This window comes from Chionomys nivalis, chromosome 3 (assembly GCF_950005125.1).
Source record: "Chionomys nivalis chromosome 3, mChiNiv1.1, whole genome shotgun sequence".
Taxonomy (NCBI): Eukaryota; Metazoa; Chordata; class Mammalia; order Rodentia; family Cricetidae; genus Chionomys; species Chionomys nivalis.
This window is the reverse complement of record NC_080088.1, coordinates 80882577-80954665: the sequence shown is the minus strand read 5'-3', so window position 1 is coordinate 80954665 and position 72089 is coordinate 80882577. Positions and strand designations below refer to the sequence as shown.

Here is a 72089-nt window from a genome sequence, read left to right as displayed (position 1 = left end):
TGGGTCTCTAGATGTCTGAGTTATTGTGGTCATTGTTGGACTCCTTGATTAGTGATTTTCCTTCTATTACTTTCTGTAAGGCTGGATTTGTGGCTACGTATTGTTTAAATTTGTTTTTATCCTGGAAAATTTTGTTTTCTCCATTTATAGTGAACGAAAGCTTGGCTGGGTATAGTAGTCTGGGCTTGCATCCATGGTCTCTTAGTTTCTGCAGTACATCTATCCAGGCCTTCTGGCTTTCATGGTTTCCATAGAGAAGTCAGGTGTAAGTCTGATAGGTTTACCTTTATAAGTAACTTGGCCTTTTTCCTTTGCTGCTCTTAGTATTCTTTCTTTATTCTGTATGCTTTGTGTTTTGATTATTATATGGCAAGAGGATGTTTTTTTTTGATCCAGCCTATTCGGTGTTCTGTATGCTTCTTGAACCTTCATAGGTATTATCTTTCTTTAGGTTGGGAAAGTTTTCTTCTATAATTTTATTAAATATATTTTCTGGACTGTTGAGCTGCGCTTCTTCTCCTTCTTCTATTCCTATTATTCTTAGGTTTGGTCTTTTTATTGTGTCCCATATTTCCTGAATGTTTTGTGACGAGAATTTGTTGGCCTTGCTGTTTTCTTTGATCAGCGTGTTTATTTTCTCTATGGTATCTTCAGAATCTGAGATTCTTTCTTCTATCTCTTGTATTCTGTTGGTTATGCTTGCTTCTGTAGTCTCTATTCGTTTACCTAGATTTTCCCTGTCCAGCTGGCCTTCTGTTTGTGTTTTCTTCTTTGCCTCCATTTCAGTTTTTAAGTCTTGAACTGTTTCCATTATCTGTTTGATTGTTTTTCCTTGGTTTCCTAGGGTATCATTCACTGATTTACTCAATTCTTCAAACTTTCTGTTATACTTCTCATCCATTTCTATAAGGGCATTTTTTACATGCTGTTTAAGGGCGTCAATCATTTTCATAAAGTCAATTTTATCTACTTCTTCATGATTAAGGTGTTCATGTCCTCCTGTTGTGAGGTCGCTGGGTTCTGGTGGTTTCATATAGTTTTTCAGATTGTTGGGTGAATTCTTGCATTGACGCCTGCCCATCTCTTTCTCCGAATGCTCCCCTATGGATCTTCTTTTACCGGATCAGGTCTCCTTGCCTACTGATGTACCTTCCCAGTGATGGCTCTCTGCAGTGATAGCTCTCCTGGTGCTCCAGTGATGTCTCTCCTGGTACCAATATCAGATCCCCGTGCCCAAAGACGGCTCTCCTGGTACCCAGATTAGCTCTCCCACTGATGGCTCTCCTGGTGCCAAGATCCAATCTCCCTGCAGGTTGGGTAGTTCGTAAACAAAGCCCCTACCTTGCTTGTTGCAGGCAGGCCAGTGAAACAAAGGAAGTCTCCTCTGCCTACTTGCCCTGAGGATTTGCCCCCAGCGCCAGACAGACTGAGCTGGATGGTGTTATGTGCCCAAAGAGGAAAGGGGGCAGAAGGAAGAAGGGTTCTGGATGCAAGCTGGGTGGGACAAGAAGAGAGAGGCAGTATGCGGGGTGTAGAGCCCCTGCCGGGAGCCCAGGGAGTATAGGGTGGGGGATGAGGAACTTCAGAGTTCCCTGTCCAGGGCTGCTTCCACCGCCGCCGGTCACAAACTCACCACACTGCTGTCTCTCCTGGTGCCGAGATCAGATCTCCATGCAGGTTGGGTAGTTTGTAAACAAAGCGCCTACCTTGGTTGGTGCAGGCAGGCCAGTGAAACAAAGGAAGTCTCGCCTGCCTACTTGCCCTGGGGATTTGCCCCCAGCGCCGGACAGACTGAGCTGGATGGTGTTATGTGCCCAAAGAGGAAAGGGGGCAGAAGGAAGAAGGGTTCTGGATGCAAGCTGGGTGGGACAAGAAGAGAGAGGCAGTATGCGGGGTGTAGAGCCCCTGCCGGGAGCCCAGGGAGTATAGGGTGGGGGATGAGGAACTTCAGAGTTCCCTGTCCAGGGCTGCTTCCGCCGCCGCCGGTCACAAACTCACCACACTGCTGTCTCTCCTGGTGCCGAGATCAGATCTCCGTGCAGGTTGGGTAGTTTGTAAACAAAGCGCCTACCTTGGTTGGTGCAGGCAGGCCAGTGAAACAAAGGAAGTCTCGCCTGCCTACTTGCCCTGAGGATTTGCCCCCAGTGCCGGACAGACTGAGCTGGATGGTGTTATGTGCCCAAAGAGGAAAGCTCGTGATGTTATATTTATATTTGGGAAGTGATCTCGTGTACCCATGCATTGAAGGTTAATTCCCACTTTCTATTCTGTCAGGTTCAGTGTGATTGGATTTATATTGAAGCCTTTAATCCATTTGGACTTGAGTTTTGTCCATGGTGGTAGGTATGAATCTGTTGAAGGAGAGAAGGCCTGCTTTTGGTCCTGGCCACCCGGCTAGCATACACCCAAAATAACCACCCAGAAATTGTATTAATTAAATCACTGACTGGCCCATTATCTCTAGCCTCTTATTGGCTAACTCTCACATCTTGATTTAACCCATTTCTAATAATCTGTATATCACCACGAGGTTGTGGTTATCGGGAAAGATTCAGCATGTCTGACTTGGTGTCTTCATAGTGACTTTCTCCCTGACTCTGCTTTCTTCCTCCCAGAATTCATTTCTGTCTCCTCGCCTACCTAAGTTCTGCCCTATCAGGCCAAGCAGTTTCTTTATTGATTAACCAATGAAAACAACACATAAACAGAAGGACTTCCTACACCATTTTCCCTTCTCTGTTTAAAAAGGAAAGGAAGGCTTTAACTTTAACATAGTCAAATTACATGTAACAAAACAGGTATCAAATAAGAATTACAGTTATAATATTTATATTTACTTTATCTTTTATTATAACTAAGGAGAACTATAAATTCTTCAACTCCATCAAAGACTCCAGAAGGATGTAATATTACCTAAGTAAACAGGAAGTGCATTATAAACAACTTCCAAAACTCTAGAATTGACTGATACATCTCGCTGCCTGGACATTCACCCAAAGTTTTTCTGTACTGTTGGGGCATCCATCTTCAGCCCACAGGCCCATAGTATCCAGCAGACATTTCCATGAAGCTGGAAATTTTAAAGATAGTTCAAGTCACTTTCTTTTGTGTCCTGCAGAATGTCTTGCAAACTCTTTCATGAAACAGGAACCCTGAAGGATCATCTCACCTTTAGGCAAGTTCAGCAGTCCTCTCTCTGCAGATTCTTTGTGTCCAGTGAAGCAGTTCAGGCAAGAGCAGTTTCTTACCCAAATGGATAACCAACTCCATAAGGAACCTCTTCAATGCCCATCTTCCTCAGAAAGTAGCTTGGTGCTGCCAGGAGCAGACATGTCTCACTGTCATGAAAAGTCCTAAGTTATTTAAACATTTTAAATGCCATATTATGTAGTCTTTGAAAGATATGAAGAATGCCTATCCATCTGAAATGCACATCTAGAAAATCTAACAACAAACTTGACTATTACAGAGATTATCTATTAACTTATATTTAATTATATATTACATTAATAAATGAGCTACACAATCACAATACCTTAATCAAGATCACAAATACATATACATATAACAAAATTTGACCTTAAATTTGTATACATAAATCAAGATTTATACCAGTGTAAATTATTCATATCTATATCATATCCCTTTTTAAATGTAAAAGAGCATTTATAAACAATATTTGGGAATATGAGCATAGTTTTTTCTCTCCAAACTGCTTCATGCTGTATGGGGGCACTGTTAATCAGGTCTTTCATTGTGTATCCTGTGTGCTAGGTTTATCTCAGTCAGCAGTTAGATGAAGTAATTTTTTGACGGTGTTCATAGCAACCTTTCAGGAGGCCTTGGTCCATAAAACCTTATTGGTGTAGAAGCAATCCACAGGATCTCACCTTCTGTGAAAACAAAAGAAGAACCTCTTTTCCAAAGCACCATATCCTTAGACCCAAATTTGAAAGCCATGATACCTTTATAATATACATGCTGGATTAGCTTAGCAGCACATACAATGAAAAGTCTCTCTGTACTTAGTTCCTTCACAGTCAAAAAATTTAAAGAAAACACAATAATATACAGAATCCTGACTCTGTAAATTTTCCATTTTATGTGTCTTATTTTTTTTACTTCCTTTAATCTATGATTATCTGTACTCTGTCTCTTTAAAGACTTTACCCCTTTTAAAAAAGCATTAACTTTATTTTAGGACTCTGTGTACTCTATAAGCCCTCATACGCCCCTCTTCTATCCAGAAGGGAATATTTAAAACTTCAATTTTCTGCAGGTATTTTATGGCTGTTGGTTTAAAGTTCATATTTTATTGACTGTCATATCCAGAACACAACATTTATATTTACTCCTCCAAATCCTCTTGCTCCTTTCTGCTTTCCCATCTCTTGCAATATTCCCTCATCTTTGGAGGTAATACAGATGTCTCACATAGGTATGAGCATTCCAAATCTCTTTCCAAAATCACTTTCTCTGTGAAACGGGGCTTTTTCAAGATAATCTAAGTGTAGATTAATAAGTTATAGAACAACCCCAAATCCTGAATATACCCATTGTGAAAATACCTATGTATTCTTTTAAAGCAAGATTGCTACAACACATGGCAACATCAGGATATACAAGAAAAGTCACACTGAGGGCTTAGCATGCATAGTATAGAATAAAGCAAAGGCCTTGAACCAAACAAGTGACTTTTTACAATAAACACTTGCAATCAATGTTGTAGTTTCTGATACTGTGAATTGACCAAAAATAATGATATTAGATCATGTCTTATTAAATTTACTGCTATTATTAGAAACTAATATCATTTAGTTTAAAATAGAAATCAGTATTAAACCAACTAATGATAAATCAAGGGAAAAATGCACATTGATGAAAACTGTAGCTGTATTATAGTATCCACAGTGTTTAAAAATCAGTAAAACTATGAAGGACTGCAGTAATAATGTGAGAGGAGAAGGTTGGAAGGAGGCAGAAAAAATAATTTAGGAATGAGTAAATTACACAGATTTTAACTGGAATAATGGAAGAAAACTGTTTACTACAGAAACATACAGAAAAAAAATAAAACCCAGTAAAACAATATGAAACATAGAAGAAAATAATTACGATGTAGTTAACTGGGAGTGGATATGTTCAAGAACTAGAATGTGAGAAAGACAACAATGAAATGTACAATGAATGATATAACTACACTGTCAAACAGGGCATGTCCTTGGTGGTTTGTCCTTTTCTTCCTATCTTCCCCATGAAATTTCTTGTAGAAAAATATATGAAGGGCAAGGTGTAGTTTGTAATGTTAGCTCTAATCTAGAAAAATCAAATTTATGGGACTACTGTTCCCAGAGTTGTTTAATCAACATTTTTTTGATTCTTTAGTAAATTTTGATGAGTAACTTATTGTACTTTAGGTCTCATACTCATACTGTGTTCTTGAAGCAGTGGTGGAACCCTGTAGCTTCAGGGGAGAGTCAGCTTTGGACGTCAGCTGATCTGAGTCATGCGTCAGCTGCGCAATCTACCACCTCGGTTTTACTTTCTAAATCTGTCCACAGTGTTCCCACTCATTAAGGCATTAGAAGTCAGTCTCTTCCCAGCTTCCCACACACAGGTGTTATCTCTATCATGGTCTTTCCCACTGTTGTCATTGAAGTAATTTGCAGTAAGAATTTCTGCTTAATTCTTGGATATGACAATTCTGTCCCTGGCTACACATCTTACTTTTAGCATATTTTCATTTGACAGCTCTTCATGCACGCAGGGTTGCAACTTTACAGCTCATGTTTATTCAACATATGATTCCTAAAGAAACAGTTTGCCATAAGAATAGATGCCCTTAAATGGTGAAGGCTGGAACTTCACATGAAGATAGTCTGGCTCCCATTCACATACCCCTTTTCTGCCTTTACATCTACAGCTTAAGTTTGTCCTTGGCTTAATATTTCCAGCACACAGATTTTTAGTGTAGACTATATTTTGGAGTATGTCTTTTAGAATAATGCTAAGCAAGAACACTTAAAGTTTTGTGATAAATTCCTATATCCTTAGTCTAGGTAATGAAATTTGTACCTGGGCACTTGATAAATCTTTTTTTTTCATGACAGGGAATCTTGACATTCCAGGATGTGGCAATTGATTTCTCTCCGTTTGAGTGGGACTGCCTCGACTTTGCACAGAGGACTTTGTATAGGGAAGTCATGTTGGAGAACTACAGTAACATGGTCTCTGTGGGTGAGACTTTTTTCTTTCATGATTCCTTCTTTATCATAATTGTTTCTTAGAAGTATGTTTTACACTTATGTCTGAATTGTCTGTCTCACTTTCACATGTCAGTTTAAGAAAGATCTTATAGTTCATCATTTAGAACACAATGATTTGTGTAACTTTATCTTGTCAATTACTCCTGACTCCTGGAGATGGCATTCATCATTCAAGCATTTATAAAACATTTTACTTTTCAGACACACCATAGATTATATATTGATTTGTAACTTAATGATTCACAACATATTTGCATTTAGATTCAGTAGTAATTTACAAAGAAACTCAAAGTGCAGAACATTTAAAAAGTGCTTTTGAGTATTTTAAAATATTGGGTGATAGCAATTAGGTTATCATATTTGGAATTTTATGTTACATGCCATCTTATATAGTCAGTATTGTGCTTCATTAGAAACCCAAGAGTTTTACTATTATTCCAAGTTTGTTCATATGTCTCTTCCAATATTCAGGTATTTCATTGTCAAAACCAGACCTGATCAGCTCCCTTGAACAAGGCAAAGAGCCCTGGAATGTGAACACAGGAAAGAAAGAAGGCAATGAAAAAGGTAAGCCACAACGAAGTATTTGCACATGGAGGAATTCTGTTGTGAAGTAGGGTTTGCAAAGATCTCTACCTGAAATGGTATAAAACTTCACATTGAATAATTATCCCAAATTACTTTATAAGTCTCATTCACATGAAATGACCTAAAAACTCACTTTGAATACTTAAATTATGGTATAAATCAGAAGTAATATGATTTGTTGCCATATCCTCGAATGCCACCAGGCCCTTAAATGAACAATATTGAAATGAAAATTAGCATAAAAACTTTTCATGCTGTTTCAAAGAATATTTCTCTGTATAAGTTCATGTCTGTTTGTTTGCACTCATGATAGTATTACATGGTTTTCACTATTGTGTAGTATCACATAAAATCAGAAAATACAAATTTTATAGTTGGACTTATTTTGGAAGATTGTAGAATTTGTTCTTTACGTTAGACAGGATTTAAAAGATAACTTTTTCTATTTCTTCAAAATATTCATTAGAAACTAAGAGTTGTTTATTCATACATGTTATTGGTCTATTTTAATATCATCTGAAAATCTCTGAATATCAAAATTTATAATGTTACTTTCCACATAATGGTTGTGTTTTTTTTGTGTGTTTTATCTCTATCTATCTTTGAGTTTGCTTGGAGAAGCAAATTTGTATATACTTTTATTATTCATATATACTTTTATTATTTTAGAATGCCTCACAGTGACTTTTGATCATATACAACTTCCCAAATCTTCCCATGTTCTACTTCCTCCAGATATCTTTGATTTTTTTTTCTCATCTTTATACTCAGAGTTCAGTCTGTAATTCCCACACAATCCCGGGTGTTGAGAATGGCCTGCATATGGTTGAACTATCAGGAGTTGCACATTTTTAAAATAAACTTAATGCTCTTTCTTAGTTGGTAGAGCATGAGACTCTGAATTTTAGGGTTTATGGTTCGTGTCCCATTTTGGGTGCCAGATGAAGGACACTCAAAAGAAATCCCACACTAGCTCAGAATTAAGAATAATAGATGGTTAATTATTTAGGGATAGACTCACAAATCAGAATCCTCTGCAGGAATGGAGAACAGCAACTGAGGCCAGAAGCACTCTTTACATCTGCATAAATAGTATAAGAGGCCACGCCCCAGTGGGTTGGTAACTTAAAGACTACTGGCTGTGGGATTTCCTACAGCAGATACCTTTTGATTCTTTTTCTCATCTTTATACTCAGAGTTCAGTCTGTAATTCCCATACAATCCTGGGTATTGAATATGACTTGCAATATGATTCAACTATCAGGAGTTGTACATTTTAAAAATAAACTTTATGCCCTTTCTCCAAACATCTTTCATCTTCCCAGCAAAGCTTGTGGCTTCAAATTCTCTCAGGCTTTCTTCCTAGAATTTTAATCTGACTTAAGCTTGCTTGGGTCTGATGCATGCTATCCTAATCAGCTGAGTTCATATGGGCAACTATCATGTAGTATAGAAAGCACTACTATTTTTATAGTCATTCATGCCTTCCTGGCCTTAACATTATCACTCTGTCCTGAATGAGCTCTGAACATTCCATGGAATGGGTTTGACATAAACATACTAGTTAAAACTAAAAGTTTTCCTATTGTTTGTACCATGTCCACCTGTGAGTCACTTTTTAGTTATCAAAATTCACCAGAAGCAGTGGGAATGAAGACCTAGAGATGTAACTCTAGTGGGTAAACCAATAAGACATCAGGAATAATTTAATACTATATCCAAGCAGCAGAATAATGGTAGTAGGAGGTACTTTTTAATCTCTTAATAATTCTTCTTGAATTAGCATGAACACTTCTCAAACTATTTTACAAAATTAAAGCAGCAGAACACTGAATTCTTTTTGTGAGGATAGTTACCTTGATACCTAAACCATGTATACACACAAAAAGTAGGTGAAAGATATGCCAATTTCGTTGTAAACATTTATGAAAGTCCTCAATAAAATATTTTCATCCTGAATCCAATAGCATATCATAAAAGGTGATCTATTGTAGGCTTCATCTCAAGATATATAGTGGTAGATCAACAATTTAAAACTAATAAATGTAATCTATCACTTATACAGACTGAAAGTTAAATTCCATATGTTTATCTTATTAGATGCAGAAAAGCCTTTGACAAAATTAACAGCCCATTTTGATAAAAGTCCTGGAGAGATTAGGGATGCAAAAGACATACCTCCAAGTGAAAGACACAATTTGCAGCAAGCCTATATCCCACATCAAACTAAATCGAGAGATATTCAAACCTTTCCACTAAAATAGGGAACCATTTAAATGGTACTCACTCTCTCCATATGTATTCAATACAGCACTTGGAATCTTAGCTAGAACAGTAACGTGAATGAAGAAGATCAATTAGTAAAGGAAGAGATCAAAGTAACAGATGCTATGAATTTAGGTTTACAGACTCTAAGAACTCCACCACGAATCTACTACAACTGAGATAAACTTAATCAAAATTAAGGAGTGCAAAATTAACTAAGAAAAGCAGTAGCATTCCTATATAAAAACGAGAAAAGACTTAATTAGAAGTCAGTGAAACAATGTCTTTTACAATAGCCTCAGAAAATAGTCTGGGGTAATTCGAAATAAAAAAGTGAAAGACCCTTATAAAACCTTAAGGATTGAAGAAATGAATTGAAAATGATATCAGAAGATAGAAAAAATTCCCGTGCTCAAGGATTGGTCAATTGATGTAGTAAAAATGAATATCTTATTGAAAGTAATATACTAATTCAGTGAAAATCCCATCAAAATTCTAACACAATTCTTGAAGATCTCAAAAAGACAGTCTTTAGCATAATATAGATACAAACAAACAGAAAACTCACAATAGTTTAAGCAATCATGAAAAGTAAAACTATATGTGTGGGGTATTATCCACAATTTTAAATTATTCCACAGTTATATAATCAGAATTTGTACTGTAATTATATGGTTGAAAAACTGATATATTGATGAATAAAATTAAATTGTAGATACTAACATAAGTTCACTCATCTACTCCAACTTGTCAAAGAATCAAGAAAGATAAATTTAACAAAAAAAAGCATTTAATTCTAATCTTTACCTAATTTGCACCCCTTAATTTTGATTAAGTTTATCTCAGTTGTAGGAGATTCTTGGTGTAGTTCCTAGAGTCTGTAAACCTAAATTCATTGCATCTGCATATAAAGTTCCTTTGAACTCTTCCTTTACTATTCATCACTTCTTGATCTTCTTCAAGTTATTATAGTTTACCTAAGCTATTTCCAATAGACCACAAGTCCCCAAGAAAAATTAGTTTTCTTCAAGAGTATGAACTGCGATAAGAGTCACTCTTACAGGAAATCCCCATACCCAGTACTTGATGGATAACAAAGATACCACTCAGTGGAATATTTATACATTCTTTTTCCCAATAATGTTAGTTTGGGAATTTATTTGTATTTATTTTTTGACCTTATAGTATCTGTAGTAGGAGTTGCGGGCTGCGTTCCCGCCCAGATCTCACACGGCTAGCTTAGCCCTGGAAATAATAACACACAAATTGTATTTTATTTTATTTTATTTTATTTTATTTTTTTGGTTTTTCGAGACAGGATTTCTCTGTAGGTTTTGTGCCCATCCCGGAACTAGCTCTTGTAGACCAGGCTGGCCTCAAACTCCCAGAGATCCGCCTGCCTTTGCCTCCCGAGTGCTGGGATTAAACTGCTTGGCCCATTAGCTCTAGCCTCTTACTGGCTAACTCTCACATCTTGATTAACCCATTTCTAATGAGTGTAGCACCACGAGGTGGTGTTTTACCGGGAATATTCTTAACCTCCATCCATCTTGGAAAGGAGAGTCATGGCGACTGCTTCACTTCCCTTCTTCCCAACATTCTGTTCGGTCTACTTCGCCTATCTAAATTCTGCCCTATCAGGCCAAGCAGCTTTCTTTATTAATTAACCAATGAAAGCAACAGATAGACAGATGACCCTCCTCCATCAGGTATCTTTTTGTACATTATAATTTCTAGAGTTTTGTCTAGTTTTGCTTTATGCATTTTTTGTGTGGACAAATGTGTGTCTTTCTCTTTACATATGTTTACTGTGGTTTTTCGTTGTCTTCTTTTCTTCTCTTATCCTATCCGATTATATTATTTTATTCTTATTCTTTTGATGCCTATTTGTTTTCTAAGAAGTGAAAGACAGTGGGTAAATCAGGCATGAGTGAAGCTGAGGATGATCTCAAGGCTTTTGAGTGATGAAAAGCCATAGTCAAAATATATTTTATGAAAATATTTTCTGTAAAAAGTGACAGAGAGAGAGAGACAGAGAGAGAGAGAGAGAGAGATTTGTCTCTGATAGTAAGAACAGTACTGGTGAATTTCCTTAAAAATTTATGGACCCCTTCCTTGTGGCATACATGATTCCCTTTGGACTAATTAGTAATAACTGTTTCTTGTTTTTCATTTCCTTCTTTCTTCACTAATTAATATTCTGTCTTCTTTATTAATATTATTCAATTTGTTCATTTGAAAAGATTATAGAGATGAGTTATATCCATTAAGATGAGTGTGATTTTTTTTTATTTTGTAGTTGGGTTATAGGCTTTGTATATAGTTACTTTTCAATTGCTGTGATAAAACTCCAAGATAAAGGCAAAATACAGAAGAAAGATCTATTATGATACAGAGGTAGCAGTTGACATGGGACTAGAGCAGCAGTAAGAGGTCCCATCTAGAACCACAACAGAAAGCAAGAGAGCTCACTTTTGGCAATTGAAGGCATTAAAATTCTCAAAGCCAGTCTCCAAGGACATAGGTGTTCCAGTAAGTTAATACCTCTTTATCCTAACGATAAATATCTACCAACTTCAGACCATGTATTCAGACATCTGATTATATGGGGTCATTTCACTGAGCCCATCTTAGTCTTATTTATTATTCTCAAAATTATATTTGGAATTTCTAAGGTAGCATACCTTTGATCCTTCCATTTTTATTATTTAATGTATGTTATAAAAGATCTTCTGTCCATTTGCCTTAAAAAGAATTTTTCTTTAGAATAAATGATTTGAAGTTTTTTTTTGTAATATGCCGTCTTGAATATGGGTCTATACATATTTATAAAATTGTGTCACTTGTATATCTGAAAACATTTCACATAGTGTACTAGTGTAGATAATTATATATTTTTCTTTCTTCCAGTTTTCTATTTTTATCAAACACAAGACCAGTTTTCACAGGGGAATAGACAAGATCCTATCCAGAAACTGGTATCAGCAGTAAGTAGTAACTTAAAAACTTTCATTTCAGGATGAAGAGAGAAAAGAGAATGGATTGTGTCATGATTGAAGTAATCTGTATTCACCAACCACTCTGGGTAGCCCTGCCAAAAGTACCTTATATTGAAAGATCACTTACATTTTCAGAAACAGTTTCTTCAGAAAGCAAATAAAAAATAAGTATTAAAACATGTTTTTATTCTATAAATAATTTTGAAAAAATCTGAAACTGAATGGTGCATATGCTATTAACATTTAATTCCTTCAATTAATAATTATATTTTATGACAAGCTATTCATTTGATATATGCATGCGAAGGTGTTTCTCAATCAAATGAGACTGAAAATATATCATAGCTTTTCTAGTTGTGAGAAGTCTTACACATTTAATGATGTTATTAAAACCTTTCCTAGGAACTCTAGGAAGACTATTTACCAGAATCCTCATCTTGAAGGAACAAATTCCCAAAACACCAATTCACAATATGGTTTTATCATTATTTAAATACATAGAATAAGTCTGTTTTTTCCAAGAGCCAATACATACACAATAATTGTAAGGAGATTTTTTTTTTATTATAACACACACCTTTATTTTTGTTCCAGCATGAACAGAGACAAGAGAAGCATTATATAAGCAATCAAAATGAAGAAAGTCAAAACAACTATATGGAATGTGGAAGGTGCTTATATAGATGTGTATGCCTCACTATGCATAAGAGAATTAGTCCCAAAGAGAAGGCATACAAATGTAAAGATTGTGGCAAATCATTTAACCATTATGCAAATCTCCAAGCTCACCAGAGAATCCATACTGGTGAGAAACCTTACACATGTCAAGCATGTCTCAAGTCCTTTACCCAGGTGTCAGATCTTCACAGACATCATAGAGTCCATACTGGTGAGAAACCTTATACATGTCAAGAATGTGGCAAGTCTTTTGCCCATGTCTCAACTCTACATAATCATCACAGAATCCATACTGGAGAGAAACCTTTCAGATGTCAAGCATGTGGCAAGTCGTTTACCAGGGCCTCAACTCTTCACAGTCATCACAGAATCCATACTGGTGAGAAACCTTACAGATGTCAAGCATGTGGCAAGTCCTTTACCAGGGTCTCAAATCTTCACAGTCATCACAGAATCCATACTGGTGAGAAACCGTACAGATGTCAAAAATGTGGCAAGTCTTTTGCCCATGTCTCAACACTTCATAATCATCACAGAATTCATACTGATGAGTAACCTTACAGATGTCAAGAATGTAGCAAGTCCTTTACCCAGATCTCAGCTCTTCACGCTCACGATAGATTTCATAATGGTGACAAATCTTACAAATGTAAAAAATGTGGCAAGTCCCTTAACACAAACTCAAATCTTAGAAAGCATCACAAAATTCATGTATGATGTACATTTCATAAAATTTCTTAGTATACCTCACAGTAATTCATTGTACAGTTCTTCATACATTAACCAATATATTACAGAGACTCACATACTTCAATTAATTTTCAAAGCTTAGTGAATACTTAGACAGCTTTAAGTTCTTTTTTTTATTTTTATTTATTTATTTATTTATTTATTTATTTATTACAGATTTCTGCCTTCTCCCCGCTACCACCTTCCATTTCCCTCCCCCTCCCCCATCAAGTCCCCCTCCCTCATCATCCCTAAGAGTAATCCGGGTTCCCTGCCCTGTGGAAAGTCCAAGGACCACCCACCTCCATCCAGGTCTAGTAAGGTGAGCATCCAAACTGCCTAGGCTCCCACAAAGCCAGTACGTGCAGTAGGATCAAAAACCCATTGCCATTGTTCTTGAGTTCTCAGTAGTCCTCATAAATTTAGAAACAGTGTATCCAAATTTGAACTTTATTGTCATTAAACATTTGTTGTAAACTGAATTTATGCATCATTGTTGTAAATATACCATTCAAACATTAACTATTATAAATAAGTAAATATTTCTAGTAGGAGTTAATTAAGCAATAACATTTCTTGACTGTATGTTTAGAAATGTGTTAAAAAATAAAACATCCAGTTGGGGGCTTGAGAGATGGCTCAGTGGTTAAAAGCAATGACTGCCCTTCCAGAGGTCCTGAGTTCAATTCCCAGCAACCACATGGTGGCTCACAATCATCTATAATGAGATCTGGTGCCCTCTTCTGGCCTACAGGCAGGATACTGTATAAATAAATAAATCTTTTAAAAAAATCCAGTGTCATACTATTTCAGATTTTGATGCATATTTACTTTCTTGGTATATGGTTGCTTATGTAATAAGAATATGCTCTATGTAAACAATTTTTGTGATATTAAATAAATATCAGCTTGTATTATATTCTGTGTCTTTGCAATAAAACTGTTAAACATTTTGACCAATTTTTATTGTATTTTTTTGTTCTGATAGTCTGTTCTCTCATGGTGGGGTATCATAAGTGTGAACTCTTCCAATAATGACAGCAACAATGAAAATATGTCATAGAATAGATGTAGATTTGTCATGGGATGTGTGTACAGTACAGTTGGATTGGTGGGATTGATTTAATAAGAAGATTAGATGGACAATATTTAGGCATGAGGTATAGACAGGACTTCTGGGCAGAGAGAGGAAGTAGGAGGAAAAATTGAGTCATACAGGTGAGTTGCTAGTAAACAGGGAGGAAGGAGCTTGTGAGGTATGTGACAAAGTGTAGGCTAAAAACTATGGATTAATTTAGGTTATTAGACCTAATTGGAAACAAGCCTACGTTAAAGCCAAGCATTCATAATAAGTAGTTTCTCTGTCATTTGGCAACTGGTAGGACAGAGAATGACACACTTCATAGATTACTTTAAGCTTTGTATAATTGAGGTTCAAATCAATGTGAGGTAGTTGGATGATACCAATGGGCATGCAAAGCTGGCCAAGGAAAAGCTACAAGGCACCAACATCAAGCAAAGAACTCTATTCATTTAGGAAAGCAGGGAGTAGGAGAGGTGCCATTCCCCAAAGAACACAAACTGGTTGTCCAGTAATCAGGGGACAGCTCTGAAAACATATAGAATAGTAACATTGTATTGGTTGGTCTCCTTGTATTTAGGAATATATGTATATAAAATGTATGTATAAAAATATCAATGCATGAAAAAAGGACAAACTTGAAGGAGAACAGAGATGTGTGGTGTATAGGAGAGTTGGAGGGAGAAAATTGAAGGTACAAAATGCTGTAATTTATAGGGAGTACAAGGTTCATGTGCTCACAGATAGCACTGGGAAAGTCAGGAATGTTAGACACACAGGGTTGTCAATGAAAATATGTATACTCTATTTTCTACTCTGACAACTGGGGCTGGTGGTGGATAATAGCCCATACATATTATCTTTGTGCTAATTATGTGACCAGGCCATACCAAACTCCCAGAAGCAACACTGGACATAATATTCAAATTGTCAAAAGAAGTGAAATCAAGTCACTTTGTCTAGAGTAGGAGAAAAACATGAACCAACTTTCTTAAAATAGAATTGATTACAGTTTTGATTTACAATAAACATACCTTACTTGTTATATCTTCCAACAAATAATCACATAATCTTTAACATCACATAGGATTCCTTGTGTAAAAATTACTTTTTCCTACTTAAAATCATTGAGTCCCAGTAGTATACTTGAGGCTTATCGGCATGAGTCTAACCACGGCGTCCATCTTGGGCAGGGGAACCATGGCATCTCGACTCTTCCCTTCTTCCTCCCAGCATTCCATCCTATCAACTCCGCCAACCTAAGTTCTGCCCTATCAAGAGGTCAAGGCAGTTTCTTTATTCAACCAATAAAAGCAACACAAATACAGAAAGGCTTCCTACATCAAACCTACATTTCTATATTCTTATTCTTGGACTGTTCAGGTACAATAAAATAAGTAAAATGCTACTGTGTGATTCCTAACATTAAGTGAATCTGTTCTTTGCAGAAAGAGACATGTTGAAAACAGAACTTAGTGACTGTTTAGGGTTTTGAAGGAGGGCTGGAGTCCAGTGGTGTGGAACAATTCTATATTCTGTCAATTATAAATAAATGCTGATAGTGGTGTGGGACAATTCTGTGTTCTTTCAATTACATTTTCAATAAATGCTAATTGGCCAGTAGCCAGGCAAGAAGTATAGGCGGGACAACCAGACAGGAAGTAGAGGTGGGTCAATGAGAACAGGAGAATTCTGGGAAGAGGGAAGCTCTCTCCCCAGTCTTGTCCAGACACAGAAGAAGCAGAATGTGACCTGCCTTGCTGAAAAAGGTACTGAGCCATGTGGCTAACATAGATAAGAATAATGGGTTAATATAAGTTTTAAGAGTTAAGAAAAAGCCTGAGCTAATGGGCTAAGCAGTGTTTTAATGAATACAGTTTTCGTGTGATTATTTCAGGGCTAAGCTAGCTGAGCAGCCAGGGTGAAAAACAGGCTCTCATGTTACAATCCGGGCCTTTCCTTCTTCAGTGTTGCAATAAAATTTCCCTGCTGCTATTTACTAGAATGGAGACAATAGCAGACAAAGCCATGGTCAACCAAGATTCAGGCAATGGTGAAGGACAATTTTACATTTTTAATTTGAAATTTAGGCACACAGAGGCCTCAGAAGATACAGCTGCATGGACAAATATAAAGGAAATGGTCTGTGAAGAAGCATGTGGATTCAAGAGATAAACATTCATGAATATAATTTAGCCCTAAAATATAAGCTTATACAGAATTCTGAAATATTTAAATTAGAAAATCACAGGTAGGAAAGCCAGGGCATCCAGTTGTCCAGTGATTTCAGGATTTCCATTAGAATTGCATACTGTTTGTAAAGTCACATGATTATTATCTTTGAGTTATGGGAACCACGGACTGGACTTAAGCACATGTCTAAGACTGAATTTCCAGGTCATTATATTTGGCTTATGATGTTCTGTGCATAGAAAGCATATGAGTCCTTCCATTAAATTGCATATCCTGCAGAGGTCTTTATCATTACTTTTCCAACCTCATTTATCTTAAAGATAAATTTGTTATATTTGTAAAAGTATATTTTTTTATAAAGCATTATTATCTTTATTATGGCATAAGGTAGTACTTTATACAGTGACTCATCTGAAGATAAAAAGTTTATGTACAACTGCAGAAGAAACAATACACAGACATCCTCAACATAAAAACAGATATAATTCAAAACCCAGAGTTATCTGAAACTGGAAAATATTTTCTCTGTAGAAAATATTAAAAATGATAACATTTCCCAATACACCCATTTAAAGCAAACAACAGCAGAATACACACACACACACACACACACACACACACACACATATATATATATATATATGAATAATGTTTGGATTCTGGGATATAGAAGAAACCTAACTTCATTTGTTCAGTGAGCTATGCTTTACTTATGGTGTGTAAATGAGATTCCAATATCTTCCTCTCCACTGTTTGATTTATGGCAGATCATTTTTCCACAGGCTAATCAATCATCCAAAAGGTATTAGCCTCTTCCCCTGAAAGTAAGGCCAGCATGTCCTGCCATCAGCTTGCTATGGCAGAAATTCTTATCTTAACAGTGAAAGGTTTAGCTAAAACATACCCAGTGAACTGACAAAACTAAAACTTATTGTAAGACACAGTTTTTGCTGGGGGTTTCTGTCCTGCCCAGTCTTGCAGTCATTCAGCCCCAAAGAATCACACAGAGGTCTACATGAATTGTAAACTGATTGGCTCAGTAGCTCAGGTTTCTTATTAATTAATTCTTATAACTTATATCAGACCAGGTTAATATGTTAATTGGTGTCATCCATGTACAGCTCATGTTTAGGCAGTCATTTGTTGGGATTTTATGAGTGGATCTTCTGAAATTTCTGGAAAACACAAAGTCACAACAAAGGACCTATTGTTCTTAGAATGATACCATGCCCTCTCCTATAATGACCCCCAAGTTTAAGGTTTAGTAGTTGTATCAACTTTTCATGTTTATTGGTAGTGGTTTTCTGTAGGAGTCTCTGAGTCTTTGCTTCATCAAGATTGATAGCTACACTCTTTTGTAGAAAAAGAAAACATTTTAGTATAGTTAGGAATTATGCTGATTTGGGTTCTCTTCTAACCTCCATAAGTACATTAGCAATGGGTAGTTAGCTAGGTTTACATTTCCAGCCATGGTTTACTTTTGTTGATTAGGTCTTAGGTCAGATTAGACAATTATTGTCTATCTGCATAATCTGCATGCCACTATTGCACCTTTAAGGTTATTTTGTCATACTGATATTTTGTGTGGTTCATAACTGGGTAAGACTCTTTGTAGCTTTGTTCCTTTGGAAACTTACATAGCACTAAATATATAAAAAATAGACTCTTGGTTTCTTAAAATTAATAGAAGAAAGAACAATTATTAGACTTTCCCTTTCCTGTACATTTTTTTTGTATTTTAGCTATTTATTTATTTATTTATTTATTTATTTTTGTAATTGAAAATACATTCCTCTCCTATACAATATATCCAGGTTACAGGTTCTCATTTCCACTCCTTGCAGCTCACCCTTGCCTATACCCTCCCTCAGATCTACTCTTCTTCTATTTCTTCTTCAGAAAAAGATCAGGCCTGTAAGAGTCAAACAGTCCAATTGCACAAAACAAGACACACCAAGACAAGGCAAAAACCCTTCATATAGAGCTACATGTGCACCATTTAATTTGGAGCTAGTAACGTCAGAAGATAAAGAATGTAAAAATTTGTATTTCTAGCTCTAAGTTACCTTATTCAATATCATTTTTGAGTCTATCAAATTATATAAAAATTTCTTTTTTAAAAACAACTGAGTATTGTTTCTTTTTCTGAAGTTCTAACATAATTCCATCATTTTCTGCATTATAAACTTTCACAAACAGCTTTTCTGGCTCTTTCAAATCTATGGACTATTTCTTTATTAAATGTTATTACATGCATATATTTATGCATATATACACTCATATATATCTTTCTCAATCTTTATAATGCTACATGTCTGTATGTTTTCATGGTTTATATTTGCTGGTGGATAACTGACAGGTATGCTCTTCCATGGGGAGAACTATTTCTCCCACTCTCAGCCTTTACTCATCCCATGTAGATTTTTGTGTAAAGTCAGGGCCTTATGGTCTCTTCTTGGATCATTTTTGCATGCCTATTATCATTTCCCTTGTTCAGTTCATGTTTAGGCAGTCATATTGGTAAGACTTATGGTGTAGCTTCTGACGTATTAGCAGACACAGTTACAGAGAAAACTCTGATCCTCTGCCCTTTACAATCTTAGGACTCTATGTTCTGCATGTTCTCTGAGCCTTAGATGTGGGACTTGTTTTGTAGTTGTGCCAGATATGACTGGGTTCCAGAATTCTGCCATTTGTTTCATTATTTTTTTTCTCATGAATTGTTGCAAAAAAATTTTCCTTGGTGAGGGGTGAACTAAACTTATATAAGGGCTAATAATTAATATTTTATTAGATATTATCTTCTTTTATTAAAGTCATGGTTATATATTTTCTTCTTAATCCATATTATATAATTGCACCTGATGTACATGCATTATAGCTACTTTTGATAGGTAGTTCATAGTATTATTGCTCACGATTCTTTTAGATCTATTTATAGTAGTTATGCATATTTCCTTCTTTTGAATTGATCAACTGTATTCTTATTTAGAATAGCATCTTTTACTATTTCCCCAAAAGATCACTTGTACCCTGGTATTCCGCTTTCTACTGTATTCTCACTTTCTTTCCTGGTTTCTATACTTAGTCTGGAGAGAATACTCAGGGTGGATAGAACATGTGACATTTTTCTTTCTTGGTCTGGGTTACCTAACTCAACATGATTTTTCTATTTCCAACCATTTATGAGTAAAACATTTTCATTATTGATTTGGCAGTTGATGGATATCTATGTGTTTCCACTTCCTACCTACTTTGAAAGAACAGCAATGTGAGTGTCTGAGCAAGAATCTCTGCAGTGGGATGTCAGTTCTTCTGTGCATATGTCAAGGAATGGTATAGTTGGCCCCGGTGGCAGACATACTTTTAGCTTTTAGAGTATTCTACATGCTAATTTATGGACTGGCTTGATATTTGTACAAGAACCCTTTCTCAAAGAACCAGTTCTTTGCCTGACCAATACAAGAATCTCAACTATCACACAAAGCCCCTTACACTCTAAAAATAAAATACTTTAAGAAAGAAAGTAGTTCTTGTATTATTTATCTTGGATACTATCATGTAATTAAATGTAATTAAATTTTGAGTATATCTATTGGCCATAAATTTATAAGTAACATGAATAACTAAATAAAATAAATTTTCAGCAGTAGCTTATATTCCAGAATAGATTGTCTGTTTTTATTAAACAGTGAGGGAATCTTTTACTTTTATTAAAGTATACACTTCAGAAAACTTTTCTGAAAAATAGTTCAATAATTATGATATTTTGTTTTACTATGTTAAAGTAGTTTATGATAGTTAATTGATCAAAATGATCATTATTTTTGAGAGTGTCTTTTGTTTTTGAAACATTTCAAATATTTTTTATCAGGCCTTAGGAGTATTATGTAGCACTTTGGGAAAAATATGCACCCAAGCAGCCCCGCAGTCGATGCTAAGATGGAAAAGACCTCCAGAGACACCATGGCTTTGTCTTTGGTGCTGTGGTAGACAGGGAGGAAGGTGACCCAGACACTGCAGAACACTAGCATGCTGAATATCAGGAACTTGGCTTCATTGAATCTATCAGGCAGGTTCCTGGCCAGGAAAGCCACAGTAAAGCTCCCTATGGCCAGGGTCCCTAAATATGCCAGCACACAGTAGAAAGCAGTGACTGAGCCCTTGTTGCACAAAATGATGATGTGATCATGTTCAGAGTGTGCATCTGCTTCAATATAGGGAGGTGAGGTTCCCAGCCAGACTCCAAGGAGAATAAGTTGGATCAGGATACAGATGGGGATGACAGAGTTATAGATGCCTGAGACAAAGAGCCTTCTTATTGTTCTTCCTGGTGCCGTGGCTCTAAAGGCCAGAATTACAATTATAGTTTTGGTCAAAACAGTGGAAAGAGCCAGAGTGAACACCAGAGCAAATGTAATTTGTTGCAATACACAGGAGGCTGTGTTTGGCTGGCCAATGAAGAGAAAGGAGCACAGGAAGCAGAGGAGGAGGGAGATGAGCAGGATGAAGCTGAGAGTCCGATTATTGGCCTTCACGATGGGTGAGTCTTGGTGCTTGAGAAAAATTCCAAAAACTACAACTGTGCTGACAGACAAGCACAGAGCTGTGCAGGCCAGAGCCATGCCCAGAAAGTCATCAAAGGACAGGAATGTCACTGACTTTTGTAGGCAGTTGTTTCTCTCAGGGTTTGGATACTTTTGAATTGGGCAAGAGATACACTCCTTCTGATCTATGGGAGGAAAAGAACCAACATTTCGATTTCTAAAGTTATTACTCATTCCATATTTAAGTTACAGAGAGCACCTTCCACTGATATTGTGTATAGCTTGTCACAGTCTGCTTTACTACAGTGCCAAGAAGTACACTAATGGACTAACTGTAGAAATTCCCTTTTACTGTCTGTCATGAATCCCTCATGATAAGCCTCGTGCAGACAAGTTTGTTACTGTTTGTCTTGGGCAATGAAATAATGATCTACTTATTCAGATAAAGTAAAATTGACATATAATCATATAAGAAATTCTAAAATTGTGCCACACTAGATTGATCAGACTACAGATGCTCAGTTGCATGCCAAAAAAAAAAAAATTTATCTTCTGCTACAACAAAGTTCAACTTAATCACCAGAGGGTAAATTCTTTATTGGACAGAGACTCCCAGCTAGACCAGAGGTCATGTCAGGTGCCAGAAATCTAGGCCTCAAAGACTATGAAACCAAAGTGGAAACAGAAACCAGAAACAAAACACCATTCAACAAAGAGAAATTCAAAATTCAAGGACTAGAATTAATTATCCCATAGTTAGATGCCTAAATGACAGTGTTCAAATATAATCAACAACAACCAGAAAAATAGGATGCCACAAGAACTTATCTATCCCCATGGCAGAAAAACCTGAATATTCCAACATAGTCAAAGTAAAAGAAAATTACCTTAAAACAACTTTATTGGAGATGATAGAGGTCCTTAAAGAGGAAATGAAAAACTCCTTTGAAGAAGCTGAGGAAAAGTTCATCAAAGAATTAGAGAACATTGTCAAATCCCTTTAAAAAATGTCAAGAATAACAAGAAAAAAAACAAGCAAGGACGAAAACATTCATGGCATGAAAATTGAAATTGAAGCAATAAAGAACACAAATTCCTGAGGGAATTCAGGAACTAGCCAATCCAAGGGAGCAAATACAAACTACAGACACAAGCAGTACCAACAGAATACAAAAGGTGCCAGGGGTTGAAGATGCAGCAGTAGAAATAATTTCATTGGGCAAAGAAAATGTTAAATCTAAAAACTCCTAACAATAAACATCCAGGTAATCTGTAACATCATGAAAAGACAAAACCTAAAAATAATCAGAAAAAGAGAAGAACCTCAGCATGAAAATCCAGAAAATACACTTAACTAAATAATAGAAGAAAATTTCCTAACTTGCAAAACATGACCATAAATTTGTAAGAAACTTACAGAATGTCAATACATCAGAAAAGCAAGTCCCCTGTCACATAAGAAACAAAATACTAGCCGGGCGATGGTGGCGCACGCCTTTAATCCCAGCACTCGGGAGGCAGAGGCAGGCGGATCTCTGTGAGTTCGAGACCAGCCTGGTCTACAGAGCTAGTTCCAGGACAGGCTCCAAAGCCACAGAGAAACCCTGTCTCAAAAAAACAAAACAAAACAAAAAAACAAAAAAAAAAACAAAAAAAAGAATCAAAATACTAAATGTCCAGAACAAAAAAAAGCTTTTAAAAGCTGTAAGGCATAACGATAAAATAACATATAAAGATGGATCTATAAGAATTACATCAGACTTCTCACTGAAGACTCTAAAAGCTAAAAGGGCATCACCAGCGAGATGTCTTGTAGACTCTAGGACTTCAAAGATGTAAGCCCAGATTAATACACCCAGCAAGTCTATCAACAATCATAGATGGAGAAAACAAGTTGATAAATGTCAAAGTCAAATTTAAACACTGTCTATCAACTATTCCAACTTTATAGAAGGTACTACTAAAGAAGAGAAACTTCAACAAAGGAAACTAAATACACCCATGAAAACATAATTAATAGATAATCTCACAAAAGCAAAATCCAAAGGAAAACATACACATACAACCTGCTCATCTACACACACGCACACACACACCACCACCACCACCACCACACCACACCACACTACCACTGTCACCAACAACATAATAACAAGATATAACAAACACTGGTCATTTATATATCTCAATGACAATAGGATCAAGAAGACAATTAAAACACACAGAATTGATAAAAAAGAAAACAGGATCCATCCTCTGTTACATACAAGAAACCCACCTCAGCATCAAAGATAGACGTTACTGCAAAAGACTGTAAAAAGGTTCTCCAATAAAATGAACCTAACTTACCAAGCTGGTATAACTTTCCTAATATGTAGCAAAATAGTCTTCAAAGCACAGTTAATCAAATGAGAAGGAGAAACTGGGCGGTGGTGGTGCACGCCTTTAATCCCAGCACTTGGGAGGAAGAGGCAGGCAGATCTCTATGAGTTCAATGCCAGCCTGGTCTACAAGAGCTAGTTCCAGGATAGGCTCCAAAGCCACAGAGAAACCGTCTCAAAAAAAGAATCAAAAGAGGTGGAGAAGGACATTTCATACTTATTAAAGGAAAACCTACTGGGATAACATCTCAATTCTGAACATCTATGCCTCAAATGCAAGGACACCCACATTTGTGGATGAAACATTACTAAAGCTTAAATCACACATCAATGCCCACATATTAATAGTGGGAAACTTTACCACCACACTCTAATCAATTGAGAGGTCATCCAAACTGAAACTAAACAGAAATAATGGAAATAACAGACATTATGACTCAAACTGACCTAAAAGGTTTTCTACAGAACTTATTAATCAAACACAAAGGAATATACCTTCTCAGCATCTCTTAAAATCTTCTTCAAATTTAACCATATACTCAATTACAAAGCAAATCTCCACAATACAAAAAAAATTGAAATAACACATCATCTATCAGACCACCATGGAATAAAGTTGGGTTTAAACAACAACAAAAACAACAGAAAGCTTACAGACTCGTGGAAACTGAATACCTCTCTAAAGAATGATTCATGGGTCAAGGAAAATTAAAGAAATTAAAGACTTCCTAAAATTTAATGAAAATGAATATACAACAGAGTCAAATTCGTGGGACACAATAAGAGGTGTGATAAGAGGAAAATTCATAGCACCAAGTACCTGCATAAAGAAACTGTAGAATTCGCATAGAGAGACTTAGCAACACATTTGAAAACTGTAGAAGAAAAAGAGGAATAGATGTCAGGGAATAAACAAACTGAGGGTTAAATTCAATAAAATAGGAAGAAAATGATAAAAGGAATCAATGAGCTGGTTTGTTGAGAAAATCAACATCATAGACCAGCCATTATTCAAACTAACTAAAAGGCAACAAAATAATATCCAAATTAAAAAGTACCAGAAACCAAATGGAGAACATAACAACAGACAATGAAGAAATCCAGAGAATCATTAGGTCATATTACAAAAATTTTACTCCACAAAATTGGAAAATCTAAAATAAATGGAAAATTTTCTAGATAGGTATCACATACCAAAATTAAATCAAGACAGATAAACAACCCAAATAGACTTATATCCCACAAAGAAACAGAACCTATCATTAAAAGTCTCCTGACCAACAAAGGCCCAATTTTATTGCTATGTTCCACCAGGCCTCAGAGAGAAGCTAATACCAATACTCTTAACATTACTCCACAAAATAGAAAACAAAGGAACATTGCCAAAAACACATTTTATGAGGCTACAGTCATCCTGATACAAAAAACACACAAAGACTCAAAAATAGATTTACAAGCTAACTTCCTTCATGAACATTGATGCAAAAAAAAATCTCAATAAAATACTTGCAAAGTAAATACAACATTATCATAAAGATCATTCATCAAGGCTTCATCCCAGAGATGCAGGGATGGTTCAACATGCAAAAATCTGCCAATGTAATACACCATATAATCAAACTGAATGAAAAATACTCAAGAGGATCTCACTAGTTGCTGAAAAAGCCTATGAGAAAATTTAACACCCCTTCATAATCAAAGTCTTTATGAGATCAGAGATAAAAGGAAAATACCTAAATATAGAAAAGGCAATATATAGCAAGCCAATAACCAATACCAAATTAGATAGAAATTCAAAGTGATTCCGCAAAAATCAGGGACAAGACAAGACTGTCCACTTTCTTCCTGTGTATTTGATATGGAACTTGGTGTTCTAGATAGAGCATCAAGAAAACTAAAGGAGATCAAAGGAATAATAATTGAAAAGTAAGAAGTCAAAGTATTTTCTATTTGTTGGTGATATGATAGTATAATAAGGGACCCCCAAAATTCTACCATGACACTTCTATAGATGATAAACAGCTTTCAGCAAAGTGGCTGTATACAAAATTAAGTAAAAAAAAAAAAAACAAGTATCCCCTCTCTATACAAATGATGAAGAGACTGAGGAAGAAATCAGGGAATAAATACTCTTAAAAATAGCCACAAGTAATATAAAATATCTTGGAGGTAACTAACCAAGAAAATTAAAACCTGTACAATAAAAACTTCAAGTCTTTAAAGAAAGAAAATTAAGAATATATTAAAAGATGGAAAGATCACCCATGCTCATGAATCAACAGGGTTAACATAGTAAAAAGGTCTGTCTTACAAAGAGCAGTTACAGATTCAGTGCAATCCTCTTTAAAATTCCACCAAAATTCTTTATAGGCATATAAGAAACAATACTCAACTTCATAATGAAAATGAGTTAGCTGTAAAAGAGAACCATGCTACATCCCACAAATCCAGAGAAACTGGTGCCTATTCCAGCAATAATCAGAGACTCCAAACCTAGAAATTGATGGAAACAGAAGCATACACACAAAGAAAAATATTATGGAGGGGTTTGTGGAATCCTGAGAAAGAGGGAGAGGAAGGACTATAGGACACATTGGTGTCAGGGTACCAAAAGACAGCTTATGGAACCAACTAAACTGGGCTCATAGGGGCTCACAGAGACTTTTCGACTATTTGTGTGATATGTAGGTTTGAATATTTGTTATGTTAATGTTATTGAAATCAAAATAATAAGTTTTCAAGCATCATTATTCATTTACTATTGTAAAATCAGGTAGTGCATATTTAAGAATTAAATATCATGTCAAATACAAACACTGACAAACACTGGCACTGCTCTGCTCTTAAGCACAGATGATATTGTAGAGCTCATGTTTGGTGAATGCAATGATGTTGCCACTATATTATACTCAGAGAAATAGTGCTGTGTCTACTCTCAAACTATTGATCTTGTTCATTTATTCCAAGTCATAGTAATACAACATCACAGAATTTAAAAATGTTCAAAATTTGTTTGGTTGTGTATGTATCATGTGTGAAATTCTGATTCATTTATAAAATAGAAAGTTATGGTATGTATAGTACAGATATAACAGAAAAAGAAAACATGTTTTATTGTTGGGTTCCAGCCATGTGATACTTATGTATTTCATACATTGAAACTTACTTATTGATATTTGATGTGGCTACCTACGTAGTCTTCCACTATCTCTCCCCCTATGGTCTAATCAGGTGAGTCTCCAAGATTTTTTCATTTTTCTTCCTTTTCAAATTCCCAAATCTATTCCAAGTCCTACTTTTGGTGCCCCAATCTAGTTTGGCCACTACCACCTTCGATCCAATCAGTGTCTAGGCTACTACAATGATAAATACCATTTACCAAAATTAAATCAAGACAAGCTGAACAATTTAAATAGACCTATAATTCGTGAGGAAATAGAAGCTGTCACAAAAAACCTCCCAACCCAAAAAAAAAAAAAAAAAAAAAAAAGCCCAGGACCAGATACTTCCAAGAAGAGCTGATACCTATATTCCTTAATGTGTTTCACATGATAGAAACAGAAGAGTCATTGCCAAATTCTTTTTATGAAGCCACAGTCACCCTGATTCCAAAACCACACAAAGACCCAACTAAGAAAGAGAATTACAGACCAATCTCACTCATGAACTTCGATGCAAAAATTCTCAATAAAATTCTGGCAAACAGAATCCAACAACACATCAAAAAATTAACCATTACAATAAAGCAAGCTACATCCCAGAGATGCAGGGCTGGTTTAACATATGAAAATATCAATATAATCCATCATATAAATAAACTGAAAGAAAAAAATCATATGTTCATTTTATTAGATACCGAAAAAGCATTTGACAAAATTCAACACCCCTTTATGATAAAGGCCTTGGAGAGATTAGGGATACAAAGTTCATATCTAAATATAATAAAAGCAATATATATCAAGCCAACAGCTAATATCAAATTAAATGGAGAGAAACTCAAAGCCATGCCACTAAAATCAGGAACAAGACAAGGCTGTCCACTCTCACCATATCTCTTCAGCATAGTGCTTGACGTTTTAGCAATAGCAATAAGGCAATATAAGGAGATCAAGGGGATTTGAATTGGAAAGGAAGAAGTCAAACTTTCATTATTTGCAGATGATATGATAGTATACATAAACGACACCCGAAACTCTACCAAAGAACTCCTACAGCTGATAAATACCTTCAGTGATGTGGCAGGTTACAAGATCAACTCAAAAAAATCAGTAGCCCTCCTATACACAAAGGATGGAGAAGCAGAGAGGGAAATCAGAGAAACTTCACCTTTCATGATGGCCACAAATAGCATAAAGTATCTTGGGGTAACTCTAACCAAGGAAGTGAAAGATCTATTTGACAAGAACTTTAAGACACTGAAAAAAGAAATTGAAGAGGACACCAGAAAATGGAAGGATCTCCCATGCTCTTGGATTGGGAGGATCAACATAGTAAAAATGGCAATTCTACCAAAGGCAATCTATAAATTCAATGCAATCCCCATCAAAATCCCAATAAAATTCTTCACAGACCTTGAGAGGACAATAATCAACTTTATATGGAAAAACAAAAAACACAGGATACCCAAAACAGTCCTATACAATAAAGAAACTTCTGGAGGCATTACCATCCCTGACTTCAAACTCTATTACACAGCTACAGTAATGGAAACAGCTTGGTACTGGCATAAAAACAGAGAACTTGACCAAAGGAATTGAATAGAAGACCTGGATATTAACCTACAAACCTATGAGCACCTGATTTTCGATAAAGGAGCTAAAAGTATACAATAAAAGAAAAAAAAGCATCTTCAACAAATGGTGCTGGAAAAACTGGATATCACCCTATAGAAGAATGAAAATAGATCCACATCTATCACCATGCACAAAACTCAAGTCCAAATGGATTAAAGACCTCAATATCAATCTGACCACACTGAACCTGATAGAAGAGAAAGTGGGAAGTAGACTGCAACACATGGGCACAGGAAACCATTTCCTACATATAACCCCAGTAGCACAGACAATAAAGGCAACATTGAATAAATGGGACCTCCTGAAACTGAGAAGCTTTTGTAAAGCAAAGGATACTATCATTAAGACAAAAAGGCATCCTGCTGAATGGGAGAAGATCTTCACCAACCCCGCATCAGACAAAGGTCTGATCTCCAAAATATATAAAGAACTCAAGAAACTAGACTTTAAAATTCTAGTTAACCCAATTAAAAAATGGGGTACTGCAAAAAGAGGAACATGGGATGTACTCACTCATAATCGGTTTCTAGCCATAAGTAAAAGACATTAAGCATATAATGTGCGATCCTATAGAAGTTAAATAAGAAAGTGAACCCAAAGAAAATCATATAGTCATCCGCATGGAGAGGGGGAAGTAGACAAGATTGCAGGGCAAAAAATGGGAACTTGCGGGTGAGGTGGCATGGGGCAAAGGGGAAATGGGATGAGAAATATGAGAAGGGGAGGATGGGAGGAGCTCGGGGGATTGGGATGGTTGGGATATAGGAAGGATGGATACGGGAGCAGCGAAGTATATATCCTATCTAAGGGAGCCATCTTAGGGTTGGCAAGAGACTTGACTCTAGAGGGGTTCGCAGGTGTCCAGGAATATGTCCCCAGCTGGTACCTTGGGCAACTAAGGAGAGGGAACCTGAAATGACCCTATCCTATACTGATGAATATCTTGCATATCACCTTAGAACCTTCATCTGGCGATGGATCAAGGTAGAGACAGAGTCTCAATTTGGAGCAACGGTCTGAGCTCTTAAGGTCCAAATGAGGAGCAGAAGGAGGGAGAACAAGAGCAAAAAATCAGGACCACGAGGGATGCACCCACCCACTGTGACAGTGGAACTGATTTATTAGGAGCCCACCAAGACCAGCTGGTCTGGGACTGAATAAGCATGGGTTGATTCCGGACTCTCTGAGCATGGCGGTCAACGAAGACTGATGAGAAGCCAAGGACAATGGCACTAGGTTTCAATCCTAATACATGAACTGGCTTTGTGGGAGCTTAGCCTGTTTAGAAGCTCACCTTCCTGGACGTAGATAGAAGACCTTCGTCTTCCCGCAGGGCAGAGAATTTGGACTGCTCTTCAGTATCGAGAGGGAGGGGGAATGGTGTGGGGGGAGGAGAAGAGGAGTGGGGATAGGGGGAGGGGAGTGGGGGGAGGGGGCAATATTTGGGAGGAGGGGAGGGAAATGGGAAACGGGGAGCAGGTGGAAATTTTAATTAAAAAAGAATAAAAAATAAAAAAAAAAAAAAAAAAAAAAAAAAAAAAAAAAAAAAACAACATTTGAAATGTACATGTTAACACTACCTGGTGTGATGGTGTGGTACAGGACCGTAATTCTAGCTCCTAGGAAGTGGAGACAGAAGGGTCAAGAGTTCAAGGTCATCCTCAGTTATTTTGTGTATTTAAGAGCAGTCTGATGGGCAGAAGATCTTATCTCAAAAGGTTAGGGAGTTAGCTGGCTGGCCCAGCTGGCTGGGAGGGGGAGGCGCTCACTACCAAGCCTAGCAACCCAAGTTCCACTTCTAGGACCCAGGCAGTGAAGGGAAAAAACTGAGTCCAGCAAGTTATATTTAGGAAGTGGTCTCCTGTGCCTATACGTTCAAGGCTACTTCCTGTTTTCTCATCAGCAGGGTTCAATGCTGCTGGATTTATGTTAAGGTCTTTGACTTGAGTTTTGTGCATGGGGATAGATGTGGATCTATTTGCATTCTTTTACAGGTTGACATCCAGTTGTGCCAGAACCATTTGTTGAAGATGGATTTTTTCTATTGTATAATTTTACTTTCTTTGTCAAAAATCAGGTGTTCATAGGTATATGGATCTATATCAGGGTTTTCTTTTCAATTTTATTGGTCCACCTGTTTTTATGCCAATACCAAGCTGTTTTTATTACTGTAACTCTGTAATGAAGCTTGATGTCAGGGATGGTAATTCCTCCAGAAAAAAAAAAAAAAAAAAAAAAAAACAAAAAAATGGGGTACTGAACTGAACAGAGAATTCTCAACAGAAGAAGTTCAAATGGCCAAGAGACATTTAAAGTCATGTTCAACTTCTTTAGTGATCAGGGAAATGCAAATCAAAACAACTTTGAGATCTAAAACCTGTCAGAAAGGCTAAAATCAAAAACACCAATGATAGCTTTATGCTGGAGAGGATGTTGTGTAAGGGGAACACTCATCCATTGCTGGTGGGAATGTAAACTTGTGCAACCATTTTGGAAATCAGTGTGGCAGTTTCTCAGGAAATTCGGGACCAACCTACCTCAGGATCCAGCAATTCCACTCTTGGGAATATATCCAAGACATGCCCAATCATACTACAAAATCATTTGCTCACCCATGTTCATAGCAGCATTATTTGTAATAGCAAGCACCTGAAAACAACCTAGATGCCCCTCAATGAAAGAATGGATAAACAAAGAGTGGAATATATACACATTAGAGTACTACTAAGCAGTAAAGAACAATGACATCTTGAATTTTGTATGCAAATGAATGGAAATAGAAAACACTATCCTGAGTGAGACAACCCAGACCCAAAAAGATGAATCTGGTATGTACTCACTCATTTGTGGACTCTAGCCATATACCAAGGTCATTAAACCCATAATTCACAAGCCCAGAGATGTCAAATAACAAGGTGAACCCAAAGAAAACCATATATAGATCCTCCCGGATATTGAAAGCAAGCAAGATTTCCTGGCAAAAGCTGTGAGCATGGGGGTGGGGGTGAGTTTGGGAAGAAAAGGGGAGAGGGAAGGGAGAAGGGAAGGACTGGCAAGAGCTTGGGAGAGTGGGAGGGTGGAGATAGAAGAAGGGTGGATATAGGAGCAGGGAAGAAGGTATCTACAGCAAGGGATCCATTTTAGGGTTGGCAAGAGACTTGGCTCTAGAGGGGATCCTACATGTCCACGGGATGTCTCCACCTAGGTCCTTGGACAGCAGAGGAAAAGGGCCTGAACTGTCCTTGCCCCACTATCATGCTGATTATTATCTCAACCACCATAGAATATTTGTACGGTGACAGATGGAGATAGAGACAGAGACCCTCATCAGAGCAACAGACTGAGCTCCCAAGGTCCAGTTGAAAGGCAGAAGGAGGGAGAAGATGAGCAAAGAAGTCAGGACCGCAAGGGGTTGGTCTACCAACTGAGGCAGTGTGCCTCTTCTAATGGGAGTTCACCAAATCCAACTGGACCGAGTCTGAATGAGCATGTGATCAAACCAGACTCTCTGATTATGGCTGACAATGGAGGTTGACTAAGAAGCCATTGATAAAGGCACATGGACTTGTTTTGTTCTGGCTTTATGGGACCCTAGTCTATATGGATGCACAACTCCCTAGGCCTGGATATAAGGGGGAGGGCCTTGGACTTCCCACAGGGCAGGATTCCTGGCCCTTTTTCAAGCAGGGTGGGAGAGGCAGGAGGGGGTGTGGGGGAGTGGGAGGGGATTGGGAGGAGGGAAGGAAGTGTAAATAATTGAATGGAAAAATAAAAATTTAAAAACATAACTTCATGAAGATGATAGAGGTCCTTAAAGGAAAAATAAAAAAATCCTTAAAGACGTAGAAGAAAAGAAAGAAATTGGAGGAAATCAACAAATTCCTTAAAGAAAGTAAAGAAAGCCAAAAAGATCCCCCCACACACACAAAAGAACCAAAGCCCCACAATCAAACAAGTGAAGCAAATGGTTCAAGACTTGAAAACTGAAATAGAAGCAATAAAGAAAATACAAATCGAGGTAATTCTGGAAATGGTAAATCTGGGTAAAAGTTCAGGACTGTAGATAGATGTAAGCATAACCAACAGAGTGCAAGAGATGGAAGAGAGAATCTCAGGTGTTGAAGATACTATTGTTGGGGGGAGCTGCGGGCTGTGTCCCTGCCGCCCCAGCTCCTGGTCGCCTAGCTAACTTATGCCCCAAAATAACAACACACAAACTGTATTCATTTAAACACTGCTTGGCCCATTTCTATTCATGTGTGTAGCACCCCAAGGTGCACTTACCAGGAAGATTCTAGCCTACATCCATCCTGGGTCAGAGCTTCATCGCATCTGCTCTGGAGAGGAGAGCATGGCGTCTGTCTCTCAGAGGAGCTGCCCTGCATCTGAGCTCACTTCCTCTTCCTTCCAGCATTCTGTTCTGTTTACTCCACCCACCTATGTTCTAACCTATGAGGGCCAAGCAGTTTCTTTATTTTTAACCAATGACCTTCCTCCATCATACTATAGCAGAAATAGATTCATTGATAAAATAACATTAAATTACAAATGTTGAAGATACTATAAAGGAAATAGATTCATTAGTCAAAGAAAATGTTAAAGTCAAGGAATTCTTGACACAACATATTTAAAAAATCTGGGACACCATGAAAATACCAAACCTAAGAATAATAGGGGTAGAAGGAGAAGTCCAGCTCAAAGGCACAGAAAATATATTCAAAAAAATCAATGAAGAAAACTTGCCCAACCGAAAGAAGGACATGCCTATCAATATACAAGAAGGTTACTTAACACCAAATAGACTGTACCAAAAAAATGTCCCCTCGCAATATAATAATCAAAATACAAAATATACAGTATAAAGAAAAAATATTAAGAGCTGTGATGAAAAATGATCAAGTAACATATAAAGGCAGACCTATCAGAATTACATTCAACTTCTCAATAGAAACTCTTAAAGCCAGAATGTCTTAGATAGATGTTCTGCAAACACAAAGAGATCATAGATGGCAGCCCAAACTACTATACCCATCAATACTTTCAGTCCCCATAGATGGAAAAAACAAGATATTCTATGACAAACCAGATTAAACACTACCTCTCCACAAATCTACCCTTTCAGAAAGTATTAGAGAGAAAATTCCAAGCCAGGAACGTGAGCTACATTGAACTAAATGTAGAGAAACTCAAGTTGATTCCACTAAAATCATGGTTGTCCATTCTATCCATATCTATTGAATATAGTACTTGAAGTTATAGCTAGAGGAATAAGACCAAAAAGGAGATCAAGTGGATACAAATTGGAAAGGAACAAGGCAAACTTCCACTATTTGCAAATATTCAGTAGCCCTCCTATATACAGACAATAATTTGAATGAGAAAGAAATCAGAGAAATATCACCATTCACAATCACCACAAACAACATAAAATATTTTGGGGTAACTCTAACTAAACAAGTGAAAAACCTATATTATGAAAACTTTACGTGTTTGAGGAAATAAATTGAATTAGATATTAGAAAATGGAAAGATCTCCTATGATCTTGGATAGGGAGAATCTATATGCTAAAAATGTCAAGCTTACCAAAGGCTATCAATAGATTCAATGCAGTCCCCATCAAAATTCCAGTACATTTCTTTGCAGACAAAGAAATTATTCAAATTTGTATGGAAAAACAAAAAGAAAGACAGGGAATATTTCAAACAATACTGTACAATGGAGAGACTTCGAGAGGCATAACCATTCCTGACTTTAAGCTGTACTATAGAGCTATAGTAATGAAAATATCTTGGTATTTGCACAAAAGCCGGCAGGTGGATTAATGGAATTGAATCATACTAAGCCACAAACATATGCTCACCTGAAGGGGAGGATGGGGGGGGAACCTGGAGGAATGGGATGGTTGGGATAAAGGAAGGGTGGATATGGGAGCAGAGAAATGTATATCCTAATTAAGGGAGCCATCTTAGGGTTGGCAAGAGACTTGACTCTAGAGGGGCTCGCAGGTGTCCAGGGAGATGTCCCCAGCTAGTACCTTGGGCAACTGAGGAGAGGGAACCTGAAATGACCCTATCCTATAGCCATACTGATGAATATCTTGCATATCACCATAGAACCTTCATTTGGCAATGGATCGAGATAGAGACAGAGACCCACATTGGAGCACCGGACTGAGCTCTTAAGGTCCAAATGAGGAGCACAAGGAGGGAGAACATGAGCAAGGAAGTCAGGACCACGAGGGGTGCACCCACCCACTGTGACAGTGGAACTGATCTATTGGGAGCCCACCAAGGCCAGCTGGACTGGGACTGAATAAGCATGGGATGAAACCGGACTCTCTGAACATGGCGGAAAATGAAGGCTGATGAGAGCCAAGGACAATGGCACTAGGTTTCGATCCTAATGCATGAACTGGCTTTGTGGGAGCCTAGCCTGTTTGGAGGCTCACTTTCCTGGACCTGGATAGAAGTGGGAGGACCTTGGACTTCCTGCAGGGCAGGGAATCTGGGCTGTTCTTCAGTCTCCAGAGGGAAGGGGAATGGAGTGGGGGGGAGGAGTGAGGAGTGGGGAGAGGGGGAGGGGTGAGGAGTGGGGAGAGGGGGAGGGATGAGGAGTGGAAAGAGGGGGAGGGGAGTGGGGAAAGGGGGAGGGAAATAGGAAATGGGGAGGAGGCGGAAATTTTTTTCAACAACTAAAAAAAAATTTTAAAAAATTAAAAAAAATTTAAAGAATAAAAGAAAAAAACATATGCTCACCTAATTTTTGACAAAGAAGGTAAAATTATACAATGGTAAAAAGAAAGCATCTTCAATAAATGGTTCTGGCATAACTGGATTCCAACATGTTGGAGAATGCAAATATATACTTATTTATTGCCATGCACAAAACTCAAGTCCAAATGGATCAAAGATTACAACATAATGTAGCCTCACGGAACCTCGTAAAAGAGAAACTGGGAAGTAGCTTTTGAATGTATTGCAACATGAAACTACTTTCTGATTATAATACCAGTAGCACAGACACTGAGAGCAACAATAAATTAATCAGACTTGCTGAAACCAAGAAGCTTTTGTAAGGTAAAGGACACAGTCAATAAGACAAAATGGCAGCCTATGGAATGGGAAAATTTTTCTCCTACCCCACATCTGAAAGAGGACTAATCTCTAAAATACTTAAAGAACTCAAAGAACTAGACATCAAAATACCAAATAATTCAATCAAAAAATTGGGTACAGACCTAAGCAGAAGTCTCAACAGAGGAATCCTAAAGAACCAAAAGGCACTTAAGGAATTAATCAACATCATTAGCCATCAGGGATATGTAAATCAAAACAATTCTGAGATACCATCTTGCACTTCTCAGAATGACTAAAATCAAAAACACTAATGAAATAGTCAGACTCTGGAGAAAATGTGGATACCCCTCAACCGAAGAATGGATAACGAAATTGTGGTACATATACACAATTGAGTACTACTCCACAGCAGTAAACAAAACTCAACAACTAAACAGTGACATCTTGACATTTGCAGATAAATGAATGAAAAGAAAGAAAAATGCCTTCTTGAGTTAGGTAACCCAGATACAGACAGACAAACACAGTATGTACTCACTCATAATTGGATTTTAACATAAAGCAGAGGACAACCAGCCTACAGTCTACAACCCCAGAGAATTCAGGAACAAGAAGGCCCCAAGAGAGACATACATGAGTCTCCTTGGAAAGGCAAAATACACAAGATCTCCTGAGTGAATTGGAAGTTTGTGCAGGAGGGTTAAAGGTGTAAGGACAGTGTAGAGGGGGAAAGAGGACAGAGAGAGGAGAATATGAAGGATCAGGAAGATTGAGCTGAGGAAAGGACAGAGAAGAAGAGAAAGAAAAAGAGATGTCTTCAAAGAGGGATGGGTTAAAAACAAACCTGGCATTAGGGAAATTCCCAGGAATCTACAAGGATGACTTCAGTTAAGAATCTAACCAACAGTGAAGAGGATGCCTCAACTGTTTCCCCCAATTATCAGATTGATGACTACCTTTATTGTTATCATAGAACCTACATCCAGTAACTGGTGGAAGCAGATGCAGAGATCCACAACAAAGCACTGGGCCAAGCTCCTGAAATCTAGTTGTAGAGACAGGGGATAAATACCATGAGCAAAGAGGTCAAGACCATGATGGGGAAACTCACAGAAACAGCTAACCTGAACTAGTGGGAGCTCACTGACTCTAGACTGATAAGTGGGGAACCTACACATGACTGAAGTAGGCCCTCCAAATGTGGGTGACAGTTATATGGCATGGGTAGTTTGTGGAACTACTAACATTGGAAACCGTATTTATCCCTAGTGCATGAAGTAGCTTTTTGGACCCTGTTCCCTATGGAGGAATACCTTGCTCAGCCTAGTCACGGGGGGAAGGTCTTGGTCCTGCCTCAAATGAAGCAACAGACTTTGATTAGTCCCCATGGGAGGCCTTCTCCGAGGAGTAGATGGAGGTGGGGTGTGAGAATTAGGGGGGGGAGTGAGAGGAGGGAAGGGAGGGGGAACTGAGTTTGGTATATAAAATAAGATTGTTTTAAAAATAAAAATAATTCTAATACTAAAAAAATGGAAAAACAGAAAGAAGAATATACAAACCCAGGTGATGGTAATACATTATAAAATCAAAGTAGATATCAATGAAATGGCAAAAAAGAAAACAATAGGAAGAATTAGCTAACCTAATATCTGACTCTTTGATGAGATAAACCATAAGGACAGACACTTGGCTCAAGTAACCTAAAGAAAGAAACAGAGGACTTAATTTAAAAGAATCATAAATGGCAAAAAAAGAAACATTACAGCAAATATGAAAGAAGCTCAGAATATTGTTAGAAAATATTTATTTATTTTGTAAAAAAGAAAGCAAAACATATTTTTTATTTTACATACCAATTCCAGTTCCCACTCCCTCTCCTCCTCCCATTCCTTCTACCTTCTCCTTCACGAGACCCTCCATCAGCTCCCCAGCGAGGGTAAGGCATATTACTCTGAGGAAGTACCAAGGCCCTCTCCACTATATCCAGGCTGAGCAAGGTATCCATCCAAAAAGAATGGATTCCAAAAACCCAGAATGAGCAGTAGGAAAAAATTCTAGTGCCACTGACAGTGGCCCCATAGTCTGCCCCAGTTATACAACTGTAACCCACATTCTGAGGGTCTAGCTTGGTCCTATGTTGGTTCCTTCACTGTCCAGCTGGAGTTGGTGAGCTCCCATTAGCTGTGGTAAACTTTTTCAGTGGCTATCCTCATCATGGTCTTGATCTCTTTGTTCATCATGGTCTTGATCTCTTTGTTCATATTCTCACTCCTTCCACTATTTAATTGGAGTTTGGGAGATCAGCCCAGTGCTTCACTGTAGGCAGGGAATGCTCTTTTCTTTCCCGGATGCCCAGACCCAAATAATCACACAGAAACTATATTAATTACAACACTTCTTTGCCAATGACTTGGGCATATTTCTAGCTTGCTCTTACATCTTGAATTAACCCATTTCTATTAACCTGTGTATAGCTATAAGATGCGTGGTTTACTGGTAAGGTTCTCTGGTGTCTGTCTTCTTTGGCAACTACATGACATCTCTCTGACTCTGCCTTCTTTCTCACAGCATTCAGTTTAGTTTTCCAGCCTAGCTTTATTCTCCCTTCACAAGCCAAAGCAATTTCTTTATTAACCAATGATAATAAAACACATTCATGAATGCAGAGGGGTATCCCACATTATCTTCCCTTTCCTGACTAAATAAAAAGGAATATTTTAACTTTAGCATAGAAAAATTAGATATAACTAAACATGTTTAAAGCAAGAATTATAGTAACAGTAGTAATATATACTTTATCTTTTATCATAACTAAAGCAAACTATAACTATAACCACCTCTCTGCCCTCCATCAAAGACACCAGAAGGATATAATATTACCTAAGTAAACAGAAAGTAAGCAACTTCCACAAACTCTAGAATTGAAAAAGACATATTGCTGTCTGGACAGTCAACCAAAGTTCCTATTTAACATTGACTAATCCATCTTTAGCCTACAGGCCCATAGTATCTGGCAGACTTTTCCATGAAACATGAAATTTCAAAGACAGTTCCACCTATATTGGCAGTTTGTCAGTCACCTTCTTCTCTGTCCTGTAGAATGTCTGGCAGATTCTTTAATGAAGCAGTACTCTGCTGCAGGTCTCTGCCCCTGTCAACATCAGTTGCTAAATTAAGGTGCTATGGTGACATTTAAGATAGTCATCAATCTGACTACAAGGCAAGGTCAGTTCAGGCACCCTCTCCACTATTGCTTAGGGTCTTAGCTGGGGTCATCCTTGTGGATTCCTGGGAATTTCTCTAGTGCCAGATTATTTGCTATCTACATATTGGCTCCCTCAACAAAAATAGCTCTTTCCTTGCTTTCTGTCTCTGTTTTTCCCCCATCCTGACTATTCTATTACCTAAATTATTCTCCCCTTTCTTCTTCTCCTCTTCTCCTCCCCTTCTTCCTTCCCTTCTTTCCCCATCCCCATGCTTCCATTTTTTTCCAGGAGATCTTGGTAAGAGAATATTTTAAAAAAGAAAAGAAAATGTGTATTTTAGTAAGTGTGTAAACCTTCATGAAATGGATAAGTTTCTACCTTTGGCCATGCCATAAAAATTAAAACATTAAGTCAAGAAGCTAAACAAACCCATAACACACAGGAGATTGAACTAGTAACAAAAGTCTTCCAGCTATATAAATATTAGGACCTCATGAATTCAGAGCAGAATTTCACCAGAGATTCAAAGAAGATGTGCAGTCAATCCTACTTAAAATATTAAAATAATAGAAAGAGAAGAATAATTTCTAAGTTCCATTAGAAAGCCGTTTCATCCTAATACCAAAACCAGGTACTGACACAACAAAAAAGAAAACCATGCACCATTATTTCTTATAAATGTAGGCTCATAAAACTCAATAAAATTCTTGCAAATAGAATACAGATTTACAACAGAACTATTGTATAATACGACTAAAGTGGCTTTTTTTTGACATAGAGCAGTGGTTCAACATAGTTAATTCAATAAATGTAAAACCCACATAAATGGATGTATAAAATATTAGATGTTCATGTGACAAATGCATGACAAAATAAAACTGCCTTTATCATAAATTTTCTATACAATAGACAGAACATACACCAACAAAATAAACACTATATATAAGAAACTCACAGTCAACACCATTCTCAATAAAGAAAAACTTAAATCAATTCCACTTAAGTGAGGAATTAATCAGTTATATCTACCACTACCACTCCTTTTCATTAGTGTGCTCTAAATTTTAGCTGGAGCAATAAGTCAAGGCAAGTAAATTAAAGGAATAAAAATAGAGAAAGAATTCAAACTATCTCTATTTGCTGTTTATAAATACTATGCATTAGTGAATCAAAAAAGTCTACCACAAAAATTCTTCAAGTGATCAGCAAATGCAACTATGTGGCAGAATACTGAATCAACCTACATAATCAATGTCCTTTCTATATATAAAGAACAAACATAGAAAGGAGAATCTGGACACACTACCACTCACAATTCCATGAAATAAAGTACGTTAGTTAGGAATAAATCTAAGCAAGGACACAAAGGAATTTGACAAGAGAACATAAAAACTCCAAAGAAACTGGGAAATGCATAAAAAAATAAAAAGATATCCCATTTGAAGATTACAGGTAGGTAGAATTAACTTAATGAAAAATATTGCACAAAAATCTATTTATAAATTCAATAGACACTCAATCAAAAATTCTGATATTATTCTATGCAGACAGGAAAAATATTATACCAAGACTCAATACAATAAGGCAACCCAAAATAATATTGGATGAAAAAGCACCATGGTATAGGAATTACTATTCTGAATTTAAAGTTATATCACAGTGCTGTGTTAAATAATAACAACATAAACAACCACAAAATTATATGACATAGGCAGAAAATAATCTGTAGACCAATGCAGAAACATATCCAAGACCCAACTTGAGCACATGTTAGCTCAATCATTTAATACTCAGTAAGTTACACCAAAAGCATAAGTTTGAAAATGGAAAGCATTATGAAGATATTTTGTTGAAAAAACTGGAGGTCCACAAGTAGAACAATGAAGCTAAACCCACACTTATCACCTTCACAAATTCTAACTCCAAAAGGATCAAAGACCTAAGCCTGAAACCTCTAAAACTGAAACTCTTAGAATAAAACATAGGCAAAATCCTCTATGATCTAGTTTTAGTTAAAAAAAAAAACTTTAATGAATAGCCTTCATTTGCCCAAGAATTAAGGCTAAGAACAGCCAAGTAGGACTTCATGAAACTAAAAGCCTCTGCTACAGTCAAAGAAGCAATCAACTGAGTGGAGAGAAACCCCTCAGAATGGGAGACATTCTTTGCCAGGTATATATCTGACAGTGAAAATACAGAGAGCTGAAAAACAAAAAACGAAAAACAAACAAACAAACCCAAAGAGTTAAAAAGTCAAGTGTATAAGAAAAATGACCCTGGAGTGACATATACCTTTAATCTCAACCCTCAGGGGGTGGGGACAGAGGCAAGCACATCTCTGTGAGTTCGACATCAGTCTGGTCCACAAGAACTAGTTCCAGGACAGGCTCTACTGCTACAGAGAAACTCTGTCTTGAAACACGAGAGAGAGAGAGAGAGAGAGAGAGAGAGAGAGAGAGAGAGAGAGAGAGAGAGAGAGGATCCTAGGATCTGAACAGTGAATTTCCACTGAAATAAAATGGATAAGAAATATTTCAAAATATGTTGCCAACTTTAGCAATATAGAAACATGAATAAAAACAACATTCAGATTTTTCATCCTACCTGAGCCAAAACAGCAAAGATCCACAGAACAGCCAAGAAGTGTTTGAGTTGACCCAGAGGAAAAGGAAACACTATTTAACTTATGCTGGGCCTGTAACTGGTTTAGATAGACACTTTGGAAATCAGAATGGGGAATTTCATAAAGCTAAAATTAATTCTGTCATATGACCACTCCTTGGCATATGTTCATATGACATGCCATCGTATTCCACAGGTATTTGCTTTGCATGTGCAATGCTGCTTTGGTTCACAGTATTTAGGAAATAGAAAAAACCTAAGTGATCTGGTTCTGACAAGTGGGTAATAAAATTGTTATACATATATACCATTGAATACCATTTATCTGTAAAGGTAAATGAAATCATAAACTTTATGGGTAGGTGGGTGGAACCAGAAAAGATCATGAAAAATTGAGTCATGAAAGCCCAACACAGAAAGACAAATGTCACATGTACTTTCTTATCTGAGGTGCCTAGCTCCAAATATTCAGGTGTGAGTTCATGTCCTAGAGAAACTGCAGAGGATAGGAAAATAAGCAGGACAACTTCAGGAGCTGGAGGAACAACAGAATGGGATAGTGGGGAACAAATAACATGAAACAGGAAAGGCAAAAGATGGAGATTCTAAATATAGAGGGAAGAGGCAGATAAATACAATTGAAGTGAGTAAGAGAGTGAAATAACAATAAGGATGTCTGGAGAGTATATATGTGACCTGAAAGGAAAAATGGGACAGGGGTGAAAGGCATGCAAATAAAGAAGAATGGAGGTGTTAAATCATCAATAAAAATGTCTAAGAACCCACAAAGAATCATAATATCACCATTTCCTGAAAATCACACCTAGAATAGAGTTAATCCTCTTTACACCTTACATATAGTTTTAGTAAACTTTTCTTTTCTGGGCTTTTCCTTTCAAGAGCAGACGACATATACAAATCCAGTAGCAGACATGAGAAGCTTTCTTTAAAGGTGTTGGCTAGGGTTGATAAAGGGACAACCAAAGCCTATAGCCTATTGCTATTGCCTTTGTTTATCCTCCAGAGTTGAAAAGTGAGTCCCTATTGCTGAACACAGCATGGACTTCAGAACTAGTGTCCAGAGACCCTTGAGGTAGCTCTGCTATAAATGTCCTGTCCCTGAGGATTAGCTTTCAAGATTCCGGAAGACATCATGTAAGCTTTCAAAAGATGGAGACAATAAACAGTGCTATTCTTCTATGATAACTATGAACCATATCAATGACCAGCATAACACAAAGCCCTAAAGGTACAGTAGTGGCAGGCATACCTTGACAGTAATCAGCAGCTCTGTAAATTGGACTCAAGACTCACTGAACAATAAGGAAACCATTCCTCTGACCAAAACATAAGTACTTGGTGCTAGTGAAGTCATGGTTATTGGGGGAGAATCTACAACCACTATTTTACTAAACCAGCATAATCTCTAACAACAATATGTAAACATTTATCCTGATACCCACAGATAGTTGTAATCTTCACCATCTAGCAAGAAAATTTCTCTTTACAACATATGACAATATTACATTTCAGACAAAATGCAGAGATGTAGAGGGCATCTCCTTTAGATAAATCTGCAAAGCCATTCCAAAATCAAAGGCTCAGTGAACATTACAGACTAGGGGTTAGAAGAATGATAAGAATTAGAGGCTCAGGGTATTTCCTGTGAGATTGTATTTCCTAATAATATCAGAGGCTAAACTGTTAAGTCCTACCAACATGACTGCCTAAGTATGTGAACCTGAGCAGAGACAGCAGCAACATACTTGCCATGTGGTCAGGAGAATAACCCCAAGGACCCAACCCTTCACAAAAATCAGGATGCAACTAAGAAATGTTGAGAGGGGGATAAATGGTTTTCCCATGAGAAGAGCACACTAATTGGTCATCAATAACAAAATGGTAAGCCCTAGAAACATGTATGCAAGTAATGTCATATAAAATAATCCAGCTATATTTAGCATATATATTTAGTACAAGCATATATATATATATATATATATACACATATATATGTATACAATCTGCAAAAAGAGTGCATAATTGTGAAAGCAAGCAATGAGGATATATGGGATGTTTCACATTGAGGAAAAGGAAAGAGAAATGCAACTACATCACAATTTCAAGATTAAAAGAACAGGAAACACAACATAATGTTTGATGTAGCAAATACTCCAAGAATAAGGGCAGGTATTAGTATGATAATACTTCTTTTGAGAAAAGAGCTTACCATGTAATCTTGATGACTGGAGTGTGACCACTAAATACATGTCAAGGTCAAAGAAAATGACAGAGCTCCACAATGAGGTCTTTTCACTTCCACATGCAAGCTGGGGCACACACACACACACACACACGATCACTCACACATAAAGCAATATGTACACAGTAATATGAAAAAACAGTTATTTTTAATAATCTTTTCTTTGCCTGAATATATCTAAAAGTAATTATATATTTCAAATTATCCTACCAATACAATGGTGAGAGTCACATAGCATTCTGCAAAGAATTTAGTTATGATAACATTAGCTTTTAGAAAATTAATGAATATTAACCTCTCCCTTTCAGTTGTTGAGGTATTCTATTTTTTTACATTCTATTTTTTTACATAGTTGCTAAAGTGTTGGTGTTATTGAAGTCAATAAGAGTAGATTGTCATCATTAATTGAATTTTGTATTTTACTTTCCCAAATTTTCTTTATAATATCTTTCATTATTCAAATTGAAATATAATTACCTCATTACCCTTCTAATTATTCTCTAATCTCTGTCCTGGACCCAAGTTGGTCTTGTTTTCTATTATATTTATTCCTCTTTATTATTATTTGTTGATTTGCACATGAATGTGTGTGTGTGTATTATTAAATATCACCTGTTCAGACCATATAATATTAGCTGTGTATATGATCTCAGGGCTGCCAACAACACTGGACAAAGATCTACAGGCAATTGTACCTTCCCTTACAAAGACTTGTTTGTCATACTGTTTGATTTTCCAAATGATAATTATTAGTGTAGTAAACTTAATTCTATGTGTGGTACATTTAGAAAATAGTCCCACATGAAATTATCCTGGGTGTACCTTCAGCTAATAATCATTGATAAGTTCAGAAAATAATAACTGGATTTATTTATTCAAGAAATACAGTGTTAGTATGGTCATACGCACAACTCACACAGCCTGGGCAATCAACAGCAAGTATCACTTCAATAGCTGAGATGAAACTACCATATAATAAAAGGCATTTTTTTTGAAGTAGTGATGTAGAGAACACAATAACTTGAGTGCTGCCACTCAGATTTTCACACATTGGTGCATCAGCAGTGATTACTAGTGAATGTGTGGATGAGTGAAAGAGACATGGAGAACAGTGCTGCACGATGACACCATCGTTCCTTATTAGCTTTCTTCTTCTACTTATGCAGTTTGAGGAAATGGATTAATTTTCTACCTGTCTGGTTGGAAATGTGCCCTTCTGGACAAACCATACAAGAAAAACAGCATATCGGTCTTTCTTCCTCTAGAATTTTCCAGAAACCTGGAACACAGCTCTGTGTACATACAGATTGAGGACTCTGAAGACAAAACAGAAAACCTGGTCATAAACTTGCATATCAGTCACAGGTTTAAACTATTTTTAAGCTAAATAATTTAAACTGCAAGTATACTATGAAAGTTGTACATATTTACGAGGTACTGTGTAATTTTCTTATAGGAGAATAGTGTGTAGAGTTGAAGTTAGGACACTTCCCATTGGTAAATGTTCAAAGTTTCTTTAAGGTGACAAACTATGACTCACTTATGCTAGCTTTTTTAAAATGTGTAGAACATCCATATATCCTCTCCTGTGAGACAGCAAGCTGGAACTTCTACTTTGTGTGAATTATGCAACAGTTGAATTGTCAGAGATACAGAAAGATACCCTGTCACTCTTTTTTAAAACAGTTTTTAGTTTTTAATGAACTTGTAAACAAAAATCTCTCATTTCAAAATAAGAACAAAATCCTAGATCATATAGATGTTTACAGTGATTACATTTATCTAAGCAACACACATACATGTTCAGTTGTAAGACAGTAACTAAATTTGTGACAAATATGCTTTTATAATAGCAAGAACATTATAGAGTTAATGCAGAGTCCTAAGGATAATCTAGTAGTCGCTATGTTTTTTTTTTCTTAAGTCTTCACTTTAGATGCTGTTATTTCTAGCACAGGTAAGCAGGCAGAGTCTTTCAAATGTTCAAACACTGGAATCTTTGGTCGCTACCATATCAGCTGGCTTGCAAACAAGAAGCCAGCCTTTTAAAGAATATTTTACCCAGCAATCTTGTCTACTTTCAATATCCAGGAGGATAACTATATGCTTTTCTTTGGGTTCACCTTCTTATTTAGCTTTTCTAGGATTGCGAATTATAGGCTCAATGTCCTATATTTATGGCTAAAAACCAATTATGAGTGAGTACATCCCATGCTCATCTTTTTGGGTCTGGGTTACCTCACTCAGGATAGTGTTTTCTATTTCCATCCATTTGCATGCAAAATTCAAGAAGTCATTGTTTTTTACCGCTGAGTAGTACTCTAATATGTATATATTCAACACTTTCTTCATCCATTCTTCCATTGAAGGACATCTAGGTTGTTTCCAGGTTCTGGCTATTACAAATAATGCTGCTATGAACATAGTTGAACAAATACTTTTGTAGTATGGTAGGGCATCTCTTGGGTGTATTCCCAAGAGTGGTATTGCTGGGTCCTGGGGTAGGTTGATCCCAAATTTCCTGAGACCGCCACACTGCTTTCCATAGTGGTTGCACAAGTTTGCATTCCCACCAGCAATGGATGAGTGTGCCTTTTACTTCGCATCCTCTCCAGCAAAGGCTATCATTGGTGTTTTCGATTTTAGCCATTCTGACAGGTGTAAGATGATATCTCAAAGTTGTTTTGATTTGCATTTCCCTGATCACTAAGGAGGTTGAGCATGACCTTAAGTGTCTTTTGGCCATTTGAACTTCTTCTGTTGAGAATTCTTTGTTCAGTTCAGTGCCCCATTTTTTAATTGGGTTAATTACCATTTTAAAGTCTAGTTTCTTGAGTTCTTTATATATTTTGGAGATCAGACCTTTGTCTATTGCAGGGTTGGTGAAGATCTTCTCCCAGTCAGTGGGTTGCCTTTTTGTCTTAGTGACAGTGTCCTTTGCTTTACAGAATCTTCTCAGTTTCAGGAGGTCCCATTTATTCAATGTTGCCCTTAATGTCTGTGCTGCTGGGGTTATATGTAGGAAGTGGTCTCCTGTGCCCATATGCTTTCTCTTCTATCAGGTTCAGTGTGTTCAGACTGATATTGAGGTCTTTAATCCATTTGGACTTGAGTTTTGTTCATGATGATAGATATGGATCTATTTTCATTCTTCTACAGGTTGACAACCTGGATATTGGAAGTAGGCAAGATTGCTGTGACAAATTGGCAACTGGGGGTGGGGTGGGATGGGGGAAAGGGGAGATGGGGATAGACAAGTGAGAAGGGGAGGATGGGGAGAGCTTGGGGGAATGGGATGGTTGGGATAATGGAAGGATGGATATGGGAGCAGGCAAGTATATATCCTAATTAAGGGAGCCATTTTAGGGTTGGCAAGAGCCTTGACTCTAGAGGGGTTCCCAGGTGTCTAGAGAGATGTCCCCAACTAGGTCCTTGGGCAGCTGAGGAGAGAGAGCCTTGAAATGGCCCAATCCTATAGCCATACTAATGCATATCTTGCATATCACCATAGAACCTTCATCTGGTGATAGATGGAGATAGAGACAGAGACCCACATTGGAGCAATGGACTGAGCTCCCAAGGTCCAAATGAGGAGCAGAAGGAAGGAGAACATGATCAAGGAAGTCAAGACCCCGAGGGGGGGGGCACCCACCCACTGAGACGGTGAGGCTGATCTATTGGGAACTCACCAAGGCCAGCTGGACTGGGACTGAAAAAGCATGGGATAAAACCAGACTCTCTGAATATGGTGAACAATGAAGGCTGCTGAGAAGCCAAGGACAATGGCACTGGGTTTTGATCCTATTGCATGTACTGGTTTTGTGGGAGCCTAGCCTGTTTTGATACTCACCTTCCTAGACCTGAATGGAAGGGTGAGGACCTTGGACTGCCCACAGGGCGGGGAACCCTGACTGCTCTTAGGACTGAAGAGGGAGGGGGAGGGGAGTGGAGCATGGGGAGAGGGGGAGGGGGAGGGAAAAAGGAGGCAGGGAGGAGGCAGAAATTTTTAATAATAATAATAAAAAGAATGTTTTAAGTTAACAACTTGCAAACCCCAGGGATGGAAAGCCCTAAGAACACACAGTTGTGAACATTCACAACCATCACAACTGGCTGAAGACTGTTCATGCCGTTCTTCTGAAAAGAGATCTCAAAAGCAGTATAGTTCAAAATAAAAGGTTTTAAACAAAAGAATTGGCATATGCACAATTTCTCCACCAATTCTTTACACCATATAAATGGTTGCCCACAACCATTGGCTAGTGTACATATGAACTAAAAGTCTAGTTTGGGGAGAAACAAAACTCCTCCAATCATCTGTTCTGCTGCTTCTCTTCCTCAATTCTTTTGGTTCTGTCTTTTGCTTCCCTAGCTTGTGGTCAAAACCATTCCCTCTGATTCACATTTCGCATGAAAGAGTGTTTGGCCATTGATGGCTATCACAGCTTCTGCTGGCTCCACACGTATTGATACTCTATAGACACTGAAACACTATCCATTACTGTGACTTTTACCCTTGACTCCTAATGCTCAGAATAATGCCATGTTCTTTTCTTTGAAATGTTAGTGATAATATTGCTTAGCATTTTCTTCAATTGTCTTATTTAACCACATTAATCATACTAACCACTATACTTCTATCACAACTTTAGTTTATTAATATTTTTAATTTTTGTATATTCAAGCATATGTTTCTATTCTTCCCTTAGACATGTGTCTTGCCATGATTTAGACACAGTTTCTGTCTCATAAATATCTATGTATTAATAGGTATGTGGGGCTAGAGATCTGGCTCAGTAGTTACGAATCTATATATGTTCCACAGAGAAACCTGAGTTCAGCTCCCAGCGCACAAATTAAGTAGCTCATAAAAATCACTTATGAAGATGATTTGTAAAAAAAAATCCATAATTTCTTCTTTATGAAAACTATGGACATGTTATCTTAAAAGGATGGATTTAATGGGGTGGTGATGGCATATGTCTTTAATCTCAGCACTTATGAGACAGAGGCAGGTGGATCTCTGTGAGTTTGAGATCAGCCTGTTCTACAAGAGCTAGTTCCAAAACCGGCTCCAAAGCTACAGAGAAACCCTGTTTTGAAAACAAAAACAGCAAAAGAGGGCTGTATTGAGCATCATCATGCATATATAAAAATGTGTATAAGTATACACATGATTGTGTGCCCATGTGTGTGACTTCACACAGAAACACCCAGACACATACCTCTCTATATAGCACTTACTGCTGTCTAGACCAGCTTCAAGAAGCACAAGTCTTTGAAGGAATCCATGGAGTCAGTGATGTTAACCTTTTCTATCTGAGAGGGGTTAGGGAAAAAGGCACTCACAAGCTCTCTTGATGTTTTTCTTCTTTATTCCTTCTCTTATTTATTGTTTTTCTTAATTTTCTCTCTCCTATCTCATGTTGTTTTACAGAACTTATATCCCAACAGAATCTTCCAGGCAGTGCAAGAATCAAGACAGTTACATTCCACTTTTTAAGTGAATGGTTATAGGTAAAACATACTTTTCATCTCCCTCACATGATTGAACATTTTATGTATTACAGAGAAAAAGCAAATCATCCCAAGAACCCACATACATTCATACTCAAGCAACTTGTTACAGATTAAGCAGGCAGAAACCAAGGTGTTTTAGTCAGGTCTTTTACTATCAGGCTGTATTTTGTAGTTACAAATAGAGGGCCAATTACTTTATTACTTATCTTGAAAAAAATTTTATAAGAAATCTTAAAGAAATTAGAAATGAAAACTTATAGAGGGGGCTGGAGAGATGGCTCAGGGGTTAAGAGCATTGTCTGCTATTCCAAAGGTCTTGAGTTCAATTCCCAGCAACCACATGGTGGCTCACAACCATCTGTAATGAGATCGGGTGCCCTCTTCTGGCCTGCAGAGATAATTGTATACTAAATAAATAAATATTAAAAAAAACTTATAGATATAAAAAAGAATCAGTCAGCTCTACCTAAACTCTTTAGGATATATAAAGATGTTGGAATAATGTTTTTGCATCAGTACATTGAGGACAGAAATGTGTATAAGTAATTCATAACCATCACCTTTGGTCATCAACAAAACCTAAAAAGTAGAGTATGTCAGCCAGTAATAATTGGGTTGCTTTGTTCTTGCTCCCTGACATTAAAGAGTTCCACATTCAACTATTCCACTGTGTGCCTTTCAAAAACTTTAAATTGTCATCTTGGGGTTTTTACCTCAAAGTTATTAACAAAAAAATCTTAATCTAACTTTATTATTTTTAAAGCTTTGTTTCAGCTGTGATGCACTTCAAGACCTATGAACATCTCCCAATATTAAGGTTAAAATTATTTAAACTACCTGGGCTATTGGGACTCAATTGCTAGTCACTAACATGAACTACAATCCGTGCAGCTCCTTAGGTGAGACTCACAGACCCTGGCTGTGAAACATATCCTTGTATTTATTTTAATTCATCAAAACTCTGTATAAGTTATTATTATTATTATTATTATTATTATTATTATTATTATTATTATCACATTAGACAGTAAAGCTTAGGGAGGGGTAATCTTCTTGACAGTCCACAGGTAAAAGTGCCCACTAGAACAGGTGGTTTCCAAAAAATAAACACACTATATTACAGGCAGTAGAGATTTCTTACATCTGCTCACATCATGCTAGATACCAGAGAAAGAGTAGCAGCAAACATGTATATGCATAGCAGAAGTAAAAGTCATTTCAGTGTCTGTAGTCCCATGGCCTTGCCTAAATGAGATTGGCCCATCAGAGGATTCACTTCTGGTGAACTGACACCTGGAACTTCAACTGAAACTCTCTGCTCCTCTGGCATGGGCAATGGCAAGTTACAAATAGTGACTTATTCATTTATTGCAACATGAATGAACACACACAAATTCAAATTCAATTCAAACTAATAACCACAGGAATTAGTTAAAAATATGTGAGTGCTTGTATGTCTATGTACAGGTACATATACAAGTATATGCATAAATACCAAGGTCAAACTCAAAAGACTGATTTAATTCTAAACTAAAGACATGAAATAGATCTAAAGAGATGGGTCAGTATTTAATATGCTTGCCACATAAGTATGAGGTCCTGAATTTGCTCATACAGAAGGGTAGTATAGAAAATTTAGGCACAGAACTTTATGGCTATAATCTCAATATGGTGGTCATAAAGATAGGGAGAAAGCACGGGGCACACTTCTCCAGAGTACAGTTAAATCAGAGATCAGGGAGCTCAGTTACAGATTCTGTTTATAATAAAATGGAGAAAAACGGAGGAAGGTAATCAATGCTGACTGTCCCCACAATTGACACATACACTAACATGTAAGCACATTCATACAGTACACAGCAGAACTAAGAACTTCGAATATAAACATCACTTGAAATTTCAAAGAGACATCACACAACCAATTCTCATAACTCTTCAGATACTTCTTGACATATTAATGACTGAAATTTTGCCAGACCTGATTGAAGTTGCTTGGCCATTTGATCAGAACTTCATTGATGAACAAGCCTTGATCTTGTAGACTTTTGGAGACAAACTCTCCTACTTTAACTAGAAATGAAAAATGATTAGCATTTCTCCTAATGTTTTGTATATCATAATTTTCCATATGATTCTTGCTCTCATCAAAGCAAATCTGGTCTCCAGCAGTGTTTGTAAATTGGATTTTCCTCAGAAATGGATGAAGCTGGAGAGAGAAATCATCTGGATATGAATGGTGCATACAAATTTCTCACTGATGGTCCCTAAGAGCAATCCTTTCTCTCTTCCTACTCTGACTTTCTGTATGAAGAAGCTTCATTTGAATAATTGTCTCCAAGTTCTTGCAATAAGATGAACTTTTCTCTCCATGAAATTAATGTAGGAGCAGCTGAACCCGAATATGGTACACATATGTGTGTATGATTGGGTATGTAAATATACATGTAGATATAAAGAGTATCATGATGTGATAATATTAGCAGCTGTTTATGCAAAGCTCCAAGTTCATAAAAATATATATTAAATGTACAGAAATTTTGTGTGTCTTTATACTTCAGGAAAAAGAAAATAGACCCCCTGTCTGCCTCCATTCCTTTTTGATTTAATTTGGATCACAGCATTTGACTTTCAACTTTGATATGAACAATATTGGAGACAAAATTAAAATCCAAATGTTACATGCTATAGCTAAATTTAAAAAATAATTTCTTTGTAGTTTTAGATTTGTTTAGTTTGGTTTATGAGTTTCCTTACTTCATATATGTATGTGTACTACACATGTGACTGATGGCACTGGAGGACAGAAGATGGTGCTGGATCTCCTGGAAATGGAAATAATGCAACCCTGTTATGTAGATACTAGGAACTGAAACTGGATCTTCTTAATTGCAGCAAGTATGTCTAACCACTTAGCCGTCTCTGACCCCTATATTTGTTCTAGTTTTATTTCTGTGTAATGCCTATAGGTATTTATATATATCAATGGCATCCCTGATGCCTGAAAAGGACAGAAGATAGTGTCATTTTTTTTTACTTCTGGAATTACAGACAGTTGTAAGGTATCATGGATGCTAACAAGCAAGTTTGGTTTCTCTGGAAGAGAAAGCAAGTCCTTCTTACCACTGAGTCATCCCTTCAACATGATTTAATTATATATTTAAATTAACACTGCGGGTTAATTCTTCAAATTCTGACATTCAATGTTGTGTTATTATCTAATAACCTATTTGAAAGTGAACATCAAGGATCATAAGTATAAGTGAGTCTTAAGTTTGAATAAGGGTGTCTTAAAGCCAACCATATTCACTTATTAATAGCAATGAAGGTGTGGCCTCAGTTTACCCTATCTCAGGAGTGGGTTGGAGTTGGGGGTTGGAGATGAAAAAGGGAAACTGTTGCTGGTATGTAAAATGAATTAAAAAAATTAAAAAGAAAATGTTTAGAATAATTCCCAAAGAGCTAATTAAAATAAAATAATCAAAGAAGGCAAAACAGAGTAAATAATCTCCAAAGAGCAACTACTTTCTCAGCTACTTTTGAGTTTATGGCAGACTATTTTTATTTCCCATAAGACTTTCTTCCTATACTCTTGGGTCTTTAAATGAAAATTGCATTTATATGAATTAGTCGATGTTAGAGATTGTCCCTGTGTTTCAATCTGATTATTAAACTTGCCAAATTTAATGTTACTTGCTTTTGGATATCTTACAAAATTTCACCTCATAACTAGGAAAAAATTTGTTAAAATATGTACAAATTTAATATCTTGAACTCAAAACAACCAACTCCAAAATGATGCACCATAATTACAGACACAAACACACCCATTGTAAAAGAACATCTTTCCATTTTATCTAATCTTTTAAGTATAAACTGAGAATATTCTAGCCGGGCGGTGGTGGAGCACGCCTTTAATCCTAGCACTTGGGAGGCAGAGGCAGGCGGATCTCTGTGAGTTCGAGACCAGCCTGGTCTACAAGAGCTAGTTCCAGGACAGGCTCCAAAACCACAGAGAAACCCTGTCTCGAAAAAACCAAAAAAAAAAAAAAAAAAAAGCTGAGAATATTCTGTGTGTTTGACCTCAGTGAATGACCTTCTAACAATGTAGGTTCCCAATGCTTCCCTTGCTTATTAGGTAGGCTTACCTGCCAAGGCAGAAGCCAGTCCTGGTTTGCATCTTTGTGAGGTGCTATTTCTGTTTTCTTCAAAAGCGCTTTATGGAGAGCATGGGCCACTGCATACACTGCATTCCATATGGAAAAACTGAGATCAGAAGTGACCATCACAGCAATTTTCTCTTGCTTATTCTTTAGGGATAGATTCAGTGGGCAGGGTTTTTCATTTCCAGATAGCAAAAGAGGAGGTGAGCAATAAAAATTGTTAACCCAGAATTTATGGAAGTAAAGATCACCTGGGTACTGGGATGGTGTAAGTGACTCAAGAAAGTATTTGAAGCCAGGGATATTTCTCTTCTTTGAAAATGAGAAGCTTCCTTCAAAAGAGTTCATCAACTCATTCGGCTTATTGAAATCAGATTCTAAGTAAACTAAATGGGGTTTTGCCATGATCCACACCTTTCCTCTGATTGACATGATTCCATTTTGAATGCATAAAAGCTCTAATTCATTCATATCACCATAGAATACATTTACATTAACTTGTATATATTGAATGAAATTTACCAATCCAATCACAGACAACTGAAACTTCCAATTAGTTGGGATTATTTTTGTAAAGGCCACACAAATACCTTCTGATACCATCTCTGCTTTCAAGTCTGAGAGGAACTCCTTGCCTTTCAGATCATCAGACACAAAGATACCCACCCACTTCCAGCCAAAATGCAGCAATAAAGAGATCACCCCTTGGGTAAGAGCTGTGTCTTTATGAGATATCTGGTAAAGGCATGGGAATGTATCTTTGTCACTTAGAAAAGAATCAAACATTCCATATGTGACCTAAGGAAGTAAAACAAAAAAAAAGTGATTTTGAATTTGTAGGTATTTGCAATCATCACCATTAGAAAGGAAATGCGTTCATATTCACATAAGAGAATCAGGGAACTGAATATTGGTTAGGAAAATGTCTTCTGTGTGAATAGCTTCTCTCGTTCATTTAAATATGGAATGTGGCTTTTGTCAAATACTGTGGACTCCCAAGTTACTAACAGTTATGAAGCAGCTAAGAATTGAACAGTATTCTGTTCACAAGGTATTTCAAGAACATGATAGAGTTTTATTGTTCCAATTGAAATGGAACAGAGTACTGCCTGTAGAGAAAGACTGCAGAAGTATTACTAAGTGCTTCACTCTGACCACATGACATCATCTACCCTAGGACATCTAGTGTTAGGAAAGCAAATAAAATAGTATAGATTTTGCTACTCCATTTAGAAAAGAGCATCTATAGGAACATCATCAAGTATTGTTGCCTCTTCCTTCTCTAATAATAGATATGACAAAATCATCACACAGTAACTAATGTAAAATTAAAATTTCTGAGAAAGATGGAAATTATTGTGTATATTGTTTTTCTTACATTAGGATGCAATGCATTTATGAGTTAACCAAGTTATAATAGTGTTACTTTGTCTGGTTTTCTAATCTTGATTATTACTAAGCATAGGTCTCATCTAATGTTTCCTCTGCTTGCAGTGGTGCCTGCTGATGGTTGCTTTGCTTCAGCAGTGCCAGGCAAGAGCAAATTGCGGATCTATATCTATGTAAGTAGCTCTTCTCTGTCAGTGCTATTCAGAGATCTACTTTACGGATGGAGAATTAAATTTTTTGGAACATTTTCACTAGTGATGGCCTTGAGAATTGTTCCAAATTTATTTACATGTCCTGGACTTTCTATTCCTTCTTCTGTCAGTCATTGACCACTGGATGAACTGTGAGATATTTAAACTCCAGTTGGGGCAGTTCGTTATCTGTGATGTATATTTGACTTATGAACAGCATTCAGCTTTGAGCTGCCACAACACATCTTGACAATGATTTCAGATAATGCAGAAGTGATCTAAGTGATCCTCTTAGAAAACCACAGTATTTACTGTTTATGTTTTCACCACACTTTACTGTTGATCATAGCATGACACAGGTAATTCATTTATTTCTATGTTAATCACTGGTAGTAAACTTAGACAACTATTCCATTTTCTTTTATCAGTTATCCACTTTGACTATGGACACCAACATTTTATTAACTTACTTGTGGAATTTTGTACAGCCCCAAAAGGGTTTCAATTGCAGCAGAAAATTCAGGCCTAATTCCTGCAATGATTCCAAGAGCATTGTATTGAGTTTTGAATTTGTAGTTCACGATAAACTCACTGCTTCCAGACAGCCACATCAGAGGGCCCTCTAAGGTTCTTTTGTGAGAGTCAAAGGTGTTGTACATGTGGAAACCCAAGGTCACATTGGGAAGCAGGTGAGAATCTTTATTGATCTCCTCAATGGCAAAGTAAAAGGTCAGCAAATATTGGTAGTTCTCCCATCTTTCCCTAAACAGGAAGAGCAGAAGGATGAGCACATTCAGGACATTATTCTCAGAAACTCTTTAGCAAATTCAGGAAATTTGGAGACTACAATCTCTGACATCTTCACTGACATGTAAAGCTTTGTGATAATGATATCCCAGGAACATCAAGGAATGTCTCACAAAGTCTCAGTATTTGAATTATATTTCAGTAATTGACTTATTGAAGTACATAATATAGATTTAAGTGTCACTTGTCTGTGTATTATGGCTGGTGAGTACATTGTCCTTATAAAGTTTCTATTCATGGAAACATTGGAATATGAAAGAATAACTAAGGTTTTCCTAGAAATATAAATAGGAGCTTCATATACTTTTATTTTGCAATGATTATATTTTATACTCATTTTAAAAGGCGCAATAGCTTTGAATGCACACCTAATATTAAAGTGTTTCTTTGGAAGATAAAAAGATGGCTAGGCAGTTAGCCACTCTGACTCCTCTTGTAGAAAACATGGGATAAATTCCCAGAGCCGACATAGTGGCTTAGAGTTATCTGTGGGCCCAGGTAGGAGATTCACATCTAGCATATGTGGGCATTGGGCAAGTGGCATACGCACATATATAAGAAGGGAAGCACTAAAACACATGACATAAAAATAATCATGTGGTGATATTTTGTTTGTGTTATAGCAAATGGAGCTAACTGAAGATCAGAGTGCAGAGTTAGTCACACTGTCTAGCCATAGAGGCCAGGCAGTGGTGGCACACACCTTTCATACCAGCACTGAGGAGGTAGAGGCAAATGAATCTCTGTGAATTCAAGGCCAGTCTGATCTACATGAGATAGATTCAGTCTTTCAGATAAACAGAGCCAACAGTTGGTGGCTCATACCTTTAATTCCATCACTAGGGAGGTAGAAATGGGAGGTATATGGCTGGGCAGAGACAGAAATATAAGGTGGGAGGAGACAGTAGCTTAGTATTTAGTCCAAGGTTTTGTAGAGACAGCATTCAGTCTGAAAAATAGAGACAGGATTGCCCTTTAGGTCTGAGGTAGAGGTAAGAACTAGGGACTGGCTGCTCTGCTTTTTTGTTCTTTCAGTTCTCACCCCTGATAGCTGACTCCAGGTATTTTTTCTTAGGACCAGTTAGAATTCCTGTTAAATAAATATTTTTGAAAAAGTGTCTCTGGAATTTGAGAAATTACTGAGAATTTAAGACTACTTGCTTGTTCTTGGAAAGGACCCTACTTCACATCACAGTAGCTATTTTTTGGGTTACAATAGTGTGCAACACCACTTTTAGGGGAATACATGTTCTCCTCTGACCCATGCTGAAACCAGGCACACATGTATTCACACAAACAGATAGGCAAAACACCGACAGATAGAAAATTTAAAAAAAATATTTAAGAAAATTTAGTAACTAGTAAATGAAGATGAAATGCAGATTAAGTGAGTGAGTAGTCTCCCATGTAAGCCAGTAAAAGATTCAACGTAAGTAAAAATAGAATATAAAAAAGAGAAAAAGCTCCTAAATTCATGAAGGCAGTAAAAAAGTGCTCAAAATGAGAGGAAAGAAACTTTGGAAGCAGGAAGATGGACTGAACTGTCTCACTCATGGTATTCAATGGCTGGAGTGTGGTCCTTAGTAGTGACTTTCAAAACTTGGGTTAGATGAGTGCCTGGCTAGTCCTCTACTTGAGGCAGTATAAGAGAACTCATGAGCTTCAAGTCCCCTGGTTGCTACTGCAGAAGAAATTTGGTCAAGAGATTTGTGGGCTGCAGTAAGAAATGCCTTTTGGTTACACTGTGTTAATTTGAGAACTATAGCTAGATGCTATGTTAAGAGAAAATCTGTTGTTTAAAAATTGAAAATTAACGAATATTGAGACAGTGAGAAATTAATCTTTCCCAGGGATTATCTAATACCAAGTGTTCAATAGTATAAATGTATACCTATAGATAATTGTTTACTTGGGCATAAAATATGTATAAAATATACATGTGTATAAATGCATACACATATAATTGTATACATGTGCATAAATGTATACATTTGTATAAATATATGGATATAAATATATTTGTATAAATGTTTCCATATGTAGAAATATATACAGGTATATAAATGTATGCATCTGTATAATGCATAAATGTATTGTAATCTTTTATTTATTTATTTTTTTAAAAAAATAAAGCTTGCCTAAAAATCAGAAAGGCAAAGCTAAACCACTAGAGGTCAGGCAGTGTTGGCACACAATATTAAGCCCAGGATTTGCTAGACAGAGGCAGACGAATCTCTGTAAGTTCAAGGCCACCCTGGTCTATACAAGATCAATGCAGAAACAAATCCAGGTGGTGATGGCCTACACCTTTTACTTCAGTACTAGGGAGTCATATGCCTTTAATCCAGCAATAAAGAGAATATAAAATGAGAGGAGAGAGGCTTAGTCTGTGCTTAGTGTGCTCAGTCAGCAGTCACCCAGCCTTGGTAAATGTAAGATTCTCTAACGTCTTGGCTGCTTTTCTTTACTGGTTTTCTGGTTGAACTCCAACATCTGACTCTGGATTTTGTTATTAGTGCTGCATATATGTGTGTAAATGTAAGCATGAGTATAAATACATGCATGTATATAAATATATTGAAGTGTAGAAATGTCTATGTGTATAAATGCACACATGATGTATAACTGCATGTATGAAAACTCCTAGAAAGAGCTGTCTTCAGACTAACTGATTAGAACTTCAGTGACCTGGGGAGATTGGAATGTTGCAGGTCTAGAAGCTTGTTATCTTATTCCAAGGTAACAATAGCACCCTGAAGAGCCGTTTATGGGCACCTTTGCAGGTTAACGAATCTCCTATAAGTAATAAATAAAGCCCTTTTGGAATTTAGTCTCTTAGTAGAGCACTGGCTTCTGACATCCTAAAAGCTAAATTTGGATCTAGAATAAATTCTCTTTTTTTCCTATTTGAGCTAGGGGTTGAGATCTTTTTCCTATGGCACAAAAGAAATATGCAGCACCAAACAATTGATTCAGATGGTTATATTTATTTATTTATATATATGAGCATTTTCTTCATAGCAATAATTCTAAAACAATGACTTCGAGAGGGAATGGAGTTGGGGAGACAGGATAGAGTTGGAGGTAGGATAGGAGTGCAGGAAAATTATGAACCAGAGGATCAGGCAGAAGGTAAGCTAGTCTAGGAAGGCATAAGAAAGAGACTCCAGGCATGGGCAACCACAAACCAAGCTTCTTACCAGAGAATTATCCTGGAGTTTAAATGAAACCTCTGAGCCTGAGACCAGGAGGAGGGTAAAAATACAGAAACGTGAATCTGTTGATCATTGCAGTGAAGTACATGACCTTGAGTTTCCTGCGGTCTGTGTTAGAGCCACACACAAGCCCTCTTGTCTGGTGACTAACAACCAAAATGTTTTCAAGTGTCAGGACCTGTACTGTTCTCAAGTCTTCCCAGTCTCAAACCTCTATGGAGGCACCCTCCAACTGAAATCAACCGGAGCAGTATGGCCTGGGGTTACCTCAGAGAGTGAGAGAATCCATCCAGCACTCAGAATCACAACTCAATATGTCTACAGAACTCTGATGTTCAAAGTGAGAAAATGGGTCCTATTAACACAGGCCGATCGACATCAGACCTTCATAAAATAAAGACTCAGGAACAACTTCAACCAAAGAAAGCGTAAGAGTCCACACTGTCAGTTGACCTCCCTCCATATGAACAGCTGGAATCTGCGATGACTGAGAACACACAGAATCCTTTCTCTTATACTTCATCTTCCTTTCTGTATTTTAAAATTTGATTCAAATTTTCTTCACTATATTTAATAGAGTAGGTATGTTTTCATTACATGAGACTATCTTGCATGCATAGAGTGTGCTTTTATCAAATATTCACAAACACTCACCATCCATGGATGTTAACAGGTAGGAATAAAGTTTTCATGTCAGCCTCAACTTGATTTCTCAGTGTCCTATGACTTGACTATGTGATGTTCTGTCAAACATATCCTACCATCAAATTCTGTAGGGTAACCAAGAATAGTGGAAATAGCTTGCAGTGTCTGAGTGTACATGGACAACATTCACAAATGATTTAAAACAGGTAACCTATACCTAGCATGGGTCATTGCATTTAATGGTCTATGGTATCTGTGAGAGGCATTATCCCCCAACTATAAACTAACTCCCTTTAAATGAGTTTTAGGTGTACATATTTTAGGAAATAGACTACAGTAGTATATTTCCATTAGGTTTTCTGCAAGGTTTTAATGTTAGTTATTCATCCACACACTCTCTCTACTGTGCTCTCCCATCATTCCTCACTTCACAATTTCTGTTCCAGTATTTCCAATTTCTGCTTTGTATCACATGTACTCTATTCCCCAAATAGTGAAATCTCAACTCTTTTGCACCTTTTATTTTACTGATATATATGTGTACTCCAGTTAAGTAGAGATACATGAAAATTCAAAAATAGAATCTGCATATGAGCACATTTAGCATTGTCTTATTATATCTGCATTACCTCATTTAAACTGGTAATTCTAGCTCCAATCATTGCATGCATAGTTCATAATTCTATTTGTGTTTTCAGATGAATAAAATTTAATTGTATACATGCATCGCAGTTTCAATATCCATTCATCAGTTGGTGGACATTTAGGCATATTCAATTTCAAAGCTATTGTGAATAGAACGACAATGAAAATGATCAAGAATTTTTATAGTTTTTTACCGCTGAGTAGTACTCTAATATGTATATATTCCACACTTTCTTCATCCATTCTTCCATTGAAGGGCATCTAGGTTGTTTCCAGGTTCTGGCTATTAAACAATGCTGCTATGAACATAGTTGAACAAATACTTTTGTCATATGATAGGGCATCTCTTCGGTATATTCCCAAGAGTGGTATTACTGGATCTTGGAGTGAGCTCTTAAGGTCCAAATGAGGAGCAGAAGAAGGGAGAACATGAGCAAGGAAGGCAGGACCACGAGAGGTGCACCCACCCACTGTGACAGTGGAACTGATCTGTTGGGAGCTCACCAAGGCCAGCTGGACTGGGACTGAATAAGCATGGGATGAAACCAGACTCTCTGAACATGGAGGACAATGAAGGCTGATGAGAAACCAAGGACAATGGCACTAGGTTTCGATCCTAATACATAAACTGGCTTTGTGGGAGCCTAGCCTGTTTGGATGCTCACCTTCCTGGACCTAGATAGAGGTGGGAGGACCTTGGACTTCCCGCAGGGCAGGGAATTTGGACTGCTCTTCAGTACCTAGAGGGAGGGGGAATGGAGTGGGGGGAGGGGGAGAGACGTGGGGAGAGGAGGAGGGGAGGACGGGAAGGGGCGATATGTGGGAGGAGGGGGAGGGAAATGGGAAATGGGGAGGAGGCAGAAATTTTAATTAAAAAAGAATAAAATAAAGAAAAAAAGCAACAACAACAAAGAATTTTTATAGTCGGATATGCAGTACTTTTGTTATATTTCCAGGATTGATAGACATAGTGGATAATGTAGATATCTTTCCATACTTTTAGAAATCTTTAACACAAATTTCCATAAGACCTACATCAGTTTGTGTTCCATTTTACCCACATAAATGTCAGCATTTATTGTAATTTATGTTCCTTGGTAAAATGAAAGCTCAAAGAAGCTGTAATTAATATTTCACTGATTGCAAAGGAGATTGAACATCTTTTAACTCTTTCTCTGTCATTTATATTTCATCTGTTGTGAATACCTAGTTTAGTTCCTTGTGTTTTAAATTGGGTTGCTTGATTTTAATCGATATTTAAGTAAGTGTCAGTTGACAAGCCCTTGGGACCTCCAGTTCCTGTTATCCCAATTCTCTGATTTTGAATTAAGTGAGAACATTTGAGATGTAATCTTGAAGCCATTCAGTATTGCTGGGTGAATGGGTTATTTGGTGTTTGCAACCTGTGCATGAGTGCATGAGGCAGCTTCTCTTGCCATATTGGGTGCCATTATGTGGAAACACATGTTGATCTCTTGTGATTTGGGATATTTTTTTTTGTCAGATTTCTTAATACACTTGGGAAAAACGAGAAACTTACCCTTCTCTCTCCTATTCTTGTTCTCCCTCCCAGTGTGTTCTCTGCTTACTCAAGGAACTTGCTATGCATATTCCTCATGTACAGTATTCAAATCTCTTTTATGCCTCAGACTTAGAGATTCCAATATGCCAAGCTGTTTTATTGTAAATAGCTTGACTTCACGATAGCTCCATGACCAAAGATTACACATTGGATTTCCAAATACTCATAGAGTGCAATAATTTCTACCACTTAACACACATATGATCACAATGTCTTTTATTTCTAAATTTTCTCTACTCTCCTCTCAAAAATCTTTTATATCTGTGTTTTCTTTGCTCTCTGCACTTCTCTTCATGTTGGAAGCTTCTTTGATCTTTGCTTGCTCCAATTCCTCCCTCTAATCACTGGATATAGTTTATAGAGGTTTAAATACCTTTGAGTTATGGATAATATTAAAAGTTGTTTTATTCTACTATACTCTATAAAAACGTGGCTCTGGATTTTGGTTTTAGCCCCTCCTCTTCCAGAACTGAGCAAGCTATTCAAAAGTTTCTTTCAAATTTATTCAGTATCAGATTGGTCATCTGAATTTACAACAGGGAGAAGAATAAAAGAGAATAGTACAGGAAAAGACTCTGTGTTGTTTAAAATATATAAAAAGCAATATTTTCCTACAGAGATTTTGGCTGATAACATGCTCCCCACGCTTATATCCCTAAAACTCCTGCTAAAGTATAAAATTTGCCTTAAGATTTTAAAGACAATTTTTTAAAACTTATTTGTCTGAGGATTTGTGATTTACTGGGAGTGGTTTAAAAATACATGAAATAATTAACAAAAGTCAGTTAAAATTTGTAACAAAAGACTTGATAATTAAAAAATCGGCTTATGTGTAGTTTGGATTCAAGTCTTGTTTAGGAAAACTCATCAGACACAACATTCTCTATTCAATTTTTATCTAAAATAGAATTTAGTAACAGTAAATAGTTGATGAATGTTTCTAAAATACAAAGTTTATAAGAGCCTAATTAGGACAACAGGAACTGATTTTGAGAAGCATGTGTGAGCAGTTATGTCATTGGTAACTGTGTTCAACACTAAGCATCTAGACAAATTAGATAAGAAGCTACATGTGTTTAAGAATAGTTACATTTGATAAATAAAATTTACAAATTCCTAAATTATATCCATGCTAGGAGAACCTGACTTGAAGGTGGACATATATCCTCTATGTCTTTGCTAACTTTATAAATATTTAACTGTTTGAAAAAAACTAAGTCATATAGGAAGTTGATATTCTCTAAAGGTTCACTATGAATGAATCACAAAATTAATGTTCCCAGTCTCACTGTGGACTTTATTTATTGTTAGTATTTTATTTTGACACTAAAAATTCCTCACTTAAATCTTCAAAGCAAAATTTTAAGAATCAAACTTAACAGATATAAAACTGTAAAACTGTAATTAACTGTTAGCATAAAAACAGACACGTGGATCTATGGAACTGAAATGAAGACCCTAATTTTTATCCAAACACCTATGAACACCTGATTGTTGACAAAGAAGCCAAAAATGTACAATGGAGTAAAGAAAGCATATTCAATGAATGATGCTGGCATAACTAGATATTGAAATGTAGAAGAATGCAAATAGATCCATATCAATCACCATGCACAAAATTCAAGTCCAATTGGAACGATGATCTCAATATAAATTCTGTTTTACTGAACCTCATACAAGAGAGAGTGGGAAGTAGCCTTGAACACATTGGCACATGAGATTGCATCCTACATATGATACCAGTAACACAGACACCAAGAACAACAATTAATAAATGGGACTTCCTGAAAATGAGAAGCTTCTTCAAGACAAAGGACACAGTAAATAAGACAAAAATGGCAGCCTACATAAAGAGAAATATCTTGACCAACCCTATGTATGACAGAGTACTGATCTCCAAACTAAATAAAGAACTCAAGAAATTAGACATCAAAATACTAAATAATCCAATTAAAATGGGGTATAACTTTAAACAGATAATTCTCAACAGAATTTCAAATGACTAAAACAAATTTAAGAAATTGCTCAACATCCTTTGTAATCAGGGAAATAAAAATAAAAACAATTCTGAGATACAATGTTATACCTCTCTTAATGACTACGAACAAAAACTGTGATGACAGCTTATGTTGAAGAGGATATGGAGTAAGGTGAACCCTCATTCACTGATGGTGGGAGTGCAAATTTGTACATCCGCTTTGGAAATCAGTATGGTGGTTTCTCAGACTGGTAATCAATCTACCTCAAGACCCAACATTATCAATCTTGGGCATATACACAAAGGTTGTTCAATCATACCACAAAGACACTTGCTCAACTAAGTTCATAGTATCATTAGTCACAATAGCCAGAACCTGTAAACAAGCTAGATGCCCCTCAAATGAAAAATGGATGAAAGAAATGGTGGTACAATTACAGAATAGAGGATTAATCTCTTATAAAAGCAGTGACATCATGAAATTTGCAGGCAAATGAATGGAACTAGAAAAGAATTATCCTGAGTGAGATAACTAAGACCCAGAAAGACAAACACAGTATATACTCACTCATAAGTGAATATTGGTGGTAAAGCAAAAAATAACCATGCAATAATTCACAGCCCCAGAGAGGCTAGGTAACAAGAAGGGCCCTAAAGGAGATGCACAGATTTCCCTAGAAAGAGGAAATAGATGAGATCTACTGGGCAAATTAAGGGTAGAGGGGTAGAGGAGAAGATATAGGGGATAGGAATATGAGGTACCGAGATGTTCAAATTGGTGGAGGGACAGAGAAGGAAAGCAATGAAAGAGATAACTTGATAGAGGGAGCCCTTATGGGGTTACAGAGAAAGTTAGCATTAGGGAAATTTCCAGGAATCTATAGCATTACTCTAGCTAAAAATCCTTGAAATAGTGAAGATGGTATCTGATCTGGCCTTCTTCTATAAACAGTTTGGTGACTACCCTCATTGCTCCCAGAGGGCCTTCATCCAGTAACGAATAGAAGCAGATGTAGAAATCCACAGTCAAACACTGGGTCCAACTGAGGAATCCAGTTAGAAAGAGGGATGAGGGATTATTAGAGCATGAGAGGCAAAGACATAATGGGAAAATCCGCAGACACAGTTGATCTTAGCTCCTGGGAGCACACAGACTCTGGACTGACAGCTGGGGTGTCTACATGGGGCCCTCTCTATGTGGGTGACAGTGTGACTTGGTCTGTTTGTGGAGCCCCTGGTAATGGGACTAGGATCTGTCACTGGTTCATGAGGGGGCTTTTTGAAGTACATTCACTATGGTGATATACCTTCCTTAGACTTTGTTGCAGGGGGAGTTGTTTGGTCCTGTTTTAACTTGATGTCCCAGGTTTTGTGAACTCCACATAGGAAGACTTATCTTTCCTGAGGAGTGGATGGGGGATCGGGAGGGGGTAGAGATGAGGTGCAGTGGGAGTGAGGGGGATCTGTGGTTGGTATGTAAACTGAATAGAAAATTTATAATAAAAATAAAATAAAAATAAAATAAAGTTGTAAACTCTAGAAGATAATTAAGACATGCAAGTTACAATCCCTTACTTCAAACTCTACTACAGAGCTACAATACTGAAAATAGCCTGGTATTGGCATAAAAACAGGCAGGAGAACCAAAGAAACCAAATTGAAGACCTAAATATTAATCCACATACCTTTGAACACATGACTTTTGACAAAGAAGCAAAAAATATCGAATAAAAATAGGAAAGCATATTTAACAAATGGTGCCTGTATAACTGGATATCAACATGTAAAATAATGAAAATAGACCCATATCTATCACCATGCACAAAACCCAAGTTCAAATGGATGAAAGAACTCAACATAAAGACAACCACACTGAACTTTATAGAAGAGAAAGTGAAAAGCACACTTGAATGCAATGGCACTGGAGACCACTTTCTAAATATAACTCCAGCATCACAGACATTGAGAGAAGCAATTAATAAATGGGACCTCCTGAAACTGAAAAGCTTCTGTAAATCAAGGGACACAGTCAACAAGACAAAATTACAGCCTACAGAAAGGGAAAAGGACCTTCACTAACCCCACATCAGACAGAGGTCTGATCTCCTAAATATACAAAGAACTCAAGAAATTGGTCATCAAAAGAACAATCAAACAAAAAATATGAAATACAGATCAAAACAGAGAACTCTCAACAGAGGAATCTAAAATGGCTGAAAGACACTTAGGAAAATGTTCAACATCCTTAGTCATCAGAGAAATGTAAAGCAAAACAACTCTGACATTCCATCTTACCTGTAAGAATGGCCATCATCAAAACCACTGATGACAACTTGTGCTGAACAAATTGTGGGGCAAAGGGAACACTCCTGCATTGCTGGTGGAAATGCAAGCTGGTAAAGCCCTTTTGGGTGTCAGTGTGGTGGTTTCTCAGAAAATTAGGAAACAACCTTCTTCAAGACCCAGTAATACCACTTTTGGGTATATATCCAAAGGATGTTCAGTTGTGCCACAAGGACATGTACTCAACTATGTTCATAGTAATATTGTTTGTCATAGCCAGGACCTGGAAAAATCTAAATGCCCATTGACAAAAGAATGGATAAGGAAAATGTGGTACATTTACACAATGGAGTACTACACAGCAGAAAAAAAAACGGCATCTTAAATTTTGCAGGCAAATGGATGGATCTAGAAAACATCATTTTGAATGAGGTAACCCCAACCCAGAAAGACAATCATCATATGTACTTGCTCATAAGTGGTTTTTAAACATAAAACAAAGAAAACCAGCTCACATATCACAATCCCAGAGAACCTAAATAACAAGAGGACCCTAAAAGAGACATACATAGATCTAATCTACATGGCTACTAGAAAAAGACAAGATCTCCTGAGTAAATTGGGAGCATGGGGACCTTGGGAGAAAGTTGAAGGACAGGGTAAGGCAGGGAGGGGAAGAGAGAAAATGGTAGAGCTTAATAAAAATTAAAAACCAAAAATCAAAAAAGACATGCAAGTTAATGATAGGGCACTTTATAAACAATCAAACTTTTTAATGTACTCAGAGTGATGCTCTTCATTATGATGAGTACAAATGAAATGAGGGCAATCTTTAGCCTTCTGGATATTCTATCAAGGGCAAGCCTGAAGCAAATAACCAATAATAAATAAAGTCTGTCTCAAATAAGGTATAAATAATAAATTATATGATGTCCCTCAATGCCCTCAGAGAAATCTGCTGAAAATGGAATTGAAGTTACTCAGTGAAAAAGGCTTCCCATGATAGACAAAAATACCAGCTTCTACAATCAGCAGCTGAGACTATCCACAAACATAGCAGAAACAGACTCCACTTGGATCTTACCTCAGCTCTGAAAATTTGGACATCTGGGCGAATAACTGGCACATGCTTCACCCACCACCAGGTCCTTGCCAGAATATATGAACTATTGGACTGAACGTCATATTCTGCCTGGCCAAAGAAGGTTAGTTTTCTCAAGTTTCTCCTCTATAGTAAATCCCCATAGTTCTGATGGTTGAAGACTGATGCTGCCCGTTTGGCTGCCACAGCCTAAATAGTGTCTTGCGTGATATTCAAAGAGTTACAACCTCTGCTTCCAAAAAAGTCATTGAGAACACTATGGAGTAACCCAGGCTGGCTGCCCAGGTATCTGGTGAAGTCTCTGTCATTTTTACAGATATAGATGCAACTTAGATTATATTTCCTGTTCATATTTATCCTTCTCAGATCTCTGATGGTGTTGCTAAAAAATTGTAGCTTTATAAGTTTAGCATCAATAGGTAGATCTACTCAACTCCTCCAAACAAGGTTGTAGCTGCATAGTCAGTACATATCATATTTGAAAATCAGGTCTTGTTTTTTTTTTTTTTTTTTTTTTTTTTTTTTTTTTTTTTTTTTTTTTTTTTTTTTTAGATAATAGGTCATCTGCTCAAGAAGGCAGACTCACTGATTGGGTTACCTTGCTGACATGTATCACACTGAGGAAGACAATCTCACAAAATAGGTTTAAATGAAAACTAAACTGAAGTCACAATGACATTACTAGCAAAAATTTTTTAATATTATTTTATTTAAAAGAACTTATTTTTATTGCTTCCATTAATCAACCATTTATGTACCCTGGTGAAAGATGAGATGGGGCAAAATGGTTTAACATTGATGTAAATTTTGAGAGTTTTCAGATATGTAAATGCAAATTATTAAGGTCTGAGGAAGCGATTTAAGGCTTGAGTAAATGAGATTTCAATATTTCAAAGGAGAAATTGTATTAATCAATGGAGATCTGATAAGCTATTTATTTATCCTTGACGAATATAGATATATTAATGAGTAGAGAACAGATAAGCTTATTTATCTGGCCTCGCTAAAGCATCATAGTCAAAGGGCAACATTTTTAATTTAATTTCACTGTTTTCTGAATATAAATTTATAAGTGGTTCTGATTGTGGTGAAAAAATCTCTGATATTCATATCCAAATTCTGAACAAAAGAAACAGGGAAAGAGTGTTCCCTTTGGGTTCTAAGCTTTTCCTACAGCTATATAGAATAAATCTACTGCACCTGTTTATAGACACCGATGAACTACTTTTTCTACAATGAGGATTTCAGTGCAGATCACAGGAAGTGGTCATGATAATGTATCTAAAACTTTTATCTCTATCTGTGAACTTGAAAATATTAAAAATATTCATGTAAGATTCAGAGTGGAGACTTTTAGCCACCTCCGACAGATCAAACAGACTCCAGATAAGTGTTGTTGTTAGTTAATAGTGCAAGCATTTCTGCCTACTGCCTATTCCTGAGGATTCGCTCTCTACATCTACTGGTCTTGGCACTCCTTCTACCTCCTGTTTTACTGGGTTACTAAAGTTTCCATGCTCTGGATGTATTCCTAAGATTACTTTAAATGACAAATAAATCAGTCATTTCCAGAGTTTTTTTTTCACTTACTCTATAACACCACAAATACCTAGAGGCCTAGAAGGGTGATTCCTGCTCACAGAGAAGTACATGGCTTGAACTTTCAAGAAATTACTTCTCAGTAGAGGACCCTTTTATTTTAGAATCAACGTTCAAAAGAGCATGGGTAACAATTATAGGAACAACAGGGAAAAACAACAGGAAATCTGAAAACTCAAGTTAAATAACTTCTCCACAATATCATAGGTAACAAACAAATGAAGTCAAAGGTGTTCAGAGAGATCAAATGCGAGATGAGTAAATCAAAAAGTAAAAAGATAATGACCTAGACGAAAATAAAAACAAGCAAGTGAATTCAACTGGGCATTGAGACAAAACACAATGCTGTACAGGAAGAAAAAGTCTGAGGGGAAAGGAAAAAAGCAGTATATATGTATATGACTCAGGACCAAGAAGACAAATAAAAAAATACAAATAATAATAGGAAATTGAAATTTCTGGGGAAGGGTATAACAAATAGGAATGCTTGAAATAAAAATTACAAAACCTTCAATAAAAACACTGGAAAGTGACTCCAGCAGAACTGAGTAAGCAGAAGACAGAGTATCAGGAATGAAGAATGTGATTTTTCTAACCACTGCATTAAAATATTAATGAGAAATTAATGAGTAATAAACCTGACTACAGTGTCCAAACTCTGATATCCTTTAAAGAGAACCATGTGGGATAGGAGCATATGGGATATCTATTAAAGACATGGGTATTTAACAGAAACTCTCCAAGTCTGTAGAACAAAACCAAAACTAAACATCCAAACATATGACATTTAGATCCCTAAATATATGCAAACAGGGTGGAAACTCTCCTTTTCCCATCTGAGTCAGTGTGTGTAAAAATAATATAAGCTAACCATAGAATCACAGCATGGACAGACAAAAAAATTTAGTGATTACCCTCTTTTTTCCGCTAACTGACTAGAAAAATAAAGAAGAGGAATACACTGGGCTGTAGTGGCTTAATGAAAGAATAAAATTTGCAACTGAATTTTACATTTTTGTGTTTATAATTCATTATTCTTAAAGGAATTACATGTGTACAGGGAGCATGCACTGTCATGTAGTCAGAATACCATCAGCACAGTCACACAAGTACTTACGTAGTGATATTGAATAATAGATCCGGTTTGCTATCAAAAAATATCTTCGTTACTTGAGATAGTTCTACTGTGATATAAATTGGAATAAAAGCACCTAGGATTATGTCAGTCTTCATAAAGGTGCTGGACATCCTGTATTCAGAACAGTCCCGCTGAGATGTTTCTGCTAATGTAAACAAATATTGCAGAAATAGGAAGAAGTGAACCAAAGAAATGGACATGTCAAGGTCTGCACAGAGACAATGCCCTGCAGTTAGGATGAACCAAGGAGATTATTGACTTAGGTCATGGAACACCTCATCAGTATCACAGAAGACTCTGTTAGCTACAAGTGGTTCCCGATGTTGCATCAGTCTCTCAGGCTGCACATAGCCTATGGCTGTCATGCCAGGCACGAGCACTGACAGAAACAAAGTCCAGACAACTGAGGGTAAGTCGGAGTGCTCAGATTCCCCTCTAAATGTAACCAGTGTTGTCCTGAATGCACTGGATTTTCATGCTTCTATTTCCCTCTCATGCTCTGGGGATCTCATAGCACTAGGACACTGCACCTGTGTCCTCTATGTTTTGAAAAACATACTTGTTTTTTTCCTATTCCCCCAACTCTGTGATTTCATAATCAACCACAGTTGACTTTGGAGAGCACCATTACTTGGGACATAATTGTACGTCACAGAAATTCTACTTGTATGTTTTGGATTGCTATTTTGGATGACCCATAGCAAAAGAATGAGAAAAGGTGAGAAAAAGCCATATCTGGACCCCACAAAGCATGCACATGCAATATTCCATACAATGGTTTCACAAGAGGAAGAAGTGGTGATATCAGTTTTTAGTGTCTGTCATCCAGAGACACAATAACTTTGCATCTGTCTTGACCACCTTGTCTGCTCTCTCATTCTTGTAGCAATAATTCTGAAGATGTAGAAATGAGTAAGGACATTCCAGACAAGTATAGAAGATCATTTTTAACGTCACCCATTCACGGTATTAACGTTTCCAACCAGCAAACTCATTGTCTGTACTCTGTTGTTAGTGCACTCTAACACATTCTCTCCCCCCACAAAAATTTCAAAAAACTACAAATAAATAGTAGAATAATACTTCATCCCTTTATTTCTTCCTCTTTCTTCTAATACTACTTATCAGAAATACCCTTGATATATTTCAGGGTTTTGATATATATTACTGATAATTATAGTATAAAATAAATCAAATTTTGTTATTATTTGTATACATGTTACATATAGAACAATAATGTATGAAAAAAGAAGGCATAAATTTTCAAAAAAATAAAAAGGGATATAATGAAATACATGGAGGAAGGAAAGTGCAAGAAAAATCAAATAGTTTTGTCTCAATAAACAAACAAATAATTACATGGATGTCTCTAATGTAGAACCTTACAAAATTTTTGTTATTGGAATCATTAAAATATACACAAAGTACTTTTGAATTGAACAATGTATGTTACTATTATTAGCTGTTCTATACAGAGTTTGAAGAATTTCTATAAATTATGTTTTGTCACTGAAATTTGTTCTTCTACAAGTCATTCCACAATGCCTGATCTCCAGACTCTCACAGTCACCTTTCAAACTTATTTCAGGGGATTGACTGCTTAGAATCTAATTATGGTTGAAGTCAGACAACATTTGATTTCTGTTGATACCTTATGTCACTGAATATAATTTCTGCACTGGTGCACATATTCAAAATAAAATGTTGTCTTTCTTGAAAAGTTCAGTATCATTCATATGTATGTAGAAACCACATGGCTGGAGCTGCCAACTTCTGCTGCTTATTGGGAAAAGAACATGGTACCCTCTTCAATTACATCTTTATAATCTTTATGTTTTAATTGGATATCCTAAGGTTGGATATTCTGGACCTTGATATGTAGATGAGGTTAACCTCAAACTCAAAGTTTCACGAGCCTCTGACTACCAGGGGCTAGGATTAAAGGTTGGACCAACACACCTAGTTGTAAGCTTTTCTTTAATTGTATTTCTCAAGTTTAAAACTTAGCTGGGTGGGATCTTGCCCCAAGGTCCATTACTCTTTTCCATTTCTAAATCTGTTTATCTCCTTGTTCAGCATGCTCTATTTTAGTAGAAATCCTCATAGGTTTTACCACTAATAACAGAGGATAAAGCCTATACATGATG

General features: G+C 36.8%; 1 protein-coding gene across 1 annotated transcript; it reads right to left on the bottom strand.

Annotated features, from left to right (window-relative positions):
* Positions 1-20620: 20620 nt before the first annotated feature.
* On the bottom strand, positions 20621-70142 carry LOC130871347 (vomeronasal type-2 receptor 26-like). Its single transcript, XM_057764694.1, has 6 exons — positions 69922-70142; positions 55419-55710; positions 53354-54166; positions 51187-51414; positions 44881-45004; positions 20621-21531 (listed from the first exon to the last, which is right to left on the bottom strand). Exons 1-6 carry the CDS (start codon positions 70140-70142, stop codon positions 20621-20623), a joined length of 2589 nt encoding a protein of 862 aa, XP_057620677.1.
* Positions 70143-72089: the final 1947 nt, after the last annotated feature.

What these genes read in the sequence shown, in the direction of transcription:
- LOC130871347 (XM_057764694.1), bottom strand. Translation starts at nt 70,142, where the DNA reads ATGTCCATTTCTTTGGTTCACTTCTTCCTATTTCTGCAATATTTGTTT. An exon ending in CTATTATTCAATATCACTAC is followed by an intron (nt 55,711 to 69,921) that starts GTAAGTACTTGT and finishes CTTCCTGTTTAG; the next exon opens with GGAAAGATGGGAGAACTACC. An exon ending in GCACATTTCCAACCAGACAG is followed by an intron (nt 21,532 to 44,880) that starts GTAGAAAATTAA and finishes TTCCTCCCATAG; the next exon opens with ATCAGAAGGAGTGTATCTCT.